We start from the raw sequence: 72089 nt of genomic DNA on the forward strand, positions 1-72089 counted from the left end.
TGGTGACAGTGGTGGTGACATGGGTGGTGGTGACTGGTGGTGGTGACCGTGGTCGTGGTGGTGGTGTCAGTGGTGGTGGTGACTGGTGGTGGTGGTGTGATTGGTGGTGGTGACTGGTGGTGACTGGTGGTGACAGTGGTGGTGGTGGTAGTGGTGACTGGTGGTGGTGATGGTGACTGGTGGTGGTGACCGTGGTGGTGGTGGTGACTGGTGGTGGTGGCTACGCCTCCTCCTCGACGCCCACCGGCAGGGGGAGTTTTCACGACATTTTTGCGGTGACCCAGCAACCGTCGCCTAGACGGTGCTGGATTAGAGGCCACGTTCTATAGCCACCACGAAGGAGAGACAGATAGGATATAGGCATTTCTTCACGAGTGGCACATTTGGTATTCGGATAATTGAACCTTTTTAGTTATTCAAATATCAGCAAATTTGGACCGTAGCGCCGGCGTTACAAGTATAGTCACGAGATCTGTGACATTTACTGCGAAGCACACGGCACACTGTATTCATAGTTAATGCGCCCGCCGTATTTACCAGGGCGGCCGTGGGTTTGAATGGGTGATTATTTTATTTATTTTAGTATTTCTATTATTTTTATTTTTTTACCTACGTGACTTTACCGAAAAAAACCTAAGAGTATGAATCCTTGCAGTCACGAAAGCTTAAAATCTATAATTTGGATGGGTGGTTGGGGGGTGGGGTTCGAACCGCGAACTTCTGAAACGGCACGCGGCACTTCCAAGAACACACCACCAGGCACCCGTGTGGCTACCCGCATCAATCCACTCACTGCTCGCTCCGTCTCCCCACCCCACACCTCCTCCTGCCCCAGAGCGGGGTGGCATCATCGCCTGGTAATCGCGCCCTCGAGATGTAGTATCTCTCTCCTCTCTCTCTTCTCCTCCTCCTGCTTCAGAAACCAAACCTCAACGATCTGCAACACAAATCAAGAGATGCTCAAAGTGTCTCGACGTGTTGGGTTGTTTTTTTTTGTTCCTATCAAGTAAGAAAATAAATTGGGTGGATGTGTTGGCAGTTGTGTAAACCCTGCAGACATTACAAATAAAATAAAATATTATAAAAACATTTTCAGATGCGTCGGGCGGCTCAGAGGTCACAGACGCTGGGAAGCCTGAGTTTGAACCCAGGTGTCAGCCGCCCCAACAACAGGGATTGCTGCGGGCTCTCAAGTGTATTTTTAGTCGATGGCATCAGTCCCGGTTCACCGTGACCGACATATCAATTCATAGGCTCCCATTGCAGATTAACACATTCCTGCGGAGGGAGCTGGTAGGAACGTTGGGTTGCTCGGTCAATGGCCAGGGTCAACGGCGGCGTGGTGTATTCCGCAAATATGGCCGACTGTGAGGGCAGGCACAAGCCGGCGTGAGTAGGTTAAACGTTGCGTTTTATACGGGCAACACGGGGTGACCAGCCCCTCCCCACCCAGCCCCACCCCTCCCCACTCCCCACCCAGCCCCACCCTCCCCACCCCCAGCCCCTCCCTCCCCAACCTAGCCCCTCTCCACCCAGCCCCTCCCCACCCTCACCCACCCAGCCCCTCCCCACCCTCCACTCAGCCCCACCCCTCCCATTTTTGGATGCACGACGGACGGACGGACAAAATAATCCCCTGTGGGCTGGTGTAACCAGGTGGTTCCTACCAGTAACAGACTCACATAGAGACCCATAGACTCCCATAGAGAGCCATTAACTCCCATAGAGACCCATAGACTCACATAGAGATCCATAGACTCGCGTAGACTGAGTCGTGATTAAACCGGGTTGTCAAGGGTAGTAAGTTGATGGTATCAGTCCCGGTTCTCCAGAGACTCGCATAGAGACCCATAGACTCACATAGAGAGCCATTAACTCGCATAGAGACCCATAGACTCGCATTATAGAGATCCATAGACCCGCATCGACTGAATTGTAATCAAACCGGGACCTCAAGGGTAGTGAGTTGGCGGTCTCAATCCGGTCACCAACGATTGCACGCAAATAACCGATCGCATCGCTCTGGATTGTATTTCTCATTTAATTTCCATACATTCCAGTTCTGCTGAGAATTCAGATATTTGATATCAGCCCGAGTGCCGCGCAGCGAGCGTCCGTCATAGCGCGCCGCGAGGAGAAGCTGCCCCCTGGTGTACCTAGCAGGATGTGAACCCAGCCTCGAGACGTGTTGTGGTGTGGAAAGGGTCACTGCCCCGAAACGTCGCCGAATTGTTTACTTTCCCTTTTTAAGGCCGCAGGGGAATTGCTGATTGTGTGAAGTTGTGAATTGCACTACGGTCAGTCTACAAATAATCTCTCACGCTTCAGAGGATTTATCATTTCACGTTGATTTATGTGTTGCGCAACATTTTAAATTTCTCCTGCAACCGGTTGTTTTTTTGCGCCGATTTTTATTCCCTTAATTGATTACCCGTATTGTATTTATTTTTATTTCTATTCGCTTAATCGATTAATTTTATTGTATTCTTTTGTTTTTGCTTAATCGATTAAATGTATTGCCTTTTATTTAGCTTTCTATTCGCTTAATCGATTACTTTTATTGTATTCTGCTTTCTCTTCGTTTAATCGATTACATTTATTGTATTTATTTAGCTTTCTATTCGCTTAATCGATTAACTTTATTGCATTTATTTCTCTTTCTATTTGCTTAATATATTAACATTATTGTATTTATTTGTCTTTCTATTTCCTTAATAGATTAACATTATTGTATTTATTTAGCTTTCTATTCGCTTAATCGATTAACTTTATTGCATTTATTTCTCTTTCTATTTGCTTAATATTTTAACATTATTGTATTTATTTAGCTTTCTATTTCCTTAATAGATTAACATTATTGTATTTATTTAGCTTTTTATTCGCTTAATCGGTTAACTTTATTGTATTTATTTTGCTTTCGTCGTTTTTTGGTGATCCCCAGGGTCCCGCTTGCAAATGAGACTCCCTAATCCGGGCTCAGTCTGAGCTCTCACCCGGTTCAACAAACCTGAAACTCGGAGGTGGTTAGTAGGCGCAACCTGAGTTCGATTCCCGACCACGGCTAACATCAGTGGCGAGTGGATTACCTGAACTGGTTCGGAGCTTTTCATCCTCCTTCGTCCGCATTGACCAGCGTGGTGAAGTATGGTCAAACAACCTCCATGAGCGACACATCTTGGGGGAGGCCTTCATCCAGCAGTGGATTGATCATGGCTGATGATGATTATGATGAATTGAATGCAACTGGGACGCAAATCTCATCCGCGCCCTCTGGTGGCAGACGGCGTTGAGGCCGCTTCGTCGCTGATGGTCGCTTAAAACACGCGAAGCCCTCACCACGCATGCGTCACCCTGTCATTAATGATCGCTGTAGCGTTATCGATCCTGGCAGTGTCGGCTTTAGTATTGATTGAGTTTTCTTTTCTCCTTCCGACAACCGAAGGCAAAAATCATTTCAAATTTAGTTAATTTTTGTTCCAGTTTTAATTGTGCTGCTGCTGATGGTGCAACGTTCTGGGTGGGGCATTTCATCGTCTGTGCGTGCGCGCTGGTGTGTGTGAGTTGTGTGTTGTGTGTGTATTGTGTGGTGTGTGTGTGTTGTGTGTGTTGTGTGTGTGTTGTGTATGTGTGTTGTGTGTGTTGTGTGTGTTAGTTGGGAGCGGTGGCACAGTGATTGGTGCGCGCTGTGCTACGAACCCAAGCGATAATCCGAACCGGTCCTGGGCCTCCCCTAGGTCGACTCAGCCTCGAATGAGTACCTGGTGCGATGTCTGTCCATCGCCACTAGGGAGACAAAGGCGGTCGGGCGTGGTACTGGCCACCCATTCCTCGCGTGCCACTCCGGCCTTCATAGGTGCTCGCTAACAGCACTTGCCACGAATCTTATCATGGCTATACGGGGGATATTTGTCTTTACACGCTTACAGGTGCATCTGTTTGACATACACGCGCTTATGCAGGTGTGTTGTGTAATTAAGATATCTATACACACACGTACACACACACACGTTTCTATAGGTGTGAGGCGTGGGGGCTAAACGGGCGCTGCACGGGCTAGAGAAGAGATGGAGTGATGTGGTACAGGAGAATGTGGAGCTGAGTGGACTTGCCGATGACTGGTACCAGCAATGTCAAGATCGGCCTCTGTGGAGGAGGCTCGTGGAGGACGCTGCTACTGGGCAGTTGGAGGGCGTAGGAGCGACGCCCACAACAACGAGCGGAGGAGCGCCGGGCGGATAAAATCGCGCAAGTTGGCACAGATTGGAATCCAGCTGACGCATCTGCCAGTCCACTCAGTCAGTCGACCCACGGTAGAAGCCGACCGAAACTGAATTTCTGGTTTCGGCCGAAAACGAAACCAGACCGAAAGTTTAAAATTCACTTTCGGCCGTAACCGAAAGTCTGCCGAAAGAGGCAATTTGTCAACTTTCGGCGCCGAAACCGAATTTCGGTCGACCTCTAACCCACGGCGCCTGGTTCTGTGCCGTGACTTCCTGCAGCCATCCACTCTTCGCGTGGTGCACGTGCCTTGGCACAAGCGCCGTGGGGACATCACCTTCACTTAGTGACGAATGGCGGGTTGTTGTGTGTGTTGTGTAATAATACCGATCTACACACACACGTGGCCCCCTAGCACACAACACATGTATCGGAACTCGCATTACCAGCCAGGTGAGCTGTCGGCTCAAGTGCCGACGGCACGTGGCGGAACTGAGTCGATCTCACCCACGGAACGTATCGGTTCAACTCCAGGATGAGAAGCGGCGAAATCCCTTCGTGACCCGGGTGAATACAGAACACAGAGACCCGTAGACTCACACACAGACCCACAGACTTACACTGGTCAACAAAAAAAACTTTTTTCTGGCCTGGACTTTTGCAGCTGTTTTAGACTAATTTCAGGGTACTGATTCCAAATCTGATCTCAGATTTGCTCTATCACATCTCATTTTTATGCTATCGGCATACCCCATTTTCATTGATTTTACCCGAAATTAACTCTGTCACTTATGATTGCAAGTTGTTGCGAGTCAGTGACTGCTTTAGTGTTAAAATATGGTGCTGTAATTTTTAGGATAGTGTGTTTATAATATAATTTAATGTAGATATCCACATTTATTTAATATTTTTCTTCTGCAGCTTTTATTCAAAATGCATTATTTTATATCTCAAAAACCTGATGTGATAGACAAAAACGGATGCCAGATTTGGAATCAGCACCCCAAAATTACCTTAAAACTGTTGGAATACCTTATTCCAGAAAAAGTGTGTTGCCCACTGTTATCCTCGTAGCAAAAGTAGCTACATGTGTAGCTACATAAGTAGCTACTTATGAAGCTACATATGTAGCTACGGGCCCCGCACTTTCAAGGGCCCCGCGCTAAATGCTTTCAAGCTACCAATTCCGGTTCAGTGATTCTGCACTTGCTCTATTGCTATAGTACTATACCGCCTTCAACTTTTACGAACGACTGGGTGTTTAAGGTTAGCGATTTGTCGTATTATCTGTCTGTATAGCAAATGAAAAAAATACAATTACTTTACTGTGCAAGTTTAAAAATTGTGTTTTCATATTTAAGTGTCTTTCTTTCATATTTAGGGCCCCTTTATAGGATCTGCTACAGACCCCGCACTAGCTTAATCCGGCACTGCCGGGAGGTCAGGTGACAGCTCGTGCGAGTGTGGTGGCTCGCGCTGCGTGCGCCGGGTAGTGGGATCCAACCGGGCTCTGCGTCTCCCGTGCCGCGAGGGGGGAGCCGCGCGAACATCCGCCTGGTTTCAAGTTTCATTGATTAGGTATATAGCCCTGTGAGCCATGCGGCTCTTGAGTCGGGTGCAACCGCAACAAACAAAATATGAACAGAGAACATCTTAAAGCGACGACGCGCAACAGAAACATCCTGGATAAACCAGAAAATCTAAAAACACTTCATGGCGACATTGATTCGCACAGAGACCCATCGACTCACACTAAAGACCCGTAGACTCACACAGAGACCCGTAGACTCACACACAGACCCATAGACGCACACACAGACTCACAGACTCACACTAAAGACCCGTAGACTCACACAGAGACCCGTAGACTCACACACAGACCCATAGACTCACACACAGACCCATAGACGCACACACAGACTCACAGACTCACACACAGACCCGTAGACTCACACACAGACCCGTAGACTCACACACAGACCCATAGACTCACACAGAGACCCATAGACTCACACTAAGACCCGTAGACTCACACACAGACCCACACACTCACAGACAGACCCACAGACTGACACTAAGACCCGTAGACTCACACAGAGACCCGTAGACTCACACACAGACCCATAGACTCACACACAGAGACCCGTAGACTCACAGACAGACCCACAGACTCACACACAGATCCATAGACTCACACTAAGACCCATAGACTCACACACAGACCCATAGACTCACACACAGAGACCCGTAGACTCACAGACAGACCCACAGACTCACACACAGACCCATAGACTCACAGATAGACCCATAGACTCACACACAGACCCATAGACTCACATACGGACCCATAGACTCACACAGAGACCCGTAGACTCACACACAGACCCACAGACTCACACAGACCCATAGACTCACACACAGACCCATAGACTCACACACAGATCCATAGACTCACACACAGACCTATAGACTCACACACAGACCCATAGACACACACAGACCCATAGACTCACACACAGACCCATAGACTCACACACAGACCCGTAGACGCACACATCTAGACCCGTAGACGCACACATCTAGACCCATAGACTTACACATAGACTCACACATAGAGACCCACAGCCTCACACACGGACCCATAGACTCACAGAGGCACTACGACTTTACACGGAGACCCACACGGGGTTCGGTTCTGCGGGGTGCACGCTGGGAGATGGCTGTGGGTGGTGAGCGGTTGGTGGGGCACGTTTGGTGGCCGTGACTCCCGCCGGAGTTCTTGTGCACGATCGCCATGGCCGGCTTGCCCACTCTCGTTGGTGACGGTGAAAGCGGCGAGATTTACCGGGATTCCATTCAGCTTGGGTCGTGAGGTCGGGCCGGGCGCGCGTGGTGGCCACGCCGTTCAAGTTTAATTGATTAGGTAGAGCCCTGTGAACCATTCGGCTCTTGAATCGGGTGCAACCGCAACAAACAAAAAACATGAACAAAAACATCTTAAAGTGACTATGTGACTGAGTGCAAAACAGAAAATCCAAGAAAAGACAGAAAAATATTGCAGAAAAAAATTCACCGTACACCAACGCTGTGTGCAAAAATCCCAGTGGGATGCAAGTCAAACAACAACAACAACCACAAGACAACTTAGATTAAGGCCATCGGTCTAACTCTGTACTACAACAAACAAACGTGGCCAAACGAAAAAACTGATCGAAAATCACCAAAATAAAGCCATGAAAGCAATGAAACAGTGCAGGTCATAGAAACTGTGACCGAATTTTCACAATAAACGACGTAAACGCAACAAACGACGTAAACGCGCCGTGCGCTGCGCGTGGCATCGTCAGGCTTCCCACGCGGCATCGGTGGCATCTTCGTCCGGCATGGGGTTGGGTTGAGGTGCGTGGTTTTTTTAGGACGGCAAGAACATCGATCTTCTGTGTTATTTAGTTATTTTTGACAAGACCTCACATTTCGCTCTGGAGAGGCTTTCAACGTTGCGTTGATGAATTGCGGAGCGGCTGGTTGGCTTGCTTGGGATGCTGGTTTTAAGTGGATTTGCTCCAAATCTCAATGCCATCTGCCAGAGCATTTGGCGATTTCACCGTTTCACGGCACGTTCGCGCGCGCTGTTTGCTGCATTTCGCCGCAATTTTGCATCAAACCACCGCTCACGGCTTGAAATTGTTGAAGAAACCGATGTAAAGTCGTTGTTTTGCACGAAAACGAGAGTTTGATGGAAAATGTTTCAACGAACAGCGCCCCGTGGCAGTTTGCCGCTAGGGCAGCGCCCCCTGGTGGCGAAGATTTGAAAACTGAAGAAAAATGTGCAGGTCTAGACCGCCTTTGTCCCTTCAAGATCTCCCTGGTGACAATTCCACGTATGTATTTGTCGTACAAAATAAAAGCTGTAGAGAAGAGAGAGAGAGAAACACGATTTCTTGGCCATGATTGTTTTGCGTTTGATCGTTGTAAGTAAAATGACGTTAAAAAAATATTAAACGATCGAGCCGTGGGGGGGGATTTGAACCCGCGAGCTCGCGACTCGCAGCCCCGCGAACTCCCCACTCGACCACAGAGAAGTTGTTGACCTCGTGTCGCCATGGAGACTCGGGTGGTCGCCACGTGGCAAGAGACCCGGGGGCGAACCTGGGTCACTTGAGGTCAGCGGTACAACCGCGAGCCACGCTCCCCCCTCCCTCCCCTCTGATCCCTTGAAACACTCTCCAACAGAAACACTCTCCAACAGAAACACTCTCCCTCAGAAACACTCTCCCACAGAAACACTCTCCCACAGAAACACTCTCCCACAGAAACACTCTGCAACAGAAACACTCTCCCACAGAAACACTCTGCAACAGAAACACTCTCCCACAGAAACACTCTCCCACAGAAACACTCTCCCACAGAAACACCCTCCAACAGAAACACTCTGCAACATAAACACTCTCCCACAGAAACACTCTCCCACAGAAACACTCTCCCACAGAAACACTCTCCCACAGAAACACTCTCCAACAGAAACACTCTCCCACAGAAACACTCTCCCTTGAAACACTCTCCCTTGAAACACTCTCCCTTGAAACACTCTCCCACAGAAACACTCTCCCACAGAAACACAGGATCGACTTCAACGTCGCCTCCCACTGCAGTTACCTCAACCCCGTGGAGCCGAGCTCAAATCTTCAAAATCATTGCGACTTTACCATCAGTAATGCCCTTGGGAGTGAACAATAATAAAAGTCCATTGTGTATCTGCACGTGCACGTGTTTAGTCCGTGAGCCTCTTGGCTTTCCAGCCCCAAGATTCAGCATTATTTGTTTTAAGGGAATAAAAATTAACCCGTAAAAACAAAGTTTTTCACTATAAATCCTTTATATGCGTGGCGGCTAGAGTCCACTCGTCCTCTGGCTTGAGATGGCTGCCACCTATGGGTCAGATGATTGTCTGCCACCATTAAGCAATTGGTAATTAAATATTTTTTTTCCCTAAACAGTGTAAAATTTTTGAATTTTTTTCACGAAAATAAATTGTCACACACAACGAGTCTGTGTGGAAAATGTCAGCTCGATTGGATGACGGGAAGTGGGTTAAAAAACGACCGAAAGATTTGCACGGTCGTAAGCAAGCTAGCCAGCCAGCACGCAAGCACGCAAGCAAGCAAGTGAACTTAATATAAAGGATTTTAAAAAACAACTCCGGACTAGTTTCGCCATCATGCCGTCAATTACTCAAGAGAAGTGTTTCGCAAAGTGTTCACGTGTTGGATAACGATTGACTTGGAACATTGTTGCGACGACGACGATGATGATGATGAGAATGATGATGGTCTGATACGTGGCCCCATTGTCTTTGTCCTGTTCGCCTTTTGGCGTTCTCTGATCTAAGGGGCCGTCCATAAATGACGTCACGCGATTTTGGACAATTTTTGACCCCCCCCCCCCTCTTCGTCACACGACGTCACAAAAAGTCAGACCCCCCCCCTCAAATATGACGTCACAAAGCTCTGCCCCCCCCCCCCCCCAAAAAAAACACACATGCTTTAAATCGCTTTAAACTATTGTCATTGTAGCGCGTATTTAATGTGGCGCTGCACTCTGATGTTGTAAGAGAAAACACTTATTAAAAAGTATATTTAATTAAGTAGAACGTGTTGTCTATATTTATTTAAAGTTGCGGATTTTAATGTGACGTCACATTTCTCACCCCCCCCCCCAGGTGCGTGACGTCATTTATGGACGGCCCCTTACACTGGCAGTGAGACCAGGCCCTAAAGAAGGCTGCAGTCTCTCGTGTCGGCCAATCCGTTTCAAAGGCAACGCATCATACACGATGAGAGCATTACTCTTAGGTTTTTTCGGTAAAGCATGTAGGTAAAAAATAAAATAATAATCAATAAAAATAAATCAATTAAATCACGACGTTTCGGAGGCAACACAAGCTTCCTTCATCAGGTGTAAAAAATGGCACAGCAAAATAACTGTCACTACAGTTATTTTGCTGTGCCCTTTTTTGATTTAATTGATTTATTTTCATTTATTATTTTTTTACCTACGTGACTTTACCGAAAAAACCGAGAGTATGAATCCTTGCAGTCACGAAAGCTTCAAATCTAGAAATGATGAGAGCATGTTTAAATTTCGATTTAAAACTTTCGTGACTGCAGGGATTCATCTTCTTGGTTCTTTAGGTAAAGTCACGTAGAAGGGAAATAATAAAATAATAAAAATTAAACATAATAAAATAATTCTCACGACGTTTCGGCCACAACGCAAGCAGCCGTCCTCAGGTCTGAATGTCTTTCCGACAGACCTGTTCTTCACCTGAGGACGGCTGCTTGCGTTGTGGCCGAAACGTCGTGAGAATTATATTTTATTATGTTTAATTTTTATTATTTTATTATTTCCCTTCTACGTGACTTTACCGAAAGAACCAAGAAGAGAACATGTTTGTTTACATGTTCACCACAAGTAGTGTGCGGTTAATGCAGTAGTTGATTCCTTGCGAAATGTTTCTATTTGGTGTTTAAACATCTTAACACCCGTTTTACTGCTAAAGGGTCAAACTTATTCTTGTTTTCTTCATACTGGCAATAGAGGTCCCAATGAAGATATGATGCCAATTTTCAAGATACAATGCCAACGCGTGTCCGCCCGGAAGGGCCCCCCGCCACTTTGGAAATGGTTGACCAATTCCATGTTCATTCATTGGCTTGGTGTTTGGAGGATAACCGAGAACCCTGGGGAAACATTCACCCAAACATTGCTCAGCGGGAGTGGGGGGGGGGGTCACGATCCCACTTCCTCTACTGCCAGCAGGTTTGGGATTTTGTGTGCGATCCATCAAAGAGCCTGGGACCCATTGAGAGCAGTAGGGCTGAAAAGGGGCCATCCATTTAGTAGGTACGCAAAAATCTGTTAAAAATGTACCCCTCCCTGTACGCACGCGGACTTTTTACACCCCCCCCCCCCCCCGAATCCTATAGAACGACTGATATTTAATCCACGCAGAAACGATCAATGATTAATAATATTAACGCGTTTTAGCAAACAGATAGTCCACCGCCGGACTATCTAACTCATTTGAAGGCCAATGTCGACAAATTATTATCGAGCTTTCACCGCCCCCCCCCCCCCCGTTTCGTATGCGTACATTGTCAGTAGACACCCCCCCCCCATACGCAAGCGTACGCATTTGCTGAGGTGTGGACTCGAGTCATGTGACTTGGACTCGAGTCAGACTCGAGTCATGAATTTGATGACTTCAGACTCGACTTGGACTTGCATAACAATGACTTTGTCCTACCTCTGAGGTGTGGACTCGAGTCATGTGACTTGGACTCGAGTCAGACTCGAGTCATGAATTTGATGACTTCAGACTCGACTTGGACTTGCATAACAATGACTTTGTCCCACCTCTGCGCATTTGTGTTACCCCCCCGCCCCCCTCCATGCGTACGTACTGAATGTACAATAATTCACTCGATGAGCCGAGAGCTCAACTTGCTGGTAATGCGAGTTCCGGTACATGCGCGTTGCGTATTAGAGGCCACGTGTTCTGTATAACATATCGATATTATTACGCGCACACAATAACCCGCCATTCGCCACTATGTGGCGGTGATGTTCCCACGGCGCTTGTGCTGAGTGCCACGGCACTCCGAGGCCACGCGGAAGAGTCGATGGCTCGCTGGCAGGAAGTCACGGGACAGAACCAGGCGCCGTGGGTCGACCGAGATGAGTGGCAGATGCGCCAGCTGTATTCCAATCTGTGCCAATTTTATCCGCCCAGCGCTCCGCTCGTTGTTGTGGGCGTCGATCCTCTGCCCTCCGTCTGCCCAGTAGCAGCGTCCTCCACGAGCGTCCTCCGCAGAGGCCGATCTTGACACCGCTGGTACCGGTCATCGGCAAGTCCACTCAGCTTCACGTCCCAATCGTGCGACAGCCCGGGTCCACGACAAAGCTCCAGCTCAGAGGGGAGACTCAGCTCCGTGAGATTCTGTGGCTCCACGAGGGAGCTCTGGCTCCATGACAGAGCTCCGCAAGAGAGCTCTGGCATATGACAGACTCAGCTCCATGAGACGTTTGTGGCTCCACGACAGAGCTCTGGCTCCATGACAGAGCTCCGCAAGAGAGCTCTGGCATATGACAGACTCAGCTCCATGAGACCTTTATGGCTCCACGAGGGAGCTATGGCTCCACGACAGAGCTATGGCTCCACGACAGAGCTCCGCAAGAGAGCTCTGGCATATGACAGACTCAGCTCCATGAGACCTTTATGGCCCCACGAGGGAGCTATGGCTCCACGACAGAGCTATGGCTCCACGACAGAGCTCTGGCTCCACGACAGAGTTCTGGCTCCATGACAGAGCTCCGCAAGGGACCTCTGGGATGACACTCAGCTCCATGAGACGTTTGTGGCTCAAAGACAGAGCTCTGGCTCCACGAAAAAGCTCTGGCTCCATGACAGAGCTCCGCAAGAGAGCTCTGGCATATGACAGACTCAGCTCCATGAGACGTTTGTGGCTCCACGACAGAGCTCTGGCTCCACGACAGAGCTCTGGCTCCACGAGGGAGCTCTGGCTCCATGACAGAGCTCTGCTTCTTTAGCAATTATCATGAATATACGGCCACTGCCAAAATGACTGATACACACCAACACAGCAGGTATCTTTGTTACATATTTTTAAAAAAAGACCTTTGAAGGCTTTAATTCTTTATATTATAAAACATACTGTGGTACAGTTAGACAATGTAGGGCTGGGTAGATTCGTCCGGCTATAAACATTATGTACACAGCGTAAGAGTGCTTAACAATGAACCAAAATCACCGCTCGGCATCCATCTCCCAGGCGCAGTCCTGGCAGAGAAGGGGTTAAATTTTAACTTACAAGATATATACAACTCTGTACATTACAGCCACGACTGTTCGGGAAAAAAAAAGAATAAATATTCACGCGCTTTAAATTTGTCTAGCACCAAAACAGGCACAATATATAAAGAAAAACAATCGTTTAAAAAAAAGAGTTGAGGCTGGGTTTAGGGCAAACAAAACAATGGTTGCAGAAAACGAATTTCAGCTGCGGACACATTTCGAGACAGAAAAAAATTTAAAACCCAAGGTACGAGTTGGAACAGGAGTCACAAAACCTTGCGGCTCTAAAAAGGAACTTGCTTCGTGGCATTATTTATTAAGGGCCTCCCGTCACGTATTTTCATCACGTGCATTGTGGCTCTTGATATATTTAGGGATGGGGGGGTTTGTTTTCTACTGAATTCGGAAGTCAAAAAAATGATTTCGTTATTTTGGTCGTCGATCCCTGCGGGTTAGAATCACCTCTCCTCCAGACCGAGTGATGGATGCACACGCGTTCTTATCCAGACGCGTTCACAAACACAAAAAACAAACTTAACAGCACTCGCTCGCTCTCGTCCAAGTGTTCGTTTGATCGGTGTGTGAATGATTCTAGTCTTAGTCGAGTCGAAGACGATACGCGTGGAGTTAAAAACAAAAATGCGTCGGCGGATTGCATCTCGTCACCAAGAAATGCTGACAAAATAAAATCCAGACTAAAATTCCACAGGTTGCCGCCAAGACAAGACTCGAAACAGACCTGACGTGGAGACCGACTAAACACCGCTCTCATCCCAACCGAACTGCTCGTCGTGCCGAACGGCAACATTCCCTCCGTGTCGCGACACCGCTCCACCAACACCTCCGAGGGACCGATCGCTCCTCGCACGCGGGCACACAACCCCCTGAGAAACTTCACAGTTCGAACCGCCGATCGCCGGCAACGCCAAAAGACTCGGACCGATATTTCTACAACAGCCAATTCGACAACGGTCACCGCGCGCGTGAAGGACGATGGGCCAGCGCTGCAGATTTCTAAACTCCAGGATAAAACTCGGGCAATTTGCCATCGGTGAAGCATTTGTTAACGCATACGTTTCTTTCCGGCCAATTAAAACAACTTTTTAGAAAGAATGTATTCGATTTGAGAGCACAACAACCTCGGATCGTCATTTTTACCTCTTGCCGGTGACCAATGGGACGTTGCCATCACAGTTGCCCACGAAGGGAAGCAGCGATGACACTTGTCTGGGTCTGGACAGCCACATTGATATCATTATAAATCGAGGGATGTGCTGAAAAAACTCGACAACCCACAAGATCTGTCCAGAAAGCAGTGGGAGGCTTTTGTTAACAGTCAGTTAATTAAGCGGATGAGAAATGTGATTCCGGTCATTGTGCGACCATGTGTGCGTACACGACACAATAAAAACTATGAAAATGGCATGTAACCTGTTCAAAAAGAAGTTTAGCGTAGGTTATATGAATATGTGGGGTGATCAAGCCTTTCCAGCAAACCATTCATTCGCAGACGGCGACCATCCTAAAATTACCCGCGGTGCACCATGGGCACAGTGTTCAGAGAAAACGTTGCTCCTGCTTTCCCGCTCCTGAGCTTGATACGTGGTAAACATTTGAAATCCCGACGATCGACTCCGGTGTCAAATCCAGGTCCGAGCGTGCGGTGCGAGCACTTCTACGATCCCGATGGCGTCACGCCGGGCCACACACCATCTTACCTGTGCCGGCGACCAGCAACCATGCCCGCACACAAGTGACTTCGCCCGGCGAAGCAAACTTCACTCCCGTATCACCCCAACGACAACAACGCGCGGCTCCTAGAGAACCCGAGCGCGCTCCCCACGTCACCGCCAAACCAAAAATTCGGCTAACGTCAAAGTAAAAAAAGAAAAATCACAAACGCCCCATTTAACAGTACTCACGTTTTTCCATTCGCCAGCGCTCAATTACAAAACTATATACAGGACAGAATTACAAAGAGTGCACGGAGAAAGAGCCAGAAGCTCCGGTGGGAGCCCACGCCGCGCTATGCACACGGTGGACTTGGGCCCCCGGGTGTCTTATGTACAGCCCCAAAGCGATTAAAATACAAGATACGCAAACATCCCCCCCCACCCACCCCAAATGAAAGTGACTTAGAAAACATCGTCATCATAGCTCCCCTCAACAAAACCCCTAACGCAGTCACTCGCAACAACAAAACCATAAACCACAATCTCGCACACGAAGAACGCCCGGGCGTCCGAGCCAGCCGGAACGGCAAGTCCCTGCGCCGCGCCGGTAAGGAAGGGACCGATTCTCGGTGGCGACGGGGACACGTGTGTCACATCCGCAAAGTCAAACTCGCAAAAACGAAAACTAAATATTCAAGCAACAAACTTTTTCTCCAAAAAAACGGTTTTCCCAGTTTTGCGATCTTCCCGGAAGAAAACCGTGCTCGCTGTTCGCCGCTGTAAACCGTGGAACAGGTTGAGGGTACTCGGAGGGATGGGGGGGGGGGGGTGGTGTAGCGGCGCTGTCACCCCACCCCCATCCCCTGGCACCCCGTGACCCCCCCCATGTCAAGTCAACCCGGGGAAAAAAAAACACGTGAACGAGCACCTCGAACCGGGCGCGAATAACGACGAGAGCTCCGCGGAAAACGCAGAACGGGACGGGGGATTGGGCGTGTAAAAACGTGTGCGCATAATGAAACGCTGGCATGTCGTCCTCCTCCTCGCCAGCATTGAGCAATCAAAAAGAGTTCCATCTCCCTCCTTTGCGAGTGCTTCTCCCGTCACAAAAATATACTATTTACATTTTTTTTTGCTTTTGCACGCATTTCAAAAAGTTCACCAGTAGCAGCAATGTGAAAATAAACAATCGGCCTCCTCTCGGCGGTGCCGGTTCCACGTCGTCGTCGTCGTCCTCGTCGCCGTTCAGACCGGTCGGGCCATTCGCGTCGCCGTCAAAGGCCGTGGCGCCCCCACGCTCATTTTAGGGCGATCATGAAGTTGCTAAATGACTTTCTATCGTCAACAATGCAGTTGTCCAAAATCTGGACAAATCTGACCGCTGCTCTGCCCATGGGCGGCTGCCAATCGGATCACAAGACAGGCGTCACGTGGCATTATATGGTTACCCGAGGTGATGTGCTCTGAAAAGCAATCACTCTTCATCAAACGCACTTTTTAATCATAGATTTACTGTTTTCTTGGTATGTTATTGCACATGTCGATTTTACTGTTCTGTGTTGGTATGTTTTGCTACTTTCAAGAAAAACTCTTGTTTTCATTGGCTAGGGGGGAACTCTATGCCTCCATACCAAATGGCGAACCAAGTTGCCACCGTGAATGCGTTTGCTGGAGCAGATTGCCGGTGACCATTGCCCTAGAATTGCTCTGGTCCTTCACGGCCTTTGACGCGACGCGCCAGTTGCCCGTGCTGACCATCGACCCACACGCGCAGCTCCTGTCCTCTTTGCCTGACCGACCCAGGGAACTTAGCTCGCCCGCTCGCCCTGCCCCATTCGAGGAGGTGAGATCGGCCGAGCTGGTCGGGTGAGCGAGCGAGCAGGCGAACGGATGATGTGCCGGCGTCGCTAGTTCAGGGTTCCCCGGCAGTTTTCGGCACCGCAGAGACAGGGGATCTTCTCGTCCTCGATCGGGAATTTGTAGTCGTAGGTGATCTCCTCGTTGACGGCGATGGCCTGCTTGGAGTAGATGACGATCTTCTTGTGCGAGTCCACGGTGATGATCTTGGCGTAGCAGTTGGGCTGAAGATGGGGAAAACAAAGCGAACGGGAGGTGAGCGGCGGCGGTTGTCACTGCCAGCCAGCGCACGCGACGCCGCGGGCTCTGGGTTTTGCGCGCACGAGTGAGAGCGCCACCGTCACTCGGCACGCCGTGACCGTCGCGTCAGACGAATCAACCAACAAAGGCTTTGATACGTGACGTGGATAGTTAATAGGGGGGTTGATTAGAAAGCCTGCGATGAAACCAATTATTACGCAACACTAGCCATGCTTACAATCACGTGTGAAACGGATATTTAAACCGCATGACAATTAGATGCAAAAATTACACTGAGGCCAACGGATCAGGCACAAGTGTCTAAAAATCAAGAAGCTGCACCCTTCAAAACCTCCATATCTAAACATTTGTAGGCCTATCATAAAAAATGATACAAAAAAATATAAAACAAAGTTTTTGAAATTTTACTTCTGTGGATTTCACACCTGATGATGATTGCTTGTGTTGCAGTCGAAACGTCGTGAGAATTTTTATTGTTTTGTGTTTATATTGTTTTGTTGTTTCCCTTCTGCGTGACTTTACCGAAAAAACCAAGAACATAAAGTTTTGATACATATTTTTGGCAGCCCAAATGACCGAATGTTATTTTCAAGATCAAATTAAATACATTTATATTTGTATTCAGCACCCCATGAAATCTGCAGACGCAAACTTCCATAGGCCTAGATTCCAAAAGAAAGAGGGTTCACAACGTTCTCCGCTCCTCGCCTGGAAGAGCACGAACAACGGAAACCTCCTTCGTGAGATCGCAAGGGGAGGGGAGGGCGGGTGAACGCCGCCACTCACGTTGCAGCTGTGGTTGATGAACCGCGCCAGGTTGCCGCACTTGGTGGCGTCGATGATGTGGTCGTGATCCACGCGGAACATGTAGCTGCTGCCGATGCCCTCCTTCTCGTAGTGCCGCTCGCGCATGTCCGCGATGACCTGCGGCGCCACGTGGCACACGATCAGGACCCGCCCTCCCCCACCACCACCACCACCCACCACAAATACGAAGGAGACGACCACCCGAATGTGAAATTGTAGTTGTTGCTCTGCATCTACATCAGCCACACGGAAGAAGGACCCCCCCATCCTCCTCCCCCCCCACCCGTCCCACCCTCCCCACCCACTCGTCCCACCCTCCTACCAAACCGTCACCCCTCGAGGACGTCGCCCCCTGCCGCCCCCTGCCGCACCCCCCCCCCCCCCCCCCCCGACGTACGCCTGTCCCCCAGAGGTGAATACGCGATCGCGTGGCCTGGCCAGAAGCGCAAGCGTCTTCTCACGCCGCACACCCACTCGTTTTCTTTAGAACCGCTTCACGTATTCAATTTGGTGTCCTTCCGCCCTCCACCGCACACCTCCGATAATCACGGTTGGCTACGTGCGGTGCGAAAGAAGTTCAGCGTACGGTACGGTACATCCACGCGGCCGCTGCTCGCTTGTGGATGGGATGTGTGACTCAAGACGCTCCCTTTACTCACGCATCCACGACCGTGCGTGCGCACGATCCATCGACCGCTACTCGCCACGTCTCAGTTCGGCCTCCGCTCAACTATTCGATGAATTTAAGTTTTTTTTTTCGTTCTCACAATTACGGCGCCTGCAGCATCTTCAGTTGCTTGTCCACTGACTCGCAAGCATTTCTAGCAAACTAATGCTGGGAAAGGGCAGCCCCAACTCTGGTAACTTGGCACGCACATCACGGAAGAAGAAAAAAAACCCACTACTTTTCCTTCAATCAAATCAACCTGTCCGTCCAACACGAGTTCGGCACGCAATTTGAGCAACCCAGGCCAAATCCGAGTCTGCCGTCCCGTGGCAACGCGGTATCCAAGGCTGCCCCGACAATCTACGCCGATGAATTCCCTCAGTCCCTGCGGCAAAGCTAACCGGCACGCTTCCGTGGTCCCTGGAATCAGACCGAGTTCCGAGCGAGAGCGTCCGAGGCTGAGTTGGGGTGGTGGGGGGAGGTGGGGGGGGGGGGGGGGGGGGGGGGGGGGGGGTTTTAACCCACCTGCCGGATGCCCTCGCCGACGTATTCGATCACCATCTCGTCCGCCGCGATCGGCTCCAAGGCGAAGAGGCCCCAGTCGTGGATGTCGCTCTTGGTGAACTTGAGCTTCTTCTTGCGGAACTGGAGACACAGACGTGAGAGCGCGCGCGCACACACACAAAGGGTCATACGGAGACCTTGCTTAAATTCCTGTGTGTCTCATGAGCGCCTTACTTCTCATCTCAGCCATTCCGACTGCTTGCTACGGTCTAGCCAAGGAGACCCCCCTCAGTGGATTTTCTGTTTGCACTTAGTCACATATTCACTTTAAGATGTTTTCTTGTTCATGTTTTTTTGTTGCAGTTGCACCCGAATCAAGAGCCGAATGGATCACAGGGCTATACTTAATAAATAAACTTGAACTTGAGTGACAGCCGTCTCTGTGCGGCACGAGGTGTATGCAGGAATGGCCTGCAAGTAGGCCTAAGTCAGCCATATACATATTACCACACATATGCGTACAGGAACATGCGTACACAAGCAAAGGTAAAGATCTCCCGTACAGCCTTTAAGAGACTGTTGGAGCAGCAAGTGCTGTTAGAGAGCACCGATAAAGGCTTGCATGGCACACGAGGGATGGGGTGGCCAGCACCATGCCTGATCATCCCCTTCGTCTCTCCAGTGATGATGTGATGATGTGATGTTTACGCATCGCCCCCTCATTTCAAGCCGAGTCTACCTAGGGGAGGCCCAGGATTAGTTCAGGTAATCTCTGCCATCGTAATTGGCCGTGAGCGGGAATCCGAACTCGGGTTGCCGGGTTCGTAGCGCAGCGTGCTCACGGACACACGCGCACGGACACACGCGCCCGGACAGGCGTCGTCCTGTAACCGTGAGCGGTGCGCACCTTGAGCTGGTTGAACTTGAAGAGGTCGCTGTCAGCCGGACCCCCACTGCCGAACGACGCCAACAGCCTCCTCTGCTCCGAGCGCCGCTCCGAGCCGGCGCGCGTCGACAGAGACGGCTGGGCCGGGATGCTCATGCCCTGCGAGCGAGACGACCGACAGAACGACGCCAGGATGAGGCCGGAAGCACAACAACATCTCACCAGGGTCAGGATGGAACCGCAACAAAATGACGTCGGGGTCAGGCCGGCTCGCAAGTTTGTTAATCCACTGTTGAGGGCCCACGGGACCAGGACGGTCTCAGTGGCAAAGCGTGGCCCTGCATGCGGAACGAGCAGAGTGAACCTATCAACTATATACAGGGTCCATACTCTCTGGTTCTTTCGGTAAAGTCACGTAGGTATAAAATAAAATAAATCACGATGTTTCGGGCGCAACACAAGCGTCCGTCTGCCTCAGCAGCAGACCATGCTTTCCCACCTGTAAAAAAGGGCACAGCAAAATAACTGTCGCTACAGTTATTTTGCTGTGCCCTTTTATGATTTAATTGATTTATTTGCATTTATTATTATTTAATTTCATTATTTTTTACCTATGTGACTTTACCGAAAGAACCAAAGAGAATGGATTCCTGCAGTCACGAAAACTTCAAATTAAGATATTCAGGGTGTTTAAAAAATATGGACCCAATTTCAAAGCAGTATATTTCACGATGGCAACATGTTACAATTACACAAAAAATTACAAACGGTTGAATGAGTTATCAAGTTTTACTAACCATTTTATAAATACTACATGTGCCCTCCACCTGCTGTACGGACAACATCGAGACGATAGTTGAATTCGTCCCAAACGCCTCTCTTCTCACGTTTTCCTCTGAGGTGCGTGGTTGCCCCGTGCTCTTCCCCGCACATAAACAGCCTGCTTCCTCAAATTGTCGGTACCAACGACGAATGCTCTTTGACATTGGCGGATCAATGCCAAAACTCCGTTGAAACGCACGCTGCACTGCAATTACAAATTTAGTCTTGCTAAACTGCAGAACGCTAAACGCCCCTTGTATTGCGGGGTCACCATCTTGCGAATGACTGAGGCTAGGGGCTGTTTATGCACTGGGAGAGGCATCTAGCAGTAATCAGTTGAAACTCTATGCCCCGCCCTTTCAAGTGGTAAGAGTTTCATTCATGGGCGGTTTGTGGCTGGAGAGATATACTGATTTCAAATCGGGTCCATCTTTTTGAAACACCCTGTATATTAAAAAATGACCGGGTAAGACAAACTGAGCTGTTTCGCTCTTTTTCAGAAGTGACCTGGCCACAACTGATAGCTCAATGAAGTGGCTTATCGTCTGGAAATGTATTGCAGCCAAATACTCTAAACCCGGGGAAAAATCCACGTGACCACGGGGAGAGACATGTACAAACACACGTTGATTATAAATGTGGAGGGAAAAACTGGAGGACCCGATGAAAAATCCACGCGAAAAAAGCGTGAGAGAGACACGCAAAGTCCAAATATACAGCGGGCGTCAGGGTCAGGATCGTCCTGCATACGAGGCCAAGTGGTTAACATCTGGCCACCGCGTCGCCCGCCGGTGAGGACCCAAGGTACGAGGACGGTCTCATTGGCAAAGCGCGGGCCATGCGGCAGGAACGAGCGAAGCGCGCACGGGGGACGGGCGGTCGTCGGGGGTCACCTGCGTGTCGGCCGGAAGCTGCTCGTCCAGCGCGACGAGCCGCTCGGCCAGGTAGTGCGCCTTCTCCTTCATGCTGATCTTGTAGTAGCCCTCGCTGCGGGCACAGCCCGTCGCGTGCTCGCGCAGCCCGTCGCTCGCCACCTTCTTGCGGTGCCCGCGCCCGCCGGGACGCTCGGCACGCGGGATGTGCGTGTGTGCGGCGCCGTCAAGGAGCGCAGCGGGGCGAATTGTGCGTGCGTGGTGGTCACCGCGCGTGGTGGTCACCGCGCACCCACGTGTTTGCGTTGACCCATAACCACCTGTGGTTTATCTTCTTGGTTCTTTCGGTAAAGTCACGTAGAAGGGAAGTAATAAAATAATAAAATAATAAAACATAATAAAATTATTCTCACGACGTTTCGGCCACAACGCAAGCAGCCGTCCTCAGGTGAAGAATGAAACACCACCAAGCTTGGAGCGTATATTTAAGCTGGGTTGGGGGGGGGAAATAGACGCTCCAAGCTTGGTGGTGTTTCATTCTTCACCTGAGGACGGCTGCTTGCGTTGTGGCCGAAACGTCGTGAGAATAATTTTTTTATCTTTTATTATTTTATTACTTCCCTTCTACATGACTTTACCGAAAGAACCAAGAAGATGAATCCCTGAAGTCACGAAAGCTTTACACCTGTGGTTTGTCCCTTGACCTCGTAAAATGTCTCTTCGGTTAGTTGTGCAATACTGCTCGAAGACAATGTACTCATTCTCTACAATATTGATGTCTTTGTTTTGTTGTTGCTGTACTCACGTTTGTGTGTCCGTGCGTCAATGTGTTCATGTGTTTGCATCTGGTGGTGTTGGTGTATTTGTGTGCTTGTGTTCGTGTGCCCGTGTGAGTAGTAGTGCAGCGGTTAGCGTGCTGCACTACAAGCCCGGTGACACGAGTTCGATTCTAGCTCACGGCCAACATTAGTGACGATTATCTGAACCGGTCCTGGGCCTCCCCTAGGTCGACTCAGCCTCATATGAGGACCTGGTGCTGTGTGTAAAACATCGCCACAAGGAAGCTAAAGCTCGTCGGGCGTGGTGCTGGCCACCCTCGTGTGCAGTGCCGGCCTTCATAGGTGCTCGCTAACAGCACTTGCCTCAACAGACTGTTAAGGCTATACGGGGGATCTTTATATTTGTGATCGTGCATTGGGGTGGGGGGGTGGGGAACGGTGGTACAGTGGTTAGTGCTGTGAACCTGATAACCCAAATCCGATTTCCAGCCATGGCTATCCTCAGTAGCAAGCGATTCCTGAACTGGCCAGAGAGCCCCCCCCCCCCCTATAAGGTGTCTGGCCATGCCAGCCTTAATAGGTGCACGCTGGCGGCACTTACGTACATTCAAGGCTAAAGAAGGGACCTTTGCTTGAGCCGTCTGTACGCAGGCGTGTCGCGGCGCGTACGCGTGCGGGGGTGCGCGTGCGGGGGCGGGGGTGCGCGTACGCGTGCGGGGGTGCGCGTGCAGGTGCGTGCGACGCTATCACGGGAAGGATATGAGGGTGAGGGACCCAGTGGGTGTCGTTGAGCCACTCCATGCTGTTGTCCTGCGTCAGGAGGCTCGCGTAGGTCGTGCGCAGGTACTCCACGTCCTCCGCGTCGATGCCCATGTCCCAGATGTCGTAGAGGATCGCCATCTCCTCGAACTGGCTGCGCGGGCGGAACTGGAAGTCGGGCGGCGAGGGCGGCGGCGTGGGGATGCGCGCCGCCAGCCCCTCCGACGGCCGCAGGCCGCGCCGCCGGCCCTTCCGACCCATCTTGGGCCGCGTGGCCGCCGTCGCCTCCGCGAGGAGGCCCTCGGCCAGCGCCGTCTCGACGCCGCCCCTGTCGCTGCCGCTGCTGACGCCGCCGCCGCCGCCGCCGCAAACGCCGACCGGCGTCAGCGCGTCGGGGACGGGGACGGGGACGGCGGCGGCGACGGCGGCGGCGGCGATCGGCGTGACGCCCGGCTGCGGCGTGGACGTTCTCACATCCACCTTGGGAGCTTCTGAGTGGGGCGGCTCCTGAGCGAGGGGTTTTGGCAGGAAGGCCTCAGGCAGGACCTCGGATTTGATCGTCTCGGAGAGCCGGTCTTCACTCCTCTCCTCCTCCTTCAACTCCTCATCTTTCAGCACCTTCTTTGTCACGATGTCATCTTTCGGTAACTCTTCCTTCACCGTCCTCTTTATGACAGCGTCGTCTGCTAAAACCTCATCTTTCAGTGCCTTTATCAAGACCTCCTCTTTCAAAACCTCCTCCTGAACGGTCCTCTTTTTAACGTCGTCTTTCAAGGCCTCTTGCTTCAGTGGCTTCTTTCTCATTACCTCCTCTTTCAACACCTCATCCTTCACCGTCCTCTTGTTGATGACGTCGTCATTTTTGGTGACATCCACGTCGTCTTTCAACACCTCTTCTTTTAGAACCTTCCTTTTCAAAACCTCTTCTTTCAACTCCTCTTCTTCCACCGACACCAGCTCCTCTTTCAGGTCGTGCACCTTCTCAACGAGCTTGGCTTGAATAACCATTTCCTCGGCCGCGCCCGAAAGCCTCAAGTCCTCCGCGTCACGAGTCCTGGAATCCCGCACCGCCTCCTCGGCAGGCGACGCCGCCGAAGCGTCGCCCTCCACCTCGTCGCGCGGCGGCGACATCTCCTCGTCCGGCGGAGTGAGCCTCGACTCGGTCTCGATCGAGGTCCCTATCGGTCGAGACTCTGAGTCCCGGGCTACGAGCTCCCCGCCGTCCCGGGAGGACCGCGTCTTCTCGGCGGACGAGGGGGGCCCCGGGAGGAGGGGAGGCGAGGCGGCGGCTTCGCTCGTGACGCACGGCGCGGGCACCGTCTCCACAGGAACAACTCCCCTGCGCTTCGATCTCAACTTGGTCTCTGCCGGCTTGGGGCTCTCGGTGAACGAGGCCGCTCGCAGGCGCAGCTCGCCGACGACGCGACGATCCTCCTCCCGTTCCTCCTCCTCCGCCTCCTCCGTCTCCTCCGTGGTCTCCTCCGGCGCCTCCACTTCTCGCTTGCACACGACCTCCACTTCCATCTTCTCCGCCGCCGGGCGCCCGAGCTCTCCGTCCTCCCGCTCGTCCTCCGACGGCCGTGTCGCTCCGTCGGCCCGCGACTCCCGCGCGCCCTTCTGCGTGATCTCGGCGAGCAGCTCGGCGGCGACGTCGGCGGCGGTGCCGGAGTCGGCCTTGTACCGCAGGTTTTTGCCGAGCTCCGCCTGCAAGGCCGACTGCTGCGCCGAGAGCTTCAGTGTCACCACCTTCTCCGTCCGGTCTGCGTCCACGTAGCGGAACTGCTTGAGCTTCTCCCAGTCCCTCGAGTGTAGCATCACCACGGGCCGCAGCTTGATCTTGTCCGACGTCGACCTCTTCGATTCCTCGCAAACGTCGGCGACTTTGGCCTCGGACCTCGGCTTGCAGATGTCATCGGGGGTCACGGCGGGGGACGAGGCCTGCGGCGAAGCGACGTCGTCCTTCGTCTCGGACCGATCCCTCTCGTCCACCGGCGGCTCGGGCGAGGGACGACTCTCCTCCAGCGCTTCGTCCTCCGACAGGAAGGAGAGTATGGCCGACACGGCCCCGTTGTGCTCCGGGACGTCGTCGTCCGATGAGATGTCGCACTCGATCTCGCCCCTCCTGAAGAGACTCTCGGTCCTCTTCTGGCCGCTCGACGTCTCCTTGCCGTCCAGCGGGGGCAAGGAGGTGTCCATCGCAGTGTCGTCGTCCTTGCCAACAAAGGTCCGCGAATTCTGAAACGAAGGAAACTCCTTGCCGGGCAGCGGCCCACAGTCGGCCGATGCGAGGACGCGCCGCTGGCTCTCGCCGTCACTGGCGGCCGGGCTGCGCGGCAAAGCCTCGGCAAATGGCGACACGAAGCCCATGTCCCTGCCGGGCGTCACGGGGATGTTGAGGTGAAGATTCGGCGACCGCGGAGGGAGCAACGTCGACCCCGACAGGGACCCCAGGAGCGACGCGGGAGTGACAGAGTCCGACAGCGACGTCCGCGCCGTCGAAGACACCCTCTGCGGCACGGCAAAGCCGTGCGGCGCCGTCGGTGGCGGCCTCTGCGCCGCAATCCTCCACGCGACGACGCCGCCGCCGCCGCAGGAGTCCGCATCCGACGAGGAGAGCCGCGGCCCCCGCGACTCGGGGAAGTCGACGTCGGAGAACGTCGACTGCAGCGGCGGGTCCCTGCCGGGCGTCCGAGGCACGTCCCCCTCCTCCTCGTCGTCGCACTCGGCCGTCTCCAGGTCGCTCTCGTCCGAGCGCGGCGGGGCGCCCGGTGGCGTGGCCGGCCCCACGCCGAGCGGTGCAACCGGCCGGCCCGGCGGAGCGGCCGCAACGGCAAGCGGCGGCGGCGGCGATGCCGCCACGGGGGAACCCGGCTCACTCTTGTGCTCGCAGAACGCCGGCAGGTCTGCAACAGTATTGGCATGTGATGTTAAGTCTATGGGTTTTGATAATTATCTATGGGTTCAATATCAGTCTACGGGTCCTATGTTATACTATGGGTTCTGTTCGTATGACTTCAATGTTAGTTAAGTCCTATATTAATCTAAGGGTTCTACAGCAGTCCATGGGCGCTTTGTTAGTCTATGGAGCCAATTGAATTCTACAGAGCGCACGTTTTGGATCTCAAATCCCTAATCAAACTTTGACCTGCATGACCGAAGCTGTCTCGGCACGACCGCCGATCTCACCGACGCCAAACGCACAGGCCGACGAGACTGCCAGCGACGACATGGCCAGCACCGGTCTGCCGGCGGGGGTGGGGGGGGGGGGTGAACACTTCACGGGCAGACGGGGACGGCGGAGCGAGAGGGGGCAACCCATACCTGCCGTGGGCACCTCGTCGCCCTCGTCGTCGGCGTCGAACGTGTAGTCCTCGTCGTCGCGCGCCAGCGCCGCCGCCACGGCACCAGCGCTCGCCCGCGCTCTCGTCTCGCGCCTCGCGCTCTCCTCCTCCTCCTCCGACTCGGACTCGGACGACTCGGACGACGAAGAGCTGCTCTCGTACTCCGAGGAGGAGGAGGACGACGAGGAGGAGGAGGACGACGACGAAGACGACGACGACGAGGAGGACGAGGAGATGGACAACGAGGCCTTGTCCGCGGGGCGGGCGTCCGATGGAGACACGCGACTCGCCGTCTCCAGCTCAGACTCCGGCTCCGATTCCGACTGCGTCTCCGAGCCAGAACGCGACTCCGACTGCGACTCCGAGCCGGATGCGGAGGTCGACTCCGTGCCGGACTTTGAGGAGACCTCGCTGGCCGTCTGAGCGCCTGTGGAATGAGTCAATAGGAAAGAAAAGCGTTAAGGGCGGTTTTTTGTATTTGTGTTGAACCGAGCGGCCCCGAGGAATGCCCGATCACCTTTGCAGGATCATGCCCGGTTCAAAACGTGCATACATTACGCAGTCTAAACTAGATTTTGCGAATCGACTGTTGGAATCGTGTCTGTGGTCCGGCCGGCGTCGTTACCATCCGATTCCATCTTCACGTCGACTGCTCGCGCCTTCTTCTCCACGTCAGAGCGTTCCTCTTCCACCACCTCCGCCAATTCCGCCGCTGCCTCTTCCGTCTCTTCCACATCATCATCTTCTTCTTCCTCCTCCTCCTCCTCATCCTCCTCTTCCTCGTCCTCCTCCTCCACTGACATCTCTTGCTCCTGGGAGAAAAGGGCGGAATAGAATCAGTGTAAAGTGAAGCTTCATCTGAAAAGGGTTGTTGTTTTTTGACCCAAAGTCCGATGACGGCATAGGGTCACCTGATAAAATGTTCTTTCCCCATGAACTTCTATTCTGTGCCATGCACTATCCTCATATCTCATTCCACCACATCCTTCCATCTCTCCCGCGGTCTCCAAAAGTATGCTGCTAACACAATTTCATTCATCGCAGAAATGATCGACGGATTGATCGACTATTTCCACGGCGTGGAGCGCCCTTCGCGTGTGACGACGGCGACGCAGGGTGGATCGCCGTTTGGATGGGGCGACGACATGGTGGATCCCCACCTTCTTCTCCTCCTCCTCTTCCTCCCCTTCGCTGTCGAGCTCCAGCGGCCGGGCCACCCTGTGCTTCCGCACGCGTCCAACCGGCTGCCCCTCGGCCTCCGAGGCGTCGCTCATCCTCTCCTCTGCTCACGCACACACACGCGCGCGCAGACACACACGCACGCACACACACACGCACGCACGCACGCACACATGCACACACACGCACACACATGCGCACACACACGCACACAAAAGCACACGCACAAAGGTGGTCGTCCATTGTGCTATTGGCAGTGGTGGAGATGTGCCGGTATGCAACGGGTTAAGGCCACGCTGATGCTAAAATACAGTATAATAAAATATGGAAACCTTCATCGTCTTCCTCCTCCAGCTCGCACGAGGGGCTCAGGCGCGCCCTCTTCTGCTCCGACACGGCAGCTGGCTCCGGGGGCTCTTTCCGCTTCACCTGGGGACATAGGAAGAAGGGAAGGAACCGTTTGGTGGTCACTCACGATGCTGCTGTCAAGTTACAATAAAAATGTTGTGGAAATGGAGCAGCACAACGTGATTAGAACGACTGATGAGAGGCGGAAGATTAACGCTGGAGGGGAGACCGGCAGAAGGGAAGAGAAGCGGAGGAAGACGGGGGTAGGGAAGACAGGAGCGAGACGGCACCAGATAGAGTTTGGAGGCCGCTATTGTACAGCAACAGCTGAGGAAAGAAAGTAACGGAAGAGAGCGAGGTGGGTGGGGGGGGAGGCCTTCGCCCAGCAGTGTGAAGTTACAGGAGGCCGACAACAACGTCCGCTCCAAGCGACGTCACGAGGGCGAGTCATCCCTTTGGCCTGGGACTGAGAGTCACCTTGAAGGAGGGCAACCTCAGCGCGCCGCGCAGGCCCATGCCGAAGCCAAGGCCGTCGACGCCCAGCACCGAGCCCTTCCCCCAGCTCTCGAAGGGCGAGGGCCCGCACAGCAACGCCGAGATGGGCTCCGCCGCCGCTTTGCCCGGCTCGTCGCTCTTTCCGCCAGCGTCCTCCGGCTTGGCGACCTCCTCCGACTTGCCGGCCTCTTCCTCCTTGCAGGGCGTCTGCGCGGCGGACGCAGGAGAGAGAGAAAAGAACGAGCGGTTGGATCTCAGCACTGTTGGGACACGGGCGCGACACTCGCTTTGACATTGTCTTTACGGATGCGTCCAGTATTTAATTGGCTAAATATATTGAATGAACGGTTGACAAATAAGGGATTAATGTGTTGATTTGCGTGGGCAAGATTTATTTCGCAATCTTATGTTTACACCACAAGAGGTTTGGCCAATTCAATTAATGCGTCGCGCGATTCATAACGGAGTTTTGAGTTTGGCCAAGTTACAATTATTAAGTTGCGACCTAAAAATTTAATTATGAACCGAATGGCATATTGGCTGTGAAAACTCACATTGTCAAGTTAACCGACTGCTGTGAGGAGGCTATTTTAAGTTAATTAACAAGCGTTCGTCTTCAGGTCGGAGGAAATCAGAGAACCTGTAACCCCCGTGGTCCGTGTGAGACAAACTAAACTATTTTAATTTTACTAGGTAAGGCCCACTGAGCTGACGAGGATGACGACGGTGACGAACCTGAAAAGAAAATAAACTCCCCATCCCGGCGAGCGACATTCAAGCACCTCACCTTGAAATTCCTCTCCTGCTTTTCCCACCAGTGGTCAAAGGTCTTGAAGGCGAGACCCTCCACCATTCGCTTCCTCACGTCCCGGATCATGATGTTCTTCAGCTCGGTCATCACGGCCTCCAGCACGCCATCGATCGTTGCCTGGTGGGGGTCGTCCTTCTTCTTGGGGGGCGGCCTGTACCCTGGCGGGGGAACCGCCGGGTTGAACGTCACCGGCGGCAGCGGCAGCGGCAGTGGCAGAGGAAGCGGCAGCTTGGGGTAGAGCTGCGCCGACGGGTAGGGCGGCGCGGCACCGCCAGACATCGGCGGCCCCTGCAAGTGACCCATGCCGCCCATGCCGACGCCGCCGGGACCGCCGGGACCACCGGCGCCGCCGGCGTGAGAAGGCCTGGGAAGCGGGTACGGGTAAGGGTACGGAGCGTGGGGCGCGGGCTGGCCCGGCGCGGGCTGGCCCGGCATCCCCGCCGAGTTGGCCGAGTAGCGCTGCATCATGTGTATGCGGCTCAGCATCTGCGTCTGCATCTGGAAGGACATGGGCGCCCCCGGCGCGGTGCTGCGGAACCAGTGCCGCACCAGCTCCGCCTGGTTGGGCATGCCGTAGTGGAAGTGGGGCAGCAGCGGCGGCATGGCCGAGTGGGGCGGGGGCAGCGGCGGGGGCAGCGGGGGCATCGGCAGCCCCGGGGGGGGCGGCAGCGGAGGCCTCAGGACGGAGGACGGCGGCGGAGGAGGCGGCGGCGGCGGCGGAGGCGGCAGAGGGGGCGGCACCAGCGTTGGCAGAGGAGGGGGCGGCGGAACGCAGGGAGGGGGCGGAAGGGGTGGCATGGAAAAGGGGGGCGGGATGGAGGGGGGGAATCCCGGCGGGGGCGGGTGGGGGGGCGGGGGGATCGGCGGGGGGGGCAGGTTGATGGGGGGCGGCCCCGTGGGGGGGATGGACGTTGGCAGGGGGTGGGGCACTGAGGTGGGTACGGGCGAGTTCACTTCGATGGGTGCGGAGATGGACGAGGACTGCCCCGTCTCATTGTCCGAGATGTCCATGTCGTCGTCCGACAGCTCTTTGGGAGGTGGAGGCTGCGGAGATCAACAAGAACACAAGGCCAATTAAACACCAAACATTTTACAAAGTGAACAATGGTCATGAGAAATAAAAATAAAAAATGCCACTGCCAGGCTCCTGACTCGCACCTGACACTCAGATCCCTCTACTGGCTCCCAATCCAATCGCAGATAAATTTAGAGATCACACTCACGATCTTCCAAGATCCACCATTGACTCGCTCTGCCCTTTCGTCTCTCGTGTCACTCTACTCCCCTGCACGCCCTCTACCACCTCTCCCGTCCCCTCTCCCTCCGCATCCCGCCACTCCCTCGGCTCCAGTAACCGCTGCGCACAAAACCGACACGACCCACCGACCCTCGCGCCACAGGCGAGCGTCGCCGCCTCCCGTCGCGGAGCGTTACCCTCGCTGGGCACCTCGACCATCTCCACGTCTGCCCCCCTGCTGTCCTCGGCGTCCACGATGGGCGTGGCGCACTCCGACGGCAGCCTGCCCTCGCCGTCCGACCTAGCTGGCAGGGGCGGCGGCCTGCTCGGCGTGGAGGGGCGGCTGTCGGGCTTGGCGCCACCGAGGCTCTTGCTGGGCGTCGCCGGGCAGCTGTCCTGCTTCGGCGTCTGCGGCCAAACGTCCTGTTTGGGCGTCTGAGTCCTGCTGCTCGGCCGCGACGAAGACGACGTCGTTGGCGTCGTCGGCGGCGGCTGCTGAGGTTGCTGCTGCTGCTGCTGCTCGGCCCTGGGCGTGTGGGCGCCGCCGCTCTCGGAGCTGAACGATAGGCGCGTGTCCGGGCTGAACACGTCCGGCTTCGAGGGCCTCAGCTCGCTGTCCTTGCGCAGCGTCGACACCATCGCTTCCACGCCCTTGAGGATCGTTGAGCTCTGCGGGAAAAGCGGCGACGCGGCGCTTAGTCAGTGTCGTTTCATTCATTTGGTTGGCGCGACGTGCGAGGGCAACGATACGATTTCGGACGTACGTTGCAGACACTTTAAAGAAGGCATGGGCGATCGTTAGTGTAATTGTGACCAAAGTCAGGGGTTCATTTCTCACTGAATTCTTTTCGGGTCGCTGGACTGGAGTAGGTGGCTCGTAATTGGTAGCCACAGCCATAGTGAGAGGAAAACTGGATGTGGCGTCCCAGGTGCCGAAATATTTTCTGGGCAGACCAGGCGGAAATTAAGCGCTAGGCATAGAACGTCAGCCAATTAGAACTCAGAGGTGGCCAAACTAAAAATGAACCATACAAATAAGGTTAGACAAATGGGACAAAAAGTATTGATTCTTATATTAAATCACAACAATTCATTAAATAGCCAAAATGTGAAAAAGTATATCTATGAATGCTTTTGTGTTTAATTTTTTGTGCTTCTCCCCGCACCTCCGATTAGCACAATTGGCTACATACGGTGAGAAAGAATTTCAACATACACGTACATAATGTCACTGCACTCACAATACCATAGATGTGAGTAACGATACAAATGACACAGTGAAAAATAAAAACCATACAGGATCGATTCTATCAATCAAATCACAACCAGTGCCCAAATCGCGACAATTCATCGAAATGGTTTTTCAGCAGCGGGGGAGAAGTTACGAATTGATCCATCCTCACCGAGCTCCTCTCGTCGCGACTGTCATCCACCTCATCACCAATGTCCGACTCGTCGGAGAAAGACAACGGTGTCGGCGAGATCTCCTCCAGCTCAAAGCCGTAGATGGTGGAGATGGGCGTGGGAGGCGTGGGCGGGGACGGAGGCCTCCTCCGTCCGCGCGTCGCCTCCCTCTCGCCGCTGGGGACGTTGTCGTCCATGAGGAAGGTGGGGAACTTCGCCCTCTGCTCCTTGAGCAGCATCTCGATGCGCGAGTCGAGGCTGCACGGCTGCGCCGAGCCCGGGGGACTCTCGCCGGGCAGGCTCGAGGAGGGGGGCGGCGTGGAGGAGGCGGAGGGCACGGGCGACGGCGTGCGGCGGGAAGTCTTCTCGGCGAGAGAGAGAGAGAGAGCGACACAAACCGGCGCCGAATCAAATCACGCAGGTGCGTTTGGTATTGGCGCCATTCTTACGATGCAGAACCATCACGGCGGGGCTCAGGTCCGCAGCAGTTTCATGGCAGGGGGCGAAGTTTGCGACGTGGCTTTACCCGTTTGGCTCAATTGCAAAAATAGTTTTTCAATTTAGCAAGTTTCGACAGTGACACCTGCGAGTTCCCACACAGTGTTAATGTTGCATCAACACTAATTTATAGCAACGCTTTCTTCGTATTGCACGACATAACAGACGGACGGCCAGAGCTAATGCATTCATGCTTTCTACATTAATTGCAAAAAAACAGATATATTCATTTTAATCATAGCTCTCTAGGGGAAGGTGGGAATTGTGTGAATGGAAAAGACTGTAAACTTGTAAAGGTGTCATCGAGGTGGGTCTAAGACGAGCCTTTAGACAATTCTACAGACGCAAACCGCCATCACTCCTCACCTTCACTCCGCTCTCCCGAGAGAGCGACGGTGAGTCAGCCGCCACCGATGCCTTGGCCGTCACAAACGAGCCATCACTCCCTTCCCCGTGCCGGGGCGGTCCCTCGCCGGGGGGCGACTTTGGCCGCTCCGGCTCGCCGTACGCTCCCGTCCACGGCGCGGAAGTCGGCGGAGCGGCCGTGGCGGTCACCGCCGCCGCCGCCGGCACCGCCGGGGTTGTCGCCGACGAGCCCGGGTATCCTGCGTAGGTTGTCGTCGTCGGCGGGGGAGGCAGCGGGGGGGGCGGATGATTGGGGAACCCGCCGGGGCGGCCGTGGTGGGCCGACCCGTGGAACGCCGACGGCGACGGCAGCAGTGGCTGTTGCCACGCCGTCGTCTCGGGCGGCGCCGCGAACGACTTGTGCTCGAGGCCCTGGCCGGCGTACCCTTCCGCCGGGAAGAACCGCTGAGTCGCGCCGGTTGCGGTGCGCCGCCCGCCCTCCTTCGCCGTCGTCGGGAGGTAGGCCGCCTCGTGAAGAGGGGCGGCTGACGACGAGGAGGAACAAGAGGCGGTGGGCGTCTGCGGCGGCTCGAGAGAGACCGGGGTGCCGGCGCTGTGCATCGAGCCGTACGATAGCGAGTCGACGGAGCCCGGCGTGCCGTGCTGCGTCGCCGACGACAGCGGCGTCGGCGGCAGTACCGAGGAGGAGGCCGGGGTATCGCGCAGACCGCTCGAGTAGGCCGTGTCGGTGGAGTAGGGCGTGTCGGCCGACGCCAGGCTCGCCGATGCAGCGCTCTGGTAGCAGCCGTTCTCGCTCAACGTCCGGCGGCGCGGGTCACAGGGCTGAGATGGCAGCGGCGGCAGCGGCGGCACGCACAAACGTCAAGGAGTTACTGTCGTGCGCTCGCAGCGTAGACCGGGTGAAATGGGTTTCAAGAAAGAAATGTCTTTGTCCCAGATGTCATCCCAATTGTGCTATGAGCATTATGCACCCCTCCGTGCTAGACAACGACCCAGGTAAACAAATATCACAGAGCTACCAGCGAGACCTCAAGTGACCTGTGGTCCATACAGTAGGGGCAGCACTTTTCCACCAGTCCTGTCGCTGAGAGTAACGTTTCACACATGATTGGTCAAAATTAAGAATGTTATTTACACTGCTGGAATTTAGAAAATTTAAGTGCACAACCAAATTTAACGTGGTGGCTATTTTTTTTGCTTGGTCATTGGTGGTTGGGCTGAGACCATCGATTCACTGCGTTTGAGACCCTGGGGTTTTACCGGTGTCTGTCTGGATTTAAACTTGGGATTTCAGCAGCGCCAGCTCAGCGCTCTGAACTCCAAGGCCTCTGGTCACCGTAAAACAAGTTTAGAGAAGAGGGAATTACAACAACGACAACAACAACAACAACAACACGAACAGTAAATACAGGAGAGCCAACCTCACCTGGCACGTGTCGGCGGGCCCCTCCTCCGTGAGCTTCTCCACCGGCAACGTCTGCGGCGTGAATTTCCCGCTGAGCAGGAGATCGTAGAGCTTCCCCCGCATCTCCCCTGGGCAGAAGGACAACAAAACGGTGGCGGTCACTCGCCGCTGTCACAGCTGGGCCATCGCGGGATGGCCAGTCACAGCTGTCTCAGCTGGGCAAAAAACGATGGGGCTCATCTCCTGTTTACAGGCCTGAGCCAGTGGTGGAAATTCCGAATTCCTTTGGCGTGGGGTGGGACTCTTCATATGACGACCACTATTGACTTCCCCAGCATGTGGTACTAATTTTATCGACCCCGGACGGATGATGATGATAGGCCGAGTTAAACCCCAATGAGGATCTGAACTCGCAACTTTCCGATTACGAGCCTCTCGCTCTAACCGCTGGGCCACCTGACCTGAGATCATACGTGCACACTGAAAACCGCACAGCTGATTGCACACCTCATTCAAACACACAAACACTCACACAGACAGTTATTCAGAAGCACACACTCCCGCACTCTCACTCATTCATTCCGAGTGCAACGGGGCTCGCCGAGCAATGCGTAAAAACCGGCGTATCGCCACAGCACCCCACAGAAATTGCACGCTCGTGTGTTAGCATCACAGACAACTTTGCCCGGCGCAAAATGCTGCGGCGAGGAAAGCAATTTTTACTTTTCAACTGAACCATCGGCCCAAAAGTTCGTTATTAACCAAAACCGTACGAATTAAAAGTACATCCAAACTCGTTGGTCAGGTAGTGGAAGGGGGACTTAACTGAGGGGCCGATTTTCCGGCCAACAGCACAGTTGTTCTCAGATTACACGACATTGTCTGGGACCCGCTGATGTCTGTTTGTCGCGGGTAACCCAAGTTGGGAGACGCACACGCTGCGTCCGTGTCGCCATGCTAATTTACGCAAACGAGGCAAACACTCGCTGTGTCTGCGTGTCCCCAGCAAACTTGGCGCTCACCACACATCACCCCATTACTTTGCCGTATTAGCCTTCACAGGTGTTCGCTAACGTACATATGTATGTTGAACTTCATTCGCACCATATGGAGCCAACCGCGCTAATTTCCCCAACAGTCTGTTAAGACTTAAGGCTGCATTTAATTAGCCTTAACTTGTGCGCGGTGTGGGGAACGGTGACGTAGCGTAATTCGCTGCGCTACGAACCCAATGACCTGACATCGATTATTGGCACCGCGGCCAACTTTAGTGGAACGGCGGCATGACCGAGCGGCGGCGCGTTCGCCGCTTGTTTGTCGCAAAGGTTCACGGTTCAAATCCGGCGGCCGCCCTGGTTATAACGACGGGCACAACAACCGGAACGATTGTTGCGTCTGCTTCACAGTTGACATTCGAGACGCCCCTGATGTCATTCGGAAGAGCGGGCCATTGCGTGCCGGCGTGAGGATCCAAATTTGCCAAGTCCGAAAATGACGCCGCAAGTTACTCAAATGAGATTACACAGCAGTAATCATCGCCCCCAACTGGCAGACTAATGCCCCGGGCAACTCTTGCAGGTGAGACTCTGTCGTCGTTCCTTGGGTTCTCACCTGGCTCAACAAAACAAACTTAAAACTTCGAGTGGCAAGCGTCATCTGAATAGGTGCTGGACCTCCCCTAGGGCGACTCAGCTTTACATGAACAGCTGGTGTGGTGATTTAAGGGCCCTTGTTACGGCGCAATCGACATGTCCGTTCCTATCCTCATTATTATTGAACATCAGTACTTGGGAGACAAAGGCGGCTCTGGAATGGTATTGGCCACATCGGCCTTTCTCATGTGTCACATGCTTGCCAACAGTACTTGCCCTGACAGCCTATGACGCTAAACATTTGCGTGTGAGAGAAATGTATGAGCACAGCAAGCGCCTCCTGTCTCAACCGGCACGCGATGCTAAAAAGGGAAATAATTTGGCAACTGCCAACCTCTCTTCCCTCCGGCCCGTGCATTCTAACATTTCGCCAGAGAATGCCGGTGATTAAGGGTGTGACGATGCATAGATTCACCAATTAATATTGTTCTTGAGCTCACCGCAGATGTATCGAATCACACTGCGTAAAGAGCAGAGTTCTTCGATTCACATATACGGAGTGTATTGCAGGTGATTGAAAATCTTGTAATTATTGGAGATGGATACGGACTTTCAAATTACCTGACAACCCTGGTAAATTTTGCAGCGAACTTTGGGTGAGAGAGATTTGTGGATCCCTAGTCAGGGTGAAAAATATCACCGCCAGCCGACCCCGGCGATTCAATCAATCGGCACGATTCAAGGCTGCGAGTAAATTCAATCAACGTTTTTGTTGACGCTGCGGTGAATGGAGCAGCGCCTCCCGCGGATGGAGGGGTGACGCTAACCAATTGAAAGTGACAATACAATCGATCGAAAACAATGGATCATCGCGAGCAACAATGGATACGTGTAGCATCCCTTGGTGATGCGTCGTTACGTGCCCGGGCACACATATCATTAAGGAAGGGTGCCAGCTAATTTTACACGCTCCTAGTACAAAACACAAACCAGTTTCCAGGCCGCCACATATCTAGGTTTGCTTCTTGAGGAAAGGATAAGGCTACTTAAAAAAAAGTCCCGTTTATCTCATTGGCAGTCCAGCACCGCGCAGCGGCCAGGAGATTCACAGTATGGCAACGGATTCTAGAATCTATCCGTGCGGAGTTTTGAGTGCGAGGTGGCCTGTTGTGGACAAATGGAGAAATTGTGTCGTGGAATTGACCGGCCTGTGCGATACGAACATCGGCGTCCCGTGAGGATTAAAGAGCGCAAGCTCCTCATTAAGCTGGAAAGCTCTTCCACACAGGAGTGGCTATCAGCGAGTTTAACGATGCACTGATACATTGATTCAACTCCGTCCATTTCTACTTTCCCGATACATGCATTCAGAAAATTGCACGTGCAAAGATCGCTGTGTTTTGATTCGAGTATGTCGATGTTCTTGACTGTTATAAAGTTGAGTAGATTTCGGTAGGAGGCATCATGCCTCCTACCCAATTGAGTTTTCAGGTCCATATGGTGTACAGCCGTTCAATACGGGCAAAAATAATGTTTTGTCTATTTGTTTTGTGTTTCTCCCTTGTGATGGGACTTTGTAGGATGAACGTTGAGATTTACAAGGGCTCGAGGTGACCAATAAGGTCTGAATTGGTCTGTAATAAGGTAGGCGCTGATAAGGGGTTGACAGGTATGCATCATGTCTAGAAGGGATGATAGTGGCCTAGTGTTTGGTTGAGTGTGTGTTTAAGTATGTGTGTTGGAGTGCGTGTATTTAAGCATCTTTGAGTGTGAGTTCGTTGAAGTGAGTGTGTTTGATTGAGTGTGAGTGTGTGAGTGAGTGAGTGTGGGCGTGCATCTTTGATTGAATGTGCATGGAGGTGAATGTATGTTTGCACACGTTTGAATGAGTGAGTTTTAGTGAATGCATATTTGAGTGAATGAGAGTGAATGACAGTGTTTTATTTTGTGCACACGTGGGAGTGAATGTATATTTAAGTGTTTGAGTTTGAGTGTGTGTATAGACACAATTTTTGTTTGTGGGGAGTGGTTGTGCAGCGGTTAGTGCGTTGCGCTACGAACCCGACGACCTGAGTTTGATTCCCGCTCACGGCAAACACCAGTGGCCATTATCTGCACCAGTCCTGGGCCTCCTTCTCAGTATGTATGTTGAACTTCTTTCACACCGCACATAGCTAACCACGCTTATCGGAAGTGCGGGGAAGGACAACCTGGTGTGATGTATAAACATCATGGTTCTGTCCACACCTCGTGTGCTGTGCTAACCTTCCTAGGTGCTCACTAATAGCACATTCTGAAATGGCTATAAGGGAATCCCTTGTCGATGACTTTTATGCATCACATTCTAGTCACCACGATCCAGCAAGTGAAAGGGACTATCTCTCATTCATTCCTCCACTGCACGCTGCAGCATACCACACCGCCCCCTCACCTCCGTTGTCGAGCAGCACGTGCATGAGGTTTCCCATCACAGACGTGTTGTGCAGTTTCTCCACAGCCTCCTTGGCCGCCTTCACCGTGGTGAAGATCACCTTGGCCAGGCCCATGTGCTTCCTCGTCTTGGGATGGTGCAGGATCTCCATGGCGTCAATGTCGCCAAACTTCTTGCACATGTCCGTTAGGAAGTGCTCCTTGATGTTGTCGTTGAGCTTCGCGAAGGTCACCTCCTTCGGCGGGATCGGGCCCACGTAATACTCATCAATCTGCCGGGAGAGGGTCATTGGATTGGGAGGGGGGGGGGCATTAGCGGAGAAAAGAACGAGTGAAACCAGCCATCAGCTCATGATTTCATTAAAGTGTCATATTAATTAGGTGTGTAACGATTTGCGACTAATTCCGAAATTAGAATCGAGACACGACAGGTGGATGGAATCACCATTCACAACTACCCCTCCAATGCTATTGTCACAACTCAGGATAGCAAATCGTTTCAACAATTACTTTCTTTTAAACAGTGCAGTGAATGTAACAGCCCACTGGTGGCTTGCAGGGGTGACATGAAGGCATTGCGTACAGCGCGTACGATTCGCGAACCACTGTACGTACGGCGAACCATGGTGTCGCCCACGTCACAACAAGCCCTGTCGCAGGCCTCACCTTGAACTTGGGCAGTGGCAACTCGGCCTCCACGATTCGCGTCCATCGCCGGGAAGCGCGCGGGTCATGTACGGACGTGACGGGCGGCAGCCCGGGATTCTGTAAGATGCACGGGTGGAGGGTGGTGGTGGGCATGGCAGTGGCGCGAGGGGTCAGGGCAAGGTCATGGCACACGAAGGGGGCATCGCAAAGGGGGGAGGGCCAGCGAAGGAGCGGGACACGGCGAGGCTGCGGTGAAAACACTCGCAGGTGAAACGGCTTCAATTAGCGCGCTGTCGGGGAAAGGAGCTCAAAGGGACAATTAAATTGCCCTATTGTTCTACGTGAGCTCCCGTAGGCCAATATGTGTGCGCTGTGAAACCCAGGGTGGAGGGCAGACAGGGGGCTGTGGTGTTTAGTTGTTGTGATTCGGGTTTTTGTCTTGGCGGTGTGGTGTTGTGTGTGGTTTGCCTGGTGGAGGGCTGGGGTGCTGCTTTAGACAGCACCCAGTCACCGATTACACAGAGAATAGCTCTAAGGTTTACGTGATGCGAGAATGCATCATAAGCGCACAGATGTGTGGTGTGGCTAGAACCACATTGGGCCTCCCCGTTGCCTACGCTTACACACTGTAACAGGTACTCGTGTTAAAGTTGAGTAGGCCTAGGCGGGAGGCCCAGGAACGGATGTGACAACACTTCGCCACTTATGTTAGCCGTGTATCAAACTCAGGTTTCTGGGTTTGCTGTTCCACCACTCCCCGGCACCATGAACACAGAAAAAAAACACACACACACTTAAATACACACTCACAAACCCATACACTCAAGGTTCTCACTAACTCGAATACACATTCACACACTCAGGCACTCATTCACTCGCATTTAAACACACACACTCTCACAGACGTAAATATATACCCACTCAATCACACTCAATTAGACACTCACTCTTGCATTCAAACACCAAAACGCAGAAACTAATTTTAACTTGCACTCAAACTCACAGACTCATTCACTCACTCTTAACACGGTCGCGCACACACACACAAAGTCACACAGCTTCAAGCAGTCACACACAGACACAGTCTCAAAGTTACACATAAACAGTGAGAAATACTGCCGGAAACAGTCACACACACACAAGGATCGTTCCACGCACCGTTACACACACAGAATCATACACAAAGCCCCACACACACAATCATTCACACTCTTTCACTCACCAAATCTAATTCACACACCCAATTCACACACTTAGTCATCCAGACACTCACACAAACATAGCAACACACATCCTCACACTCAATGACACTCACTCACTCCCATCCCTCACACGTATGACACCAAGTCATTCAGCCACTCAAACATACTGACACACTCACACTCATTCAGATATTCAACCGCTACACTCATTCAGACACTCACTAAAACACTGACACACTGACACACTCCAATTAGAAAACATGTAACACTAAGTGATTCAGAAACTCACTCAATCGTACTCAGTCAGGCAGACAAAGAGAAATACAAAGATCAAGTGCTGTAAGCGAGCACCCGAGTTTGATTCCCGCTAGTGGCCAAAGTCGGTCCTGGGCCCTCCCCTAGGTCGACTCAGCCTCAATTGAGTATCTGGTGCGTTGTGCAAACATCGTAACTGGGGAGACAAAGGCGGCCGGGCGTGGTGCTGGCAACCCACCCCCATGCGTAGCTTTCCGGCCTTCATAGGTGCTACTCGCCAACACCACTGGCCCAGACAGTCAGCCAAGACAACAACAACCGCCATTTGCCACTAAGTGGCGGTGACGTCACCACGACGCTTGTGCCAGGCCAAGTGCACCTTGAGGCCACGTGAAGTGTCGAACGCCCGCTGGCAGGAGGTCACGGGTCGACTGACCGAGATGACCGAGATGACTGGCTGATGCACCACCTATGCCCCCTACTGTACCAACTTGCTGTGCTTTAGCCACCCGGCGCTCCGCTCGTTGTTGTGAGCGTCGCTCCTCCAAGACACTCGCTCGCTCACACACGTCACCTGCGGTTGGAAGCTCTGCCCATCGTATCGGTAGAGCTTGTGCTGGCCTTTCTTCAGCGCTGGATCCACCAGCAGCTTGTAGCTCCTCCAGTGCTGCTTCTTCGCTCCTCCGCTTGCAGCGCCTCCTCCTCCAGGGATCACCCCGTTCACGGAGCCTGCAGCAGGAGTGACAGTCGCGTTTTAGGGGGCAGCAGAGGTACCGCCAGCAGCAGAGGTAGCAGCAATTCCAGGGGTATCAACAGAGGTCATCAACACCAGGAGTATCAGTAGCAGCAGTAGCAGCAGTGGAAAGGGCTAGTGGCAGCAGATGTATCAGCAGCAGAGGTAGCAGTAATTCCAGGGGTATCAACAGAGGTCATCAGCACCAGGAGTATCAGTAGCAGCAGTAGCAGCAGTGGCAGGGGCTAGTGGCAGCAGGTGTATCAGCAGCAGGTGTAGCAACAGTAGAGGTAGCAGCAGCTAGAGTATCAGCAACAGCAGGGTGACTGGCAGCGGCAGCAGTAGCAAGCTGCAACAGCAGAAGTGTTCGTGGCAGCAGTAGCAGCAGCAGCAGCAAGCTGCAACAGTAGCAGTGTTCGTGTCAGCAGCAGCAGTAGCAAGCTGCAACAGCAGCAGGCTTCGTGGCAGTAGCAGCAGTAGCAGCAATGTCCGTGGCAGCAGCAGTAGCAGCAGCAGCAGTATCAGCAAGCTGCAACAGCAGCAGTGTTCGTGGCAGCAGCAGCAACAGCAGCAGGGTTCGTGGCAGTAGCAGCAGCAGCAAGCTGCAACAGCAGCAGTGTTCGTGGCAGCAGCAGTAGTAGCAGTAGCAAGCTGCAACAGCAGCAGTGTTCGTGGCAGCAGCAGCAGTAGAGGCAGCAGGGACTGCAGCAGTAACGGTGGTAGAAGGAGCGGCAGCAGCGGCGGGGGGTTTCGGCGAGGTTAGCGCCGTCAGGAGCAGCGCTGCTGCTATTGTTACTGCTGCTGCGAGTACAGCGAAAGGACGTCAGTAGCATCCCTACGACCACGATCTTACAAACCTACGTGGGTCGTTCTCCAGCAGCCAGACACTGCACCGTGTGGAAGGAGAGCGAGCGAGCGAGTACCCAGTGAGCGCGAACACATAGACTCACGTCGCATACTCGTCCAACACGTTTGCCCGTCCCCCAAACAAACAAGTTGGTGTATAACGCACACGTGCAGAGGGTGCAATGCGCTCATACGTAGGCGCATACCCATGCCATGTGTTGGATTGTGTACAGTGCGTACAGTGCATCACTGCGCTTACCACGCTGTGCTGCACGCGTGCACTGTACTACTGTACACACACGTGGAATGTGCGTGCTTACAGCGCGTGCAGTATCGGTGGTGTGCGAACGGGCAGGACGTACACGCATGTGCTGTACGCACACACGTTGACTTTACACACGTGTAGCCGTGCGTAGAAAACACGAAGTGGGCTTCCTGTAAAAGTGACGGACATCATGGGTGTACTTTGTGGCATGCTTCGTGCGTACACGTGCGCAGTCTGGAACACACGTGGGCTGTATGACACACTTGTACAGTACACACACACAATGCGTGTTCTACACGTGCCATTCAGAACAAATGTGTTACGTAGTGTGTACACGTGTGTGAATACGCATGTTCTGTAAGCAAAACGTGTACAGCATTCACACACGTATACTTCAAGTAGAATGCACACACATACAATACAGTGATGAAGACATTGTCCATGTATTATGTTGTTAGTGTGTACATACAGTACACACATGTACTACTATGTAGACATTAAACGAAAAACACTCCCCGTGCAAGAGACAGGGAGTACAAAGTCTATGTTGTAGCACGTGTGCACCTACAGTGTATACACGTGCAGTGTGTACACACTGGTACATATTGCTGAGACTTGCACTGCATGTAGCAGATAGTGTGGGCACATCGTATGTGTACAAGTGTAAGAGTTTGTGCACATGAGTGTTCCACGTACATACGTATGATGTATGTAGAACACACTACAAACAAGTATACATGTGACAGAATACATACTGTACGTGTACCAAGTAGCGAGTAGATTGATTCAACACGTGACAGTTCATGCACTGCAAACACATGGCAAGAATGTACACACGTGTAAAGTACGTACCCCCCACGGAATGTGAATACACAAAAGTGTATGTCCACGTGATAAACAGTACTATTGTGAAAATGTGTGCAGTACGAAATGTGTACGTACATAGAACACGCACAAATATTGCCCAGGCGTCATAGAGCACACAAAATACACACACGCACAAAGTGATTACTTTCCAAAATAACTACATCACATAGGTGTACGTGTTGAGTCGTCTGTGTTGTCTGTTCGTGTCCCCACGTGACATACAGTACGTACAGTGCCCGTGTGCACTGTACACGCAACACGTGTGTTGCGTGTACAGTGCACACCGTGTACTGTACGTGCAAAACACACACGCCACTGTCCACATGGCAAGAGTCCAAACGGTGTGAGTCTATTAGTATGTACTGTGTGTGGTACACACGTGTGCTGCGTGAATACTAATGTACAATGAGCAGTGTATTGTATCATAAAATACACTGTGTATTGGACAGCGTGTTGTGCATGCACAATACACACAGCATATTGTCCAAGGCACATACTATTTATTGTGCATGTGTGTGTGTGTACACAGTGTGTGTGTGTACACACTGAACTCGTGCCAGACACCAAACACGCCACATCATGACACACGCAATTAACAAAGTACACATATACATTTTTCACACATGGACACTGTACATACAATAACATGAGTGTGTTCAGAGTGTGTGTCTCTGAAATTCGGTTCAGCATCAGCAGCCAGACTCAGACGACAACAAACAACGATGACGATGATGATGCTGGTGACAAAAATACTGTATCGTGACACAAATCATATTGGTAACTCGTAATTATGATGGTGACATGATGCTGATGATGGTGACATGATAATGAAGTGGATGATTATGATGATGACACGCTTGCTGCTGAAAGTGAAGCTTCTGGTGTTAACTATGATGATGATTATGAAGCTGGTTATGAAGAAGTTGCTGCTGATGATGATGAAGTTGCTCCTGCCGCTGATGCTGGAAATGCTGCTGTTGGTGTTAACTATGATGATGATGATTACGAAGCTGGTTATGAAGAAGTTGCTGCTGCTGCTGATGATAATGATGGAGATGCTGCTGTTGGTAATTATTATGAAGTTGATGATGAAGCCCATGAAGTTCCTGATCATGCTAACCACGCTCATGACTGACGATGATGATGTAGAAGCTGCTGCTGTTGCTGCTGATGATGATGAGGAAGCGGTTATCGATGCTTATCATGTTGCTGAAGCTTCCACACAGATGACAGTGTAGACTGTATGTCTCTCACTAGCAGCAGCAGCTCCTCTCTTGTCTCCAGCTCCCGTCTGTTCGTGGACCCTGACAGCCGGTCGCTGCCCGGGTCTCGCCTCTCCCGAAGACCTGGACGACATGACCCTCTCTGCCCTTCTTCCCAGCAGAAGGAGGAGGAAGGGGGTGGAGGACACCCCGGGAAGTAGTAGGCGGCCCAGAAGACCACCGACCACCAAAAGCCTCTTCACACGAACACCAACACCACCATCAGCAGCATCAGCATCAAGCTTCCACAAAACGGCACCCACGTCTGGCCGCGTAGTCCCGTCGGGGCGCCGGCGGCAACAAGACGAATGGCAGCAGCAACAGCAAGGGGGTTGCCAGCAGCAGCAGCAGCAGCAGGAGAAGAGGCGTGTGGCCGCATATTGTGGGAGAGTCGCTGCCTCTCGCTCGCCTCCCGCCTCTGTGCTCTGTGCCCTGTGTGCTGCTGCTGCTGCGGCCGCCGCCGCCGCCGCTGCTGCTGGTGGATGCCCCCCGCGTCCCGTCCCGCCAGGCCCAGCCGCAGATTCGTGCGCGCGCAGATTCGCGTGGGCTCCGGGACACCCCCCCCCCTCCTCCCCTACACCCCCTCCCCTCATCCTACACCCCCTCATCCTCCTACACCCCCTCCCCTCCTCCTACACCCCCTCCCCTCCTCCTCCTCCTACACCCCCTCCCCTCCTCCACCCCTCCTCCTCCACCCCTCCCCTCCGCCTCCACCCCCTCCTCCCCTCCACCCCCTCATCCTCCTACACCCCCTCCCCTCCTCCCCTCCACCCCCTCATCCTCCTACACCCCCTCCCCTCCTCCCCTCCACCCCCTCATCCTCCTACACCCCCTCCCCTCCTCCCCTCCACCCCCTCATCCTCCTACACCCCCTCCCCTCCTCCTCTCCTCCTACACCCCCTCCCCTTCCCCCTCCTCCCCTCCTCCCCCTCATCCTCCTACACCCCCTGCCCTCCTCCTCCTCTCCTCTACCCCTCCCCCTCCTCCCCCCCTCCCCCTCCACCCCCTTCCCCTCCACCCCCTCCTCCCCTCCACCCCCCCTCCTCCCCCTCATCCTCCTACACCCCCTCCCCTCCTCCTCCTCTCCTTTACCCCGCCCCTCCTCCCCCTCCCCTCCTCCCCTCCACCACCCCTCCCCTCCTCCTCCACCCCACCCCTCCTCCACCCCTCCCCTCCTCCATCCCTCCCCTCCTCCACCCCTCCCCTCCTCGCCCCCTCCTCCACCCCTCCTCCTCCCCCCCCCCCTTTTCCCCCTCCTCCCCCCTCCCCTCCTCCTCCACTCCTCCTCCACCCCTCCCCTCCTCCTCCCCCCTCCTCCCCTCCTCCTCCACCCCTCCCCTCCTCCTCCCCGCCCCCCCCCCTCGCCTCCTCCTCGCCCCCCCTCATCTCCATTCCCCCACCACCCCCCGCCGCAAAAAACACAGCAGCCCCCCACCCTCCATTAGCTTGTAATGAGTGGGGGGGGCGCCGCGGGCGGCTATCAGACACCCACCCCCCACAACCCCAGCAGCCCCGCCCCCCTCCATTAGCTTGTATTGAGTGGGGGGGGTCTCAACGCCCCCCCCTTCCCCCCAACAGCCCCGCCCCTCACCCTTGTATTGAGTGGGGGGTTGCCGGCAGAGCTCCCCCCCCCCCCCATTGGCTTATACTGAGTGGACTTGACGAGCCCCCCCCCTCCCCCCAACAGCCCCGCCCCTCAGCCTTGTATTGAGTGGGGGGTTGCCTGCACCGCCCCCCATTGGCTTATACTGAGTGGACTTGACGAGCCCCCCTTCCCCCCAACCCCGCCTTCCTCCTTGACCCCTCCGTGACCCCATCCTCCCTACGCGTGCAGACATTTGTGTTGTGTTTTTATTTGTTTACGAATTGGAAGTTATAGGGTTGATCGCGGTGTGCTTGCGATACTAATAATGTTATTGGTAATAATTGTACTCGTGACGAAGAAACTATTAAATACTGAGTTGTGTAATGAGGCAGGGGGGGGGAGGTTTTGTCTCGTTGGTCAGAGCGACCATCATACTGACCAGTGTGGTGAAGTATGGTCAATAAATCACCTACCACCGACAAGGCGTGGGAAGACTTTCATCCAGCAGTGGATTGGACAAAGGGCTGTAAATAATTAGTCATGTTAGCACGCTTGTGTCCGAATGCTAAAACGGACTGGCATTAAACCACGTGGGTGTTTCAGATAAATGTTTCACCAATAACGCAACTTGTAAACATTGTACCTTTAAAGTCAAGACATTTATTTATTTGTATCGACAACGCGTCAGAGAAGACGGCCCCAAAGGTGATGGGGTCGAAGACATTGCAGGTTTGGGGAGGCCTTCATTCAGCAGTGGATTGACCACGGTTTATGATGATTTGTGCATTGTGAAATAAATTTTTTATACATTTATTTAAAACCAGGTGAGAATTTACTGGCAAAAAAGTATTTTTTTTCAGGGGCGACCTGGTCTTAAACTAATATACACACCACATCGATGTCAGAAATAAATTAACAAAATTATAACTTATTTTTTTATTAAGTCATGATTAAGATGTAGACCTTCTTCTGACACTTGACCATGAGATGCCAATGAGGGGGGTCAACTGTTGGTAATGATGCACAAGATCAAACAACACAAACTCCGCCACCTTAATTCACAGTGCAAAAACGACAGAACTGTGAAATAATAATAATAGGTTTCACTCTTTAAGGCAATACAACAGGTGTTCAAGATGTTCAAACGCCAAATAGAAACTTTTATCAAAGAATAAAGTTCGCATTAATCATCATACTTGTGGTGAATAATTCAAGCAAACATGAACTGATAATATATGGCAGTCTTATGAAATTTATTGACCTACACCAGACAGACTTTTTTAGGACCTAGTCTCAGTAGGAGTGTCAAACCAGAGCACGCCAAAAGGCGAACAGCAAAAATAATGCCACTATCAGAGCATTTATAGGTAGGGGTGATCAGCTACAAAATGGGACCCTTTTGCCAGTATCAAAGTGTGAAAAAATAACAATAGGTTTTACCCCTTCTGGCAATAAAACAGGATGTGTTAAGATGCCCATATACCAAATAGAGGAATCCCAAGTTCGCATTAACCACACGTACTTGTGGTGAACATGCAAACACTAATAAAATATGCAGTGTCTTTGAAACTGATTGGCCTATACCAGAGGCAGCTTTCTTTAGGGCATATTCTCACCACCAGTGTCACCACGATCAGAACTATCCTGAAAATTGCACCATTTGCTGCTGCTGTGTGAGCAGTAGTGCAACAAACACAGTTAACAACAATCAACACATTTTGTCAATAACACCGAGGCCTTAAACACAGAAATATATTAAACGAAATGCAATCAACGATGTTTCGGGCAATGGCACTTCTTCACAACACAGAAGCCAGAGGTGCTGAACCTCTTTTTCACCGTACGTTGCTAATCGGAGGTGCCGTGAATGTGCATTGTCCAAAACGATGCCCATTATAAACGTTTTCTTTTTTTAAGGCGGTGTTATTGACGATTCATCAACTGAAATCTGCAATGAACTACGTTTGTGGCCGATTAGTTGGGCCCCATTTACGCATAAATCCCGCCTCTCAAACACCGCAATTAGCTGTCCCAAGAACAGCTTCCAACCTTTAAGGTTTCCAAAAATCGACACTCTTAAAACATTATTTCAAGGTCAAGAGATAAACGTGACCAATGCTGATGCCACCACAACTCACCATCCCTACCGTCTGCTAGCTATCTCCTAAGTTGTTTCTAAAGTCGACATAAATTGGCATCCCTCCACCATGCTCTCGTTCTATTCCAAACTTCTAAGATACATCCTTTTACATCCTGCACGTGTGCCACCCATCGACATGTACTTTTTTTTTTACTTTGTCACATTTACAACGCTTTAATGCCACGTTTCATTCAGAAACCTCCGAGCTCTTGACAAATACAGAGCTTATCTTATCCACGTAACACTCAAAACACATTATCTAGCATATGTATTCAGAATGGCCAAAAAGCTTCTGAAATGCTCGATAACCATAACTGATTGCCGGATCCAATTAAAAGCAACTTATTAAAAAAAACATCGGTTGTCCACAACATGCGGATGGAAACTTTAGTCGTCTTTTTCAAAACGAAACTTTTCGCATTGAGTTAACGTGACCCACGTGGACGAATCTGCTCGCGGGCGAAACTGCTGCTGGCGCCACCCGAGCTCGTATAAAAGCAACGACCGGGCGGGTGGGAGGGAGCAGTGGTGCGGCCGCCATCGTTGCCTATCTGCAACATCGTCGTCGTCTTCTTCAGTTAAATCCGTCGGCATCCTCCGCCATCGGAGCCTCCTCGTCGCCTGCTAACATCGTCAACCGGAAGAGCGGGAAGTCATGAGCCCTTTCGTCGTGGAATATCGACGGCGTGGCGGCCGATGGAGGGAGATATTGGCCGGCGAAAACAAACGCTTTCCCTTGAACTAAAATGGAGCTTGGCTTTGACCACCATGTTGAGAATTGCCTCAGAAGCTTTGAGGAATGACAGCCTTTTGATGGGAAGAAATATAAAAGCCATTACCCGGCGTGACAGGATTACTATTTTTTGCCATTTTCACTCATGAGCTTGAAAATATACGTGTTTGTGGTTTTTTTTAGTAAGTGTGCTTTGTTATATTTGCAATGTCATGCATGGATTGTAAGCAGCACTTGCCTTATACACAGCGTGGTTGGATCATGCAGTTTTTTTTTTATTGAACTACGTTTCGTGATGAGTTAACCTAATGTTTTGTGCATAACAAGCATTTTTTAAAAAGTTAAAACCATGCATCCGATTAACGAATATGAAATGTTATGGAACGAGGCATTCTTGCATTGAACGGCAGTGTGAACCACGAACTCGACTGCATGGAGCGAATTACATCTAAAAAGCCAAACTAGATCCCTTTTAAACTCTAAATTATCTTGAGTTGTGCCATAAAGCCACGATGTTTGTGGCTTACATCGCTAGGACCAACGTTTGGAGAAGCGGACCCATCGGTTCCAAGGTGCCCTGGTCACTCCGATATCCAATCAATGTCACCGACAATTTTAATGTTTTTCTTTTTAAAAAAACGCCCTAAAATCCAACCACATCTTCGACCACGAACGCCTGGATCTAAACAACTTCGAATTAAATCCATGGGAAGCTGGTGGCTTCATTTGCTGAAAAATTAAGGGATGTTTTGTTGTTGTAGGACCATCCCCACATTCTCTTCTGTCATATCCATCCTGCTGGGATCTTTGTCCACGAAACGCGTGGAGTTCGTGGTGGTTCTTGTCCACAAGCTTGTGGATCACACAGGTAAAAAGGACAAGGCAAACAACATGTACACGCCACCATTTCAACATTTGCGTATTATGGCTTTCGTAGATAGCACACAGCACGTTATTGTTTTTCAAGCCATAGAATAAAACATCTTTCGCATAAAAATCAGTAAATGTTTACGTTACTGTGCTACTGGAGTGGCTTTCCATGACATTCCAGATGTCCACCGTTGTAATACACTCGCTTTTTGCTCACATATAACATTTCTTTAAATTGTTAAATATTTAACAACTTTCCACCACCAACAAACGCGATGCTAAATATCCCCCCCCCCCACCGCCCGCTATAAACAAAAAAAATCCAACGTTGAATTTCGCTTGGGCTTTACCTCGTGATGAAAAAATAACAAAAAAATTAAGCCACGAATCCAGCTGCGAATGGTTTTTTTTCCACCCCCACCAAAAGGAATCTTCGAGAAAATTTCCACTGCGCCACTTGAATAACACCATCACCTCCCTGCGCCATTGTGCCACCTTCCCCCACGGCTGACAAGCAAGATGCCTCCTCCATGGCTCGTGCATTCCTCTCTTCTTCTCTCGTCGGTATCCAAGACAGGGGCATGGCTCCTGCTGCTGCCGTGCTCCTCCTCCCTCATTCCTTCCTTCCCTCATTCATTCCTGCCTTCCTCCTCCTCCCACCCCACCACCCACACCCACCCACCCCGTTCTTCTTCCTTCTCTCGACGAGAAATTCGTTAATATTTCTCATCCACCCAACGTTAACATCCACCCACTTTGACTCCACAAGCGGCGGGTGATGTTGGCTCAATAGCAACAACAAAACCACCGCAGCCACCACCAACCAAGCGGCAACAACAACAACAACCAGGAGGAGAAGAGCTGAAGGGGAAAGGCGGCGGCTCTGGGTGGTTGCATTGCATGTAAAGCAGCTGTCCTCTACACGGCGCCAGGCAGCCTTGCGCGGGCGAGATGTCCTCTTTCTTCACCAACTCACCATTCACCACAATACGAAGACGATGCCTCATTCTCTCTCGTCAAGATTTCGTATGGATGATGGTCGTCCCCAGAGTGTGCGACTTGGCACACAAGGAGGAGCAGGAGGAGGAGGAATGGCGTTGTTGGAGTTTTGTTGTTGTCCTCCATCACCCAACAACAACCACCACCATCATCAACAACATCGCATTCCAAACCTCGGTCGCCAGACAAGCAGGATTTGGTTTTCTCGTTTGCTGCTGATGCTGCCGTTGTTTTTGAGAAATAGTTTTAGCTATACAGCCGGTTAAAAAGAGCGACAGAAGGGGGTGGGGGGGCGATGTTTGTGGAGAGGACTTGACACGAAGAAGAGGCGAGGCGCATGGAAGCTTCCAGTGATGAGTAAGGCGTTGCCCTCTGGCCGTGCAGCGAGCCTCATGCCTCGCATTGCGGCTTGGCTTTGCCGGTGGAGAGGGTGGTGGTGGTGGGGGGTGGTCGTGCAGCCACCCACACAGCATCTATTCAATAGCTGCACTCTTTTAAATACACCGCCACATCTTTCGCAACTCCACAATCTTCTCGCTGCACACCGCGTTCATGCCTTGCACGCTTGACACATCATTAGCCGCTGCTGGAGATTGTACATTTTGACGCTGCGTGGCATGGCTTTGCTTGCACGCTGGACGGACACCTAAAATCGTAGCCGCACAGATGGTGAAACGTCCTGCTACTGCTGCTGCTGCTGCACAACTGGACTCGTAAACTGCTCGCCGCGGGGTGTTTTTTTTCCTCCTCTGATTCGCACCACAAAGCTGCACACAGCCACTGCTCAAGATGTACTTCGTCACTGCCACGATTTTCTAGCTGCAAAATTGACACGCGCACAGCACACGACAAGTCTGTAAGCTGCACCCTTGCCACACCACACCACAATATAACTAACTGCGCATTGACATTGCACCCAGGTCTACAGATGCACAGGTTATTTTTTAAATTACAGTACATCCTATAGCTGCACATTTGTACTACACCAGTATATACTGCCTTTTACGACTGCACCTTTTGACACAAACAGATGGATTTCGCATATCCTGCTTATTTAGCTGCACGCACTTGCACGCCACAATCTTCAAAGCTGCAACGCTTGGCATTAACTCCACTATTCCTAAGCTGCGCACTTTTGACAGCTCATACACAGCCTATATCATCGTAGTAACAATACAGTCCCCTTGATTCCTTGACCCCACTTGGTGTCTTGTCCCCAGGCTCCTCCTGGACTTCGCAGATCCCCTTGCCTCCAGGACCACGGGCTGCCGGACACCAAGACCCCAACACGCCGTCGACCCCCTTGGGCAAAGGGGTCGACGAAAAGAGGATTTCTGGAGGTCACCGACTGCTAGCTTAGATGGGTCCGTGGTGATGTCTTTGTGTGTTTGCGTGTGCTTGTGCATGGCTGTGTCTTGTGTCCGTGTGTGCATCTTTTTCTACGTCTAACCGCGTGTCTGTGTGCGTGGGTCTTCTGTGCAAATGTCTATCGATTTGGCTGTATGTCTGTGTCTGCATACGTGTCTGTGTGTACGTAAGGTTCGTTGGGTGACTCCATGTCCGAATGCCTTGTGTATTTTTATGCCTGTACGGTCTGTGTGTGTACTGCCTTAATAGGTGCTCAATAGCAGCACTTGCCCTCGCAGTCCCATATAAGGCAATCTATGCAAGTGTTCTTTGTAAGTCTTTCAATGTCTATGTTGTACGTCGTGTGCGTCTATATCTCACGTCGAGTTCCGTCCCCCACGTGTGTTAATAATGTCTGCTGTGGGTCTCTACATTGTGTCAGTAACCCTCTTTTTTGTCAGTCTTATCGTGTGCCTGTGTGACCGTCTCCACGTGTCTACGCCTGTCTGTCACTGCCCGTGTGTCCGTGAATGTCTCCGTGCGTATCTTGCCACCACACAGTGTAACCCCCAGCTCATAATTAAAACCCCTTGCACACATCTCATCGCCGCACTGCTGCTGCTGCTGTTTACTCGTCGCCTTCTGTACCACCGCAACAGTTCTGCGCGATCAGGTTCACTGCTGCACCCAAAAAAACGAGGTCGGATTGCATAACCAGGACCAGACAACAACAGCAATCTGTGGTGCCTGCTGCCAACGTTGCGCCGTGTCCAGCTTTAACAATGCCCTCGCCGAGTTATTTTAGATGGCTGCGAGGAGAGGTGGCTTGCACGTGTTAAGAAGAACTATCCGCCTTGGTTGTGTCGAGACTGTGTAAAGCGTTATGAGTCCGTCACCCGTGTGTGTGTGTGTGATGCCGACGACTGTTAGAACTCGTGCGTGGCAGTGGATCTTTCCTTCGCCTTTGTGTTATAGACAAAGATGTTGTTTAAGGCGGTGACTGTAAGTGCGTCTTGGTGTGTGACTAAGGCTGACCTGAGGGGGTGGGGGTGTGTGTTGCGTGACGATTATACTGCGAGAAGGTTGTGATTGTGTGCTGGTATATAAGCCTTCACTGTGCCGGGTGTGTGTAACGTGTGTGACTTTTAGATATGACTCGTCTGAATCTAATGAATTCGCCTCTCCACGGCAGGCTTGCTGATGAAGATGATGATGGTGATGGTGGATGATGATGGTTGATGATGATGGTGGTGGTGGGGGGATGGCTATTCTCGGTTTCCATCACGAACCACAGCCCCAGTCGACTTTGTTCCCAAGCCCCAATCGCCTCTGTCTCACCCGGGACAGATGCCTCGTCGACAATCGTGGCCACGCCAGTGGTTTGTTGAATTTTCCTTCCATCGTTATGAAAAATCGGCCCACTCTCTACCGCCGGATGAAAGGTCTCTTCTCCCAAAACACCGTCGCTCGCGAGTTCCCGCAGTCGCTGCATGCCACCGCCCCATCTCGGCGCATTTCACCGCTCCATCTCCGTGCTTGGAGGCCCTCTTTGACGCGCTCTCCTCTCCGCTGGCATTCCGGCACCGGATTTCACCCGACGGTCAGCGTCCCATCAGGCCCAAAGTCCATTTTACGTTTTTCCTTTCTTAAGTGGCATCAGATTTTTTGTTAATCTCCGTCACGTATTTGAACTAACGTTTACACAATCAGAACGTGGAATTGGGGAGAGGACAAACACAAACGGCGGACGGTCTAGTGTTTTGTGACCGCCCCAATATAATCGAATTGGCTGTCACTGGGGAAGAAGACACGAGATGGTGAAAGAGTCGGGGTTGGTGTTGGGGTCTTGGCGAGGTGGGTAGAGGGCCCCCTTGTCTGAACCACTCAGTCTCCGGTGTACACCCCCCCAAAAGCTGTGGTCCATGGCCACCGCGCATAAGCAGAGGCTGACGACAGCACCGAGCGAGATTGCGTCAGGGGAGAGAGGAGGAGGGGAAGAGGAGGAGGCACCCCACCCCTCTCTCTGTGGGGGAGGGGAAGAGGAGTGGAGCAGCGAGGGGTATGGGGGAAGGGTGGAGGCCGGGGTAGTGAGGGAGGGGAGCCGTGGAATAGGTTGATGAGGTTAGGAGAGAGAGAGAGGGAGCAGGGGAGTGGAGAAGGGAGCAAGATTTTATTCGTCCGGCCGGGATTGGTGATGGGTTTTTTTTTAAAGATGTATTTTTTTTTAAATCCAGTTTTCACCCTATTAGTTGCATGGCTTTTTAACGCGTTCGCGTTTTCTGTCACCGTGGCTGTTTTGTCTCCGCGATTCGTGTTGTGCGCTGACCATGTTGCAGCGTCGAAGAGCTTGCTCCACCACGACGGGGATGGCGTTACGTAAAGATCATCATTCTTACCTGGGGCTGGGGGGGTCATCTTCGTGTTTGAGAGTCGCAGGGACAGAATGGGGGAGCAGGGGAGAGAGATGGAGGAATGTATGATGGGGGCTATGGGTGGGGAACAAGGGGGTTTAGGCTAAGCGGGGGATGGGAGCATTGTGAGTGGAGGGGGGGGGTTTGACAAGGGGGGGGGGGGGCATGGAGAATGGCTTTTGGAGTAAGGAACTCAGAATCCTTTGCCGGAATGCACCCAGTCATCTCGTGTACAGTGTTAGGGGGTGGGTGGCAGCAGTTGTGGGGGAGAGGCACAGGGGGGTTGGTGTTCGAGGGTGGGGGTTGCAGTGGTGGAAGATGAATCCCACCGCAGCAGCAGCAGTGAGTCACTGCAACAACATCCAATGTTGTACTGTGCTTCTATTGCGCCCTGCCTGTCGAGACAACTGCCGTGGTTCTCCTTTGCCTTTAAGTCTCGCCGAGTCTCCGTCCAGATTGACCAGGAGATGGCTTTGTTTGATGCGCGCTGGTGAATTGCTTGTTTGAACTTTCGGAAGAGGCATACTTTCAGTCACCAGCGTGGTGAAGTATGGTCAACATTTCCCCCACATCACGTACGGGCGTGTGGAGGGGAGGCCCTCATCCAGCAGTGGATGGAGAAAGGTACATGTATACTGTACAGGACTTGATATTTTCTGGAACGCTTGGAGTTTGGGAGAGTCGGCGTAAGGCACTACCACGAGAGTACAAGGTTTACGCAAGTACGCATCTCGTTATGTTGTTGTACTCTGTGCTCTTATAATCATATTCACAGGTTTAGAACTAAAGGCGAGATGTACGTGGCGTGCCAGAATAACACTCAGACTCTTTAACGTCAGATTAAGCACTGCATCTTCAAAGTAAATGTTATTGATCAACTTACGCCGTTTGCAAGAGTAGACCACGACGCGCTAAATAGGAAAAAAATACCGCAAACTTATTAAATCTATCTACGTAGCAATCAGCACCCCCCTTCTGCGAAAAATGTGGCCAGGACCTTTCTTAAAATTCTCGAAAGTCGTGGTGGGGGGGGGGAGGCTTTCCTGTGTAAACGGAACATGTTTGAGTGTGGACATGTCCAGTGAGACGAAACGTAGACACGGGTGAGTCAGGGAAGGGAGGCTGGCTGGGTGGGTGGCAGTGAGCCATCGTGGGGTAGGGAGGTGTGGAACATCGTGGGGAGGGATGCAGGAGATGAGCCACGGTGGGGGAAGGGAGGGAGCCGTGGGGAGGGAGCCAGAGGGAGCCATAGTGAAGGAGGGATGCAGGAGGTGAGCCACGGTGGGGGAAGGGAGGGAGCCGTGGGGAGGGAGCCAGAGGGAGCCAGAGGGAGCCGTGGGGGGGGGGAGCCAGAGGGAGCCGTAGTGGGGTAGGGAGTGAGACACGGCGGCGGTGAGCCATGGCAGGAGAGTGAGCCACAGGGCGGGAGGGAGTCAGTCACCACGGGGGGATGGAGTGAGCCATAGCGGGGGAGGGGAGGGATGTGTTTTTGCTGGCTGGCTGTGCCATGCCGCAGGCTGATCCAGAAGCAGTGACGTGAGACAGCGCATGGTGAGACGTAGCACCTCTATACTTCACCACGCTGGTGGCCTGGGAGGCTATTGCCGTGCTTGAGGAGGTAACCCCCGTCTCGACATGCCGCATACAGCATCAGCAGCCATCTCTCTAGCTCGTCGTGTTTGTCATCGTAATTTACTTTTGTTTAAAAAAAAACGTATACAGTGACATGCCGATCCACTGCTGGATGAGGGCCCTTCCCAACGCCGTGCTGTTCTCGAGGGGTCTTTTTAACCATACTTCACCACGCCGGTCAGTGCGAGTAGGTGAAGTTAAAACAACGGTGGTATTGAATGTCTAATATTTGTTGATCTCAAGATGAGAATGAACAAATGTATCGTTAATCGAGCTTCATCATTTACGCATTCCGGTTAGGCTAATGAATTCATCGGTGTAATTTTCACGCTCGATAACCGGTGGAGAATTATGCCGTTTTGAGTGGTGTAAAGATGTCTAAAATGCAAATAAAGGACTTGGGTCAGACCGGTCTAAACCGGCTTGGGAGCTCGAATTCAGCGTGCCGATGTTTCTGTGTGTGCGTCTGTTGTGCCGTGTCAGCCCTTGCGTTACTAGAGCTGTGCGTGACATGTTGACACGTGTGCCGTGACCTGTCTCAAGCCACTGGGCTTTTTCACGTGCGGTGTAGGTTGTTTTTTTCTTTAGTGTTTGTCGACCTGAACCTCCTTATCTTCATCCACCATGGTCTATCTACCGCTAGACGAAGATGCATCACCCCACGTCGTCGCCATCTCGCGACCCTGCGATGCGAAAGTCCACTCTTAAGCTGCTCCTCCTGCGCACGAACTGATGTGTTTGTCTCGACCAAACGTCCATCGGCCGTGTTCCATCCGCTGCTGGATGAAGGCGCCCTCCACAAGCCGTCACCATCTCCCACGGTGCTAAGGAGACGATTTTGTAACAGCATCTGCTCGGTGGATGTACAGTAGTCACGACTAATAGCCACGGTCCCTTAAGGTGTCTTGTGCCCAAAGCCATTTTTCTTCGGAGTCAAAGTGACCTAACGTGCGTTTCGTTATCTAATGCTTGTGTTCCTCTTTCTCGTCTCTCGGCAAGATATTCCAAGCATGCGCCTCCCCTTCTATGCTTGTTTTTCTTTGTTATACCCTTTTTCAAAAGGAAACTTCCGTCGACATCACGTATGTCTACATGCAGAGGTCGACTTTAATCTCACTCTACGTGAAAGGGCTCGTTCTATGTTTTGTCTGCACGTGTAATAAGTGTGGTGGTTAGAAGGGGGCATCTATAATTGTGACCTGACCAAACCCCCCTCCCCCACCCCTCTGCAATCTTTACCGATGAAGAATTCAGAGCTACACGTCGCATCAACGGTCACCAGTTTTTGGACGCAGCATTTCGTCGTCTTCTCGACATTAAAGGACACCGATTAGAAGCGACTCTGGCAGCTTCACTCGACCAACGACCACGTCACCCAGATCTGGCCGATCTCATCTCGGAAGCTGTGCAGGCTTGAGCAGGGTTAAGACTTGGACGGGACACTCGCATGGGAGATCGCAGGTGTTGCGGGTTTTTGGCTGCAAAGTAGCCAGGAGATGGCCGTGCAGCCGTGGATTTACTGCATCCACCCGTCGCCCCCATCGTAATGTGTGGTGGGTTTTTTTTCCTTCCAGGTTCTCCCAGTTTCTTACCACACGAAGCGCCAAACACTCGCGTCAATTGAATTGGCCAAACATCTGGATGTAGCCTGCGACCCTCTTGAAATAAGTATTGAGTCTGCGAGGCTTTCCTGAGCAAAGCTTCTGGTTATCGCCCTGTTTCCGGAGTCTCCATCATAGTGCGTTGCCGACTGTCGGTGCATGGCTTTACACGAACGTGTACGGGCAGTGACATTCGAAAGCCGCCTTGTAGAATTGATAATGCTTCAGACTGGTGATGGACAACCCGGGGGACACAGTTACTCGGTGAGTATTAATGGCATTTTTTTAATGGCATTTAACGATTCCATGATTCTTCGCCATTCAGAGGCTGCATTACATTCAGTCATCAATTATTGCGATTGTGGCCATGAAACCCAATCTATGGACCATATCGTAAACCACTGAAACCTGAGCTACTACGGAGGAGGAGGAATAGCAAACCTCCATGACCTCTCCTAAAGCCCTCTCGTCATGGCTAGCAGACCTCGACATTGGCATCTCGTTCTTGAACATATTGCTGCCATACACGAGATAAAATACAACCGATTGTTGACTCGTTTTTTTACCGTCTCGTTCGCATTATTTTGCCCGTTGTAGATTTTCCGCGGCTTAAAATGATCACCCACACGATTTGATGCCATCAGAAACGCATTGCTTCACGCACAAAGCCTTATAGCATCTGGTGTTCCCAGGCAGTCTCGCCATCGGAGTAACTAACCAAGCTTTAAACAACAAAAAGCCAGCAAAGCTTCTGACATCTGGCGTTTTCAGACTGTGAACTGAAGCCTGTAAGATAGTTTTTTTTTTGTCTACAATGGTAAAATATCACCGAGATCACACACGGATGGCGCCTGCATGTTGAGCCTTGTGGATACATCCAGTCCGGCACTTGCTTGGTATTACAGCAGCAATCATCGCCCCCCCCCCCCCCCCCGCTTACTGGAAGACCAATAGCCCCAGGTCACTCTTGCCAAGGCGACTTTCCTGGTCTCGCTCGAATTCCCACCTGCTCCGACAAATTCCATTTCCAACGACAGTACTGACCATTGTTAGCGAGCACCTATTGAGGGACTGGCACGGCGCACGAGCGGGTTGGGGTTGGTCAGCCCCACGCCCGACCACCTCGGTTGTCGAACACAGGTCACCGGGTTCGTATCGTACACATTAAGTCAACTCGCACATGCACAACGTGTACGTACACACACACACGCGCGTATGAATAGACGTCGTTGCGCACAAAGAAAACACCAACCAAGGCACTCACCTACAACAAAGATAAGGATCACCCTTTAATTCCACATGGGCTGTTTGGGCAAGTTGGTCTCAGCGAGCGCCTAATGAAGGCCGGCTGCCTTTGTCCCCCCAGTGCCAATGTTTTTAAACGCCGCATGAGGTCGTCCAGCCTAAGCGAGATCTCGATGCCCAGGAACCGGTTCAGCACTTCGCCACTGATGTTGGCCGTGAGCGGAAATCGAACTCTGTTAGCCGGGGTCTAAAAACAAGGCGCGCTAAACCACATTGCCCCACAGCTCCCTCACAACACAAAGACAAAGGAACGCACGCACACACACACGCACACACACGCGAGCCGTGTTCGCGGTGTCGCAACATTTCATGTGACCACAAATTCCCCTCCACCCCACCCCAAGCAACAGCCCAAGCAGAGAGGAGAAATCCGTGGCAGCGGCGTGGCTGCCAAGGTTACAGGGTTTTTAACCCATAGCTCCTCTCCACGTGGTCGGTTGTCAAATTATTAAAAAAAAATCGTGCCCGGTCATGGCTTCCACTTTTGCTAAATATGTTTATCAAAACATAAAATGTGGTTATACTTGGGGGGGAAAAAAACCTCTCAACACAATTTCATGTTTTATCCTAATCATGAATGGCATTATTGGCTTGTATACATAGGCAACAAGAATCTGCGCAGCTCCATTTCATGTGATAAATATTTTAAATTAGGATTTAAAAAGGAAACCATGGGCGTCTTGTACGATCTATGTTTATCCAATCAGTTTTTGTAATAGTAAGTCCAGGTACGTCTCGTATTGTGAATATAGCGGCCTCTAGTGGCCGGAATGGGTCGTGATCGTTCAATTGTTTTTAATGTTTGGTACTAATCAAGAAAACATTCCTACACCATCGATTCAGAATAGTCAACGCTAGATTGCTGATGGATTTAAATCAATTACTTGATGCATAGGTCGGTGTGTAAATGTCAGGGGCATATTCACAGTTCTTTGATCATGGCGTGCCTCTCTGTTCCTGATCAGCCATGGGCAATCCACTGCTGGATGAAGGCCCCTCCCCAAACCGTCGTGTCACCGCTCACGATCCACCCGAGCTCCTACACACGAACTCTTTTATTTGATCCCTCCACCTACACCAGGGGTAACGTCGTTCTCTCTTAAACACGTAGGAAGGCGTTCACGACCGATATTCAACATGAATGATTTTGGGTTTGATCGCGAAAATATAAATGTGTCGGGATCCTCCACCACCCGACACAGCCAGCAAGGTTTGTCATGTAAACAACGCGTGCCAATTAGTTACTCGTATAGGTGTATAGTAGTGTATGGTGTAGTGTAGAATGTAGTGTGTAGTGTATATTGTGGTGTATAGTGTAGTGTATGTATTGTGTAGTGTGTAGTGTATAGTGTAGTGTATAGTAATGTATAGTGTAGTGTATAGTGTAGTGTATAGTAGTGTAGTGCAATCTATAGTGTAGTATATAGTGTAGTGTATAGTGTAGTTACTACTTCAGCCCACCGGTGTGTTTGAGAGTAAATCCACATCATTTTACAATTGTGAGTACGACGTACCGCTGGTAATTACATTCAGCATCAGCTGCCGATTTCTCCAGAATAGTCTTGCCAGAATACAGCGTGTTTCAAAATGATGGACCCAATTTCAAAGATATAGCGATTTCAAATCGGGTCCATCTTTTTTAAACACCCTGTAGTCTTGCAAATCTCCCGATGATGCTGGATGTAATTACTAGCGAAACGGCACGGTACTCAAAATATTCTTGCTTTCGGTAAAGTCACGTAGAAGGGAAATAATAAAATCATAAAAATAAAACATTGTAAGATTTTTATCTTATATAATAATTTTATCTAACATTATACAAATTTAATCTTATTATGTTTGATTTTTTTATTATTTCCCTTCTAAGTGACTTTACCGAAAGAACCAAGAATATGAATCCATGCAGTCACGAAAGCCTTAAATCGGTACTCAAATTGTCAACATTGTGGATTAACCTTCCCCACGCACCGGTGGGCCGAGGTGGTAACGATAAACAGCGTGCTCTCTCTCTCTGTGTCGGACGCCTTCCTGTCCCGGTCCCAAAAGGAAGGAGGCTTCCGCAGATTTCTATCTCTCGCATAATTAATCGCGATGCTGGGCTTGAGTCGACCGTGATTACACGCGCGGACCGCATGACTGATCTGGACCAAAATGAATAAACTCGCTGCGGTACGGAACAGCCTTCAGTTCTGTATTTTCACATTTAAAAAAAAGGTTTGTATTAAAGTCCATCGGCCTAAACGTGTGGTTAATCCAACCTCTTCATCGACGTCTGGACATCGTGGAAGAGCAGCAGAAGGAGGAGCTCTCGAGTCCCCTCCAACTGAGGCCCTTCCACCAACAGCGAGTGGCGCGACTCGAGCAATTTCAGGGCCGCGCCTTTACCAGAGACCCCATACATCGTTCCGCACTCGGACGCAAAGCATGCAGACAGTTCGCCCTTGTGGGCCCTCATCAGCAGGGTCAGGCATTGCTGCTGGCACGTGTTCAATGCGTTTGCCAATCCACTGCTGGATAAGCGTGCCTCCCCACGCCACACATGTCTCGTGCAGAGGTCGCAAACGGGTTTTGATTCCTTACCCGAACCCATACCCGGCCGCACCAGGGTCGCAATCAGGTACCCGTACCCTACCCGATACCCGGCTACCCGTACCGCCGGGTATAGGGTAGGGTACGGGTGTCGGGTATCCGATTGCGACCTCTGGGATGAAGCCATGTTGCAGGCGCGGGTAGGTTGATTCTAGGAACTTGAATTGTGAGAAGAGACAAGACGTTGGGAAATGAGTGACAAACGGTGACTCACCAGTGACTCACGGTCTACCCGTACCCGGCCGCACCAGGGTCGCAAACGGGTAGCCGGGTATCGGATAGGGTACGGGTATCGGGTACCCGGTTGCGACCTCTGGTCTCGTGTGGATTAAAGTGGGCAAACCTCGCCACGCCGGTCAGACCACGGTGGGTTGCCAGACAACAATGGATTTGGCTCCACTGCCCTCTACTGCCCACGAGGTGGTGCTGTCAACTTCGCCACGCATCTCAGCACTTGCCCCAGTCAAACATGCCAACGTTGGGCAAACGTCGTTGGCGAAATGGTTGGAGCCAACGTTGATTGGGCCACACACACACACAAAATAGATAGCGACACCGCGGAGGTGGCAGTGACGACGGCAGAAGACTGACCACGCGGTTCGTTTAAAAGTGCTCCAAATTCTTTGGTTCTGTCGGAAAAGTCACGTAGTTAGAGATAAAATAGAACAAATTACGTCGTTGCGATCGCAACACAAGCGGTCGTCATCAGGCTGTGTTGCGATCGAAACGTCGCGATTTATTAAATCCTTTATATTAAGTTCACTTGCTTGCTTGCGCGCTTACGACCGTGCAATTTTTCAGTCGTTTTTTAACCCACTTCCCGTGATCCAATCGAGCTGACATTTTGCACACAGACTCGTTGTGCGTGACAATGTATTTCGTGAAAAAATGTTTTCCAAAATTTTATACTTTTTAGGAAAAAATAAATTATATTTAATTACCAATTGCTTAATGGTGGCAGCCATTGATCTGACCCATAGGTGGCAGCCATCTCAAGCCAGAGGACGAGAGGACTCTAGCCGCCACGCATATAAAGGATTTAGTGAAAAACTTTGTTTTTACGGGTTAATTTTTTTTATTTCTAACTACGTGACTTTACAGAAAGAACCAAAGAGTTTGGATACCTGCAGTCACGAAAGCTTCGAATCAAGATTGCTCCAAATCTTTCAAAAGTACGCTCCGAGTGGTGCCACGTTTTCACCAGAATATTCCTGAACTCATAGAGAATGGAACAAAAAACCAAGAATAACCTCACAATACACATTATCTTGGCATTTTGTTACGTAACAAGTAAACCCGTAAAAAAAAGTTTTTCACTATAAATCCTTTATATGCGTGGCGGCTAGAGTCCTCTCGTCCTCTGGCTTGAGATGGCTGCCACCTAAGGGTAAGATGATTGTCTGCCACCATTAAGCAATTGGTAATTAAATATTTAATTTGTTTTCCCTAAACAGTGTAAAATTTAGGAAAAAATTTTTCACGAAAATAAATTGTCTCGCACAACGAGTCTGTGTGCAAAATGTCAGCTCGATTGGATGACGGGAAGTGGGTTAAAAAACGACCGAAAGGTTTGCACGGTCGTAAGCAAGCAAGCAAGTGAGCAAGCAAGTGAACTTAATATAAAGGATTTAAAAAGCGGATTACTTTGCATGATCCGAGAAGAGAATTGTGAGAAAAGTATGACAATGACAGCTGCATCTTTCTTGATTTTAAGCTTTTGGGACAACCGCAGCAAGAAAAAACTGCTGTGGTTGTCCCACCTGATGACGATTGCTTGTGTTGCGACCGAAACGTCGTGGATCTATTATTTTTCTACACTACGTGACTTTACCGAAAGAACCAAAGAGTACAGCTGTATCTTATACTGGTAAGAACCACCTGGTTCCACCAGCCCACAGGGGTATATTGTGTCCGTCCGTCCGTCGTGCATCCAAAAATGGGAGGGGTGGGGCTGGGTGGAGAGGGTGGGGCTGGGTGGGGGGTGGGAGGGGTGGGGCTGGGTGGGGAGGGGCTGGTCACCCCGTGGTGCCCTTATAAAACTCATCGTTTAACCTACTCACGTCGGCTTGTGCCCGCCCTCACAGTCGGGCATATTTGCGGAATACACCACGCCGCCGTTGACCCTGGCCATTGACCGAGCAACCCAACGTTCCTACCAGCTCCCTCCGCAGGAATGTGTTACGTTGCATAGCGACGGGTTAATTTCACCACGCTGTAACGCGAGATCATGAACACAAATCGATAATTATGAATCGTAGGTTTGATGTAACTGTTTAAGCAGCAGTTAGGCATCAGTATGGGGGTTGGTAATACTTAACATGCTAGTCGTGATACCCACGCTATTAACGTTGATACAATAAATCAAATATTAAATTCTGAATTAACTATTCATACCAAAAACTATTATTCTAGGGTTATGATCAGCTGTCTAAAGCCAGTTAAGAATTGGCGTGGGCAAATTATGTATGATTGAAAAAATTAAGTATGATTGAATGATCAATCATCATTCATAACATCAATCATTGCCACTGCTTAACGGACAATCACCCGCGTTATGCCCCCACATTATGTTTATGATTTATGTCTTGTGTCATGTCGCTGCTCTCTATCCCTGAATTATGTCCCTACGTCATGTGCACGTGTCCCTGTGCTACGTCACCGCGTTAGGGGCCGTCCATAAATGACGTCACGCACCTGGGGGGGAGGGGGGTCAGACATTTGTGACGATGTGTGACGAGGGGGGGGGGGTTGAGAAATGTGACGTCACATCAAAATGCGCAACTTTAAATAAATATAGACAACACGTTCTACTTAATTAAATAGACTTTGTAATAAATGTTTTCTCCTACAACATCGGAGTGCAGCGCCACATTAAATACGCACTTCAATGACAATAGTTTAAAGCGATTTGAAGCATGTTTTATTTTGGGGGGGGGGGGGCAGAGCTTTGTGACGTCATATTTGAGGGGGGGTCTGATTTTTTGTAACGCAGCGTGACGAGGAAGGGGGGGGGGTAAAAAATCGTCCAAAATCGCGTGACGTCATTTATGGACGGCCCCTTATGTCCTTGCGTCATGTCACTGCGTTGTGTTCCCCACGTTATGCACCACACCAATGTAAATATATTGGAAATTAAATATCCGTGCACCTTCTGCTCTCACTTTACAAGCGCTTATCTTGGGACAGGTTTAACTGATATGATAAACGTTTAAATGCCACGGTTCAAATCCCACCCCTTAAAAGATCTATTCTTAGCCCCCCCCCCTCCCCATACACTTATGTGGGGGTCAAAGTGATTGCCAGAAGGCACGTTTAAAATACCAGTGGTTCAGTGTTAATGCCCGAGTTGGTCATGATGATGATGGTCACAGTGATGATGATTATGATGATGGTGGTGGCGGTGGATGATGAAGATAGCGGTGTAGATGATGATGGTGGCGGTTATGGTGATTGTCATGATGGTGATAATTATGGTGGTGGCGGTGATAATGGTGATGACATTGACGCTGCTGATGACAATCATTTTCATTTTTTCCGCAAAGCCATCACTCCAACCATCAAGAAGGATCCTGTTGAGGAGCCTTTCAAGACCATCACCTTACCCTACATTGCTGGGGTCACAAAAAAGATCTCCAAAATCCTGATTAAACACAAGATCCAGGTCCGATTCAACACAGTACATAAAATCCGTGATCTGGTACCGTCTGTAAAAGATGTGGTTCCAGACATACAGTACCCTGGCGTCTACAAACTAAGTTGCCTCTGTGGTAGCAGTTACATTGGGGAAACCAAACGACATGTCTCGGACCGCATCCGTGAACATAAAGCTGACCTGAAACACGGTAGGACAAACACCTCAGCCGTGGCAGATCACTGTTACAACTCAGTGGGCTCACATGATATTGACTTCTCCAAGACAGAGGTTCTCTGCAAGCCATCTGGCTATCATGAGAGATTCGTTCATGAGGCGATCCACATATACAAACACAGAGACAATTTTAACCGAGAAGATGGATTCTGGCTTAGCAATCATTGGAAGGACGTAATAAACCATTTCGACACACATTAGGGTGGGTAGAATAATACATAGTGTTATATTAAATGTATAAGGTATAGGTTGGTTTACAGCAATACAGTATATAATTTAATGTTGGCAGTATATAGCTGAGGTGTGGACTCGAGTCATGTGACTTGGACTCGAGTCAGACTCGAGTCATGAATTTGATGACTTCAGACTCGACTTGGACTTGCATAACAATGACTTTGTCCCACCTCTGAGGTGTGGACTCGAGTCATGTGACTTGGACTCGAGTCAGACTCGAGTCATGAATTTGATGACTTCAGACTCGACTTGGACTTGCATAACAATGACTTTGTCCCACCTCTGGTATATAGTACGGTATATGCTCGTGTGATACAATAGAATAAAGTTTAGATGGAAGCATATTATATAATTTTTACGACGTAGAATTGTAATGTATTACTTGCTGTTAGTAACTCAGCTTAGTGTAGAGTATAGTAAGTATACTGATGGTGCTATGCAATTTATACTTTAGTTTTTATTTATGTAGTTTATACTTTAGTTTTCTACGTGGTTGTTGAGTGACTGCAGCTACATATCTGTAATGCGGGCGTAAACGGCCCTCCGGAGGTGACGTCAGGAGGGGAGGAGTTAGGTCACGTGGGGGGGTGAGGGGTTAAGCTATAGAAGGAGGGGAACCGGAAGAGGAGAGGGAGTGACGGGGAACCAGGAACAGGAGAGGCCACGAAGGGCGAAGCGGAGGGTGGCGAGATCGCCACGAACACGGGGGAGCAAGGATCGGCACCGTTGGCCAGCGGTGACCGACCCGAAGCAGCGAGGAGGCTGCAGTCAGCAGCGGGGCTGCACAGAGAGTCAGCAGCGGGGCTGCATACAGAGTCAGCAGCGGGTCTGCATACAGTAGCAGCCAGAGGGTCTGCACATAGGGGTGGCAGCGAGAGTCTGCATAGGGGTAGCAGCGAGTCTGCAGGGAGGAGGTTACGGTAGATGAAGCAAAGAGTCTGCGGGAAGAGAAAGGAAGCTATAATAGCAGTCAACAGCCGGGGGCTATAAATACAGAGTTATAACAGAGTGCCGTGTGGGAGAAGACAAGAACCCAATAAAGGACACGAAGACAGAAAGAAGTGTCTGAGTCCTTTTATTACACTGGAGTCAGAAGTGAAACGGCATGGCGAAACAATTGAGGAAAAAGAATATTCCATCTCCGGCGTCGGCTTCATCTTCGGACGACGACGATCTTCCTCCTGCGGTCGGCTTCGCTTCGGCGGAGGGAGAGATCCGTGAGGGCCCGGGTGTCGAGGAGGTTGCCGCTTCGCCCGACCCATCTGCGTTGAAGGACGAGGATTTAAGATGGACTCGGATGGCGGAGCAACTGGCAACTCTCAAAAATGTCATCACTGAGTTGTGTGACCTTGTCACGCCAAGGGCGGCGTTGGATGGTGATGGTGGTGATCGGCAGGAGCCCGGATTGTCTTCGATGGCGCCGCCATCGGCCACGCGGCGTGAAGACGCCATCTTGGGCGTGGCGCACCACGGAAGGCGGGAAGCCGCCATTTTGGGGCCGCCGCGAGGATCGTCCGCCATCTTGGCGACACCGCGTTGCGACGCCTTGCTGAACTTACCGCCGGAAGAGTCAGCGACGGACGGAAGCAAGCCAAGGAGTCGCAGTCGTCACCTTACAACCGTCAAAGAATTCTCCATCGGGGGCGATTGGAGTGCGTTCGCCTGTAGATTTTTGGCGGCGGTACGTACGGCAAGGTGGACGGACGCTGAGGCACTGGAGGTGCTCCCGACTCTTCTTGATGATGAGTCTGTTCGTTTTTTTCGCTCTATAAAAGCTGCGAAGAAGAAAACTCTGCGAGGGGTGTTCGATGAAATGGCGGACGCGTACGAGCCACCGGATGACGCCCATCGCCGATTCGTGCAGCGGCAACGCGCACCTGAGGAGTCACCTGTAGCGTACAGGGGCGCCGTGTTGGAACTCGCTATGGCCGCTTACCCGGAGACGGAGCCTGACCTGCTGGAACCACTCATCTTGGGGAAGATGTTGGAGTTGTCCCGAGATCTTGGCATTCCTATGCCGGCGTGCGGTCACGAAAAACTCACGTCCCGGGCCGCGGCCAAGTGTTTGGACGCCCAGTTCAATCTCCGCCGCTGGAAACAGGTCACGGCGTGGACGGGCGGTCCTGTCGTCGATGGGGGGGCTGTAGGGTGGGACCCTACAAAGGCCGTGTACGTGCCGGATGCGACCGGCCAGAAGGAGTTGTCGGCTGCCTCTGCTCCGTGGCCGACCCGGAGCGGGCCGGGGCCGCGGGCTCCGCCGCCGGTGCGGCCGCGTCGGGACGGGGTGCCCGCTGCGCGCCGCCCCGACGTCGACTGCTTCCGCTGCGGCCGTCGGGGCCATTATGCCAGAGACTGCTGGGGCACGGGTTCCGGGGCCGCCCCAGCAGGAGGCCTCGACAGCGGATGCCCCAAAGAAAGACCCTCCGGCACAGGCAAGTCGGTGCGCACCAGACACCCGGCAAGGCCCGACACCTCACTCATCGCCGTTGTTATGCGACGCGGATGTTGTAAAATACGGGAGGCCAGTATCTGCGCCTTATCGCTCGATAACGCAGTGGCGTAAACTGGCTCGGAGGGTTGTCGCGGCCGCTACCGGTTCGTCCACTGTACCGGGGTCGATCCAAGGGGTGGACGTACGTATTTTGGTGGATTCCGGTGCGTCCGCGACCATTATTTCGGATGTGATATTCCATCTTTTGAACATCCCACCGGGGGCCGTGAGGCCGGCTTACGCTTCCTGCATCGCTGCGAACGGGGGTAGTATGGGCATCGTGGGACAGGTGGACGCTAACATTTCTATCGGGGGTGTCTCGGCCTCAGGCGTTGTGTTAATTTCGAGGTCCCTGGCGGTTCCTTGCCTGTTGGGTACGGATTTTTTGGCTAAGATGCCCATTCTAATTAGAATCAATGAAAATTGCATTGAACTGCCAGGGGGCCGGAAATTGGCGTTTTTACAGTCCGCCTGGGGGCGACCGGCTCCGGTTGCCCAGGTGCAGGCGTTATCGGAAGTTTCGGTTGATATTTCACCTGGCTCGCAGATGCTCATTCCCTTACGATACCGGAAGCCGGTTCCGGGTCGGCAGGGTGCTTTTGGGATTTTGCTGTCGCTGTCCGCCGCTGTTACGGGCGGATTGGCGCTGGTGGGGGCGCAAACTATTGTCCGTCCAGATCAGCGCCCGTTTTTGCAGGTATTAAATGCGAGTACTGAAAGTGTGTGTGTGCCGGCTGGTACCGTTGTGGCACATGCCACTACGGCGTTTACGGCTCAGAGTGACCTGCCGGACGGGGGGCTGGTGGGTGGTGTTTCACACGATGGAGGGGTTGATGATCGTTGGATCGCCGAATTATGTGGGGAAAATTCGGCCCTTTCCGTTGAGCAGCGTTGTGCGATTCATAAATTATTATCGAGCTATTCCGATGTGTTTAGCTCGGACGATTTGGACTTGGGACGCACCTCGCTGCTCTCTCATCATATCGACACGGGGGACGCTGCCCCTATCCGCTTGAACTCGCGTCGGATGAGTCCGGCTGAGCGTGAGCAGGTTCGAGGGGCAGTGGAAGACATGTTGAAAGCGGATATTATATCTCCGTCTAATAGCCCGTGGGGCGCGCCTGTTGTGTTGGTTAAAAAAAAGGATGGTAAATTGCGATTTTGTGTCGATTTTCGGAAGTTGAATAAAGTGTCGGTAGCAGATGCGTATCCCCTGCCGCGTATGGACGACTCTCTCGACGCCTTGTCAGGGGCTAAGTTTTTTTCAACGCTAGATCTCTCTTCGGGCTTCTGGCAGCTCCCCCTTGACGAGCCCTCGCGAGAAAAGACAGCTTTCCGTACGCCGCAGGGGTTATTCTAATTTAACTGTCTGCCGATGGGGTTGAATGCAGCCCCTGCCACTTTTCAGAGGTTGATGGAGTTGGTATTGACGGGGTTGCAGTGGGAGACATGTCTCATTTATTTAGATGATATTATTGTCTTCAGCCGCACATTTGATGAGCATTTACTGCGGTTGGAGGCTGTATTTGCCAGAATGCGTTCTGCTAATTTGAAATTCAAGCCTAAGAAATGTCACCTACTGCAACGCTCCGTTCGATACTTGGGACATATTGTTAGTGCGGACGGGGTGGCCACGGATCCAGAGAAAACTGCGTGTGTCCGGGATTGGGCAACCCCGGCCACGGTGGGTGATGTGCGTCGGTTTTTGGGGTTCGCCTCATATTATCGGAGGTTTGTTCCGAATTTCGCTACTATCGCCAGGCCTTTGCATCTCCTTACTGGAAAGGGGCATAAATTTGTGTGGGGACCGCCGGAGGAGGCGGCGTTTCGGAGCCTGCGCGATTTACTGGCTACTGCACCGACGTTGGATTATCCGGATTTTGAACATCCCTTCATTCTGGATACTGATGCGAGTGACACTGGTATTGGGGCGGTGTTGTCCCAGTCAAAAGGTGGTGTTGAGCGTGTGGTGGCGTATGGGAGTCGTGTTTTGTCTCCCGCGGAAACCCGTTACTGCGTCACTCGCAGGGAACTTTTGGCCATTGTGTTTTTTCTCCGCCAATTTCGACCGTATCTGTACGGTCGGTCGTTTATTGTCCGCACGGACCATGCGGCCTTGCAGTATGCTCTTAAGATGGACCAGCCATCCGGACAATTGGCGAGATGGCTGGACACGTTGCAAGAATTTTCCTTCCAAATTCACCATCGGAAGGGTGTGCGTCACGCTAACGCGGACGCACTGTCCAGGTTGCCGCAACAATCCCCTTGTGCGTGTGCGTCGGGGACGCATAGGTGTGGACCGACTCAGCTCCCCCCTCAGCCTGTCGCGCTGGCGGTGGATGTTCTTGAAACTCCGCTTACACCGGGACCGGTTGATGGGGGACCGGCTGACGGGATTTTGCGTCTTCCGAGGTCTGTGTGGATTCGGGAGCAAATGTTGGACGATTCTTTGGTGTCGTTACGAAAATGAACGGAGAAGGCGGGTAAGGAACTCGGTGCGGGTGGTATTTCGGAAACTGCTCTCCGAGATGGGTTACTGATGTGGAGGGAAGGGATACAGGAACACTGGCGTCTCGTTGTGCCTGCGTCATTGCGGTATGAGTTGATTAGATCTTTGCACTGTGACACACTTTTACATCTGGGGGTGCAGAAAACCCTATTGACGCTGCAACGAGACTATTATTGGCACGGCATGACGACGGATGTCGTCGGTCACGTTCGCGCGTGTCCCGATTGTGCCCGCCGTAAGCCGCCTAAACATCCATATGTTCCGCCGATACAATCGATTCAAGTATCTCGGGTTAATGAGCTGGTGGCGTTAGATATTTTGGGACCCTTTCCGCCATCCGCTAAGGGAAATAAGTATTTACTGGTGGGGGTGGAGTACCTCTCCCGCTGGCCGATGGCCTGGCCTTTGCCTGACCAGTCAGCGGCGTCTATCACTGACGCCTTTCTATTTGGGTATGTAATGGACAAGGGGGCGCCGGAGAGGCTCCTTACAGATCAAGGGCGTAACTTTTCGTCCAAATTGTTGGGGGAGGTGTGTGCGGCTCTTGGAACTAAAAAGATACGGACATCCCCCTACCACCCACAAACGGATGGTATGGTGGAACGGTTGAATCGGACTCTGTCCGCCATGCTGTGCCATACAGTCGGGGAAAATCAATCTGATTGGGATTTGCATATCCCTGGGGTGCTTTCGGCGTATCGCATGACGCCGCACGCGGCTACTGGATACTCGCCGTTCTTTCTTATGTACGGCCGTGAAAATGTGCCGCCGATTAATGAGCAGTTGGGAACCGGTGCGAGGGGACCTGTTAAGCCTCTTCCTGAGTATATTCAGGACAACGTTCGCCGTGTCACTGAGGCGAGGGAAAGAGCCCGCATGGCTACAGCCAAAGCCCAGGCCAGGAATGAGCGGTGTGCCCGACGTTCGAAGGGGGAGTGCCCCTGGAAAAAGGGGGACCTGGCCTGGCTTCATTGCCCGCAGGTGCGGCCAGGTACCTCTCCTAAATTACATAAACCGTGGCAAGGTCCGGTCCGCCTCATTGAGGTTCCCAACCCACAGTCGGCGCGTGTTCAGGTTGGTTCGCGGCGCTGGTTCGTGCATACATCCCGGTTGAAGCCATACATTGCCCCGCGGCCGGATGCGTCATCTCCCGAAGTTGCCTTGCCGGGGTCTGTTGCTGCCGACTCGCCCTTGCCTGTGTCTGCTGATCTTGCGAGAGCGCCTGTCGTACCCTTCACAGACAAGCCGGCTGTGACGCAGCAGGAAGGAGGACGTTCCGCTCGTGGGATGCCGACCGGAGCCGCGGAACCAACGGGACCTGCAGCTCTTCCTATCCCTCCGCGGACGCGATTACGGGATGTCTCTGGACGCGACCGGGACAGTGGCGGGCCTTTAATGGCGACGGATGAACTCACTCCCGTCGCCCTTAAAACCCTTCCACGTTCCCGCTCGGCGGGTGGGCTGCCGACCGTCCGGGACGGCCCGGCCACCCGTACTCGCTCGAAATCTCTCACGTTTCGTTAATATTGTATTGTGTTGTGTTCTTGTTATATTGTTGTTGCATGCTTCGTGTCTTTTTACGTGTTGGCCCTTTACACCCGCATTTCTTGT

At 52.0% G+C, this 72089-nt stretch overlaps 1 protein-coding gene across 1 annotated transcript; it reads right to left on the bottom strand.

The window, feature by feature from the left end:
• Positions 1–12914: 12914 nt before the first annotated feature.
• On the bottom strand, positions 12915–44648 carry LOC133348716 (histone-lysine N-methyltransferase SETD1B-like). Its single transcript, XM_061561653.1, has 20 exons — positions 44157–44648; positions 40766–40920; positions 38753–38851; positions 38088–38358; positions 34086–34192; positions 32660–33481; positions 31795–32157; positions 30542–31060; positions 29131–30198; positions 28326–28550; positions 27833–27929; positions 27482–27603; positions 26947–27133; positions 26302–26748; positions 22982–25883; positions 21464–21656; positions 19770–19907; positions 18884–19003; positions 17671–17808; positions 12915–16847 (listed from the first exon to the last, which is right to left on the bottom strand). The coding sequence occupies exons 1-20, from the start codon at positions 44257–44259 to the stop codon at positions 16674–16676; spliced, it is 8250 nt and encodes a 2749-aa protein (XP_061417637.1). The 5' UTR covers positions 44260–44648; the 3' UTR covers positions 12915–16673.
• Between the last annotated feature and the right edge of the window lie 27441 nt (positions 44649–72089).

Source organism: Lethenteron reissneri, chromosome 28, assembly GCF_015708825.2.
Source record: "Lethenteron reissneri isolate LAM-NWPU_2019-01 chromosome 28, ASM1570882v1, whole genome shotgun sequence".
NCBI lineage: Eukaryota > Metazoa > Chordata > Hyperoartia > Petromyzontiformes > Petromyzontidae > Lethenteron > Lethenteron reissneri.

Bases quoted from the DNA above. Each gene is read 5' to 3' on its own strand.
- LOC133348716 (XM_061561653.1), bottom strand. From the start codon at position 44,259: ATGTCGTCCAGGTCTTCGGGAGAGGCGAGACCCGGGCAGCGACCGGCT. The intron at 32,158-32,659 runs GTGAGGAGTGAT...CTCGCCGAGAAG, and splicing joins CTCGGGAGAGCGGAGTGAAG to ACTTCCCGCCGCACGCCGTC. The intron at 28,551-29,130 runs GTGAGGTGCTTG...TCCGCCGCGCAG, and splicing joins AGCAGGAGAGGAATTTCAAG to ACGCCCTGCAAGGAGGAAGA.